The 72,089-nt window shown below is 40.7% G+C and overlaps 1 protein-coding gene and 3 pseudogenes across 1 annotated transcript; 3 read left to right on the forward strand and 1 right to left on the reverse strand.

Annotated features, from left to right (window-relative positions):
* Window positions 1-3,491: 3,491 nt before the first annotated feature.
* Window positions 3,492-4,364, reverse strand: LOC147898025 (uncharacterized; annotated as a pseudogene).
* Window positions 4,365-6,606: 2,242 nt separating this feature from the next.
* On the forward strand, window positions 6,607-8,221 carry LOC147898026 (uncharacterized; annotated as a pseudogene).
* Window positions 8,222-8,285: 64 nt separating this feature from the next.
* LOC147898027 (uncharacterized) lies at window positions 8,286-47,847 on the forward strand (annotated as a pseudogene).
* LOC147898028 (uncharacterized) lies at window positions 8,887-10,545 on the forward strand. Its single transcript, XM_087379674.1, has 3 exons — window positions 8,887-9,584; window positions 9,680-10,015; window positions 10,123-10,545. Exons 2-3 carry the CDS (start codon window positions 9,887-9,889, stop codon window positions 10,543-10,545), a joined length of 552 nt encoding a protein of 183 aa, XP_087235800.1. The 5' UTR covers window positions 8,887-9,584; window positions 9,680-9,886.
* Window positions 47,848-72,089: the final 24,242 nt, after the last annotated feature.

Raw genomic sequence — 72,089 nt, forward strand, 5'->3', positions numbered from 1 at the left:
AGTTCATGAGACTATCACATGGGGGGGTAGCTTTCTTGAAATTATCGGTGCACAAGATAGTATCATTCAATGCAATGCACAACACAAAATTATATTACATGAGAAATAAATAGAGAAGAAATGATATTACCACAAATGGAACGACACAAAAAGCTTCTGAATCCATGCATGTTCTTACTAGAGTTGAAGATATCTTCAATGTGGGGACTAATGCAATAATACAAAAAGTGTATGATGCCCTTCATGTTCTTACTGGAGTGGAAGATATATCCACTATGGTGTATGGGTTAAGTGATTCCATCATGGAAGATACAATAAACCATATTGGGAAAAGAAACACATTATCAAAAAGCATTTGTGACCAAATTCATGATCTTATTGGAGTGGATGATATATCTGATGTCCCAAAATGTAGTGAAAGTCATGTGGACTATTTCTTTGACAACATCCATGAAACCCTTACTAGCATTGACTGATCATAGTCAAAGAGTTATTACATGAGTAGGGGATGGTATAAGTGAAATGATAGGAGGATTGTGAGGCCATACATACAAGAATTTGGAGCAAGGTGAGTCTAGATAGACATAACTATCTTCTTCAACAATTTTCTTGCTTTCTTCGGCAAGAAAATTCCAAGACAAGGAAACACAAAAACAAATTGGATCCAAAGGTCAATGGGATTTACATTTACAATTGTGGATATCAATTGTTAATTGGTTTAGCTCATGGAACATATTATCGCATTTGGGCCAAGGTGCTCATTTTGTACAAAGTTCATGGAAATGTCAATAAGCTTAAGGGGCAAAGAAATAGTATCAATGCAAGTGCAACTTTGGCGCAAATCCTCGAAGATAATGCGCTCCCTCAACCTCATCTCCAGACAACAATGCCAAATGGAACTGTAGTGTGCCAATAGCATCTTCCTATTGGTATGTTAAAAAAGATTGTGCTAGAGACTATGAACAAAACATTACAAGATAGAGAAGAAAGATTAATTTCAAGTTGCACTTTTTATAAAATTTGGCGGTCACAACTTTGCAATGTGAAAAAACCAACAAAGCAACGGATGTCAAAATGTAAAACTTGTGATGAAATGAAAAATGAAATTGAGCATAGCAAATGCTTCGAGGAAGGTACATAAAATGGCGAGCAATCCATTTACACCATGTACAAGATGCTAGAGTACTATATGCTTATTGGAGGCATGAAGCAATATCAAATATGCATAAGTCCATGTGCATCACCATTGATGGAATGGACAAAAACACCACAACTTTGCCAAGGTTCAAGCGCACTCCACCTTCACTAGAGGGTAAACGTGGACCAAAGACACACTTGTGTGAAGTATTGGTACATGGACACCGATTGTTTTGTGATTTGTGGTTTGATGCTTTGCATGAACATGACACTAATCAAGTGGAAACTTCCAACGTGAAGGCAATTTGAAAAGTGAGAGATGCTTGTGGATATTTACCTCCCATATTAAGAATACATGCTAACAATTTTGTTGCAGAGAGAATAAGAATAGATACATACTTGCTTTGTGTTCCATGTTGGTTGATTTGAAATTTTTCGACGAAGTGGAAATGGGTTTTCTTCTTGTAGGCCACACACATGAGGATATAGATAAAAAATTCAGTGTTATTTCTAGAGAGTTGAAGTCCCGGAATGTGTTAACTATGGGGGACATGAAAGATCAAATTGGGAAGAAAATTGATGGGGGTAGACAAGAAGGGCCTGAAGTAGCTCTCTTGGATAGGATGGTAGATTGGAGGAGCTTCATAGAGCCACATTTGAAGAAAGGAGATGATTCTCTAGTGGGCCACATGAATCCACATTATTTTAGATTCAAATTACATGAAAATACTCCAATGATGCAACGGAGAGACTACTCAATGGATGGAGATGACCTATGGAGTAATCCATATGCTTGTTGCAAAAAATACCAACATTAGAGGAAAGCAAATTTGTTCTTGCAAAAAACAAATCACTCGATATTGATGAAATGAAAGGCCTTGAAGCATTCATCAATCACGTTAAAAGTATCACACAAAAATATCTGGAGTAGTCCAAAAAGAATGATAAGATAATCAAGTCAAGTGAGTCGCTTGTTAATTATTTGAAAGAACAAGAGCACTTGCCGAGCATTGAGTTTTGTGATTTGTTTTGGCCACAACTATGTGGCATTGTAGGGTCTTTAATTGCTAGATGCACGACAACCATAGTCAGGGAAGAAGCTCAACATCTACTTATGCCTCACAGATTTTGTGGACGAAAGGGCGATAAGCCTTTGCCAGAGTTTATACCATCTCATGAAATCCAAGAAGGTATTTTCATTACGGTTTTGGCAACAAATCATGAATAAGAGACAAATGACCAAGGTGGACCAATTGGGTAGCAAAGGTTGTTTAGATATCCAAGGATGAAGAGGGAACGACCACTAGATTCATAGCTTTGTGTTATGAACCAAAACCCTCTAAAGGTCTACCAAAAATGTTTACACTGAAAGAGCCTTACAATGGTTGTTTGCTAAAGAAATGAGAATGGGTTCCCAACAACGACATCTTAGCTAAAGTAGAAGTGAGTAGCATTATTCATTGCTAGAGGTCGTGGATGCGAAGTCAAAAAAAGAAGCATGGATACAATGTGGAAAAATGTATCACAATTCCTGACATCAGTCGCAAACATATCAAGCACCATTTACATAGGCTTGATGCGCATCAAGAAGATTTAGAGAATCCACTACAAGGGATCAGGCTCATACCTACACTGCTAGCCGTGTAAAATGACTTGTGGAAAAAAAGTAGTGGGCTCGTGTATCAGCACGTGTATGATCGTGGCCACAGACATGCGTGTAAAAGCGTGTGTATGAGCCACCACAAACGTTCTTATACATGGGTCTATACACACATTTTACCAGTGTTGCTATGCCAATACACATGTTCTTAATAGAGCTCTTGCACGTACACACATTTTTGACAAACTTTACGCGCATATACACGTGAAGTTTGAACAGAGAGCAAAAATAAAAAATCCACAGAGTGATATTTGGTGCCTGAATGCTATTCCAGCATTCCAACACCAAATAGCACTCTCTGAAATTTTTTTAAGGTGCATGGCACCATCCATAGAGAACATTTTGTGCATTGTCAAGACACGAATCAAGAACGTCACGAATGCAAACATTATCAATACACGATTCAAGACAAACATGAATGCAATACTATCAAAATTTGAGGTGTGCTGAAATAAATCGATGGCTTTCATTATGCAAAAACATATATACAAGGGAGTCCATATGTCGAAATAGCCCATGGTTTCAATTATAAACAAATATATACAAAATCAAATTGGTTTGTTTAAAAAAGCCCATGGCTTTAGTTTCAAAAATATATATACAATCACATCCACAATACAGATGTGATACTATGAGTTTAAGTACTACTCAGACTCAAATGATGACGAGCCACTCCCTCCAGTATGAGATGTGTTCACATTGGTATACATGTCCGATGTGTAGTGTGGAGCAGGAGAAGCGGCGGCGGAGGCAGTGGATCTTCAATGGCAGGAGCATCAGCAGGTGCAGCAGCTTGTGCCTGTTCAAGTAAAATATCATATATAAGTATATCTATATGTAATTCAAAATTTAATAAACCTAAATCATTCATTTATATTTTTCAAGTACCTGTCGACCGTAGGGTCTCATGGCCATCTCAAACTACGCGTTCGTAATACGTCCCTAGCTTCTGAAGAGGGCCCACGTGTCACATCTACTATGCCGACGAGCATATGCAGTCTCATGGGCTGTGGGCTTCCTCCCCATAACCCATCGCTGTAACATAATCAACACAATTTGTAAGATTAAAACAATCATACAATCAATGAATTAAGTAAAAAATCAAATAAGGTGACAAGATACTTACGAACTCTGCCTCCCACGACTTGATACCTCTAGATCCGAAATGCAAAGATCCAATGGTCTCCATCTGGATGCATCGTGCCTCCACATGTTGCCTTCTCTTCATGCCACCCTCTCCTCGTTTCTTTGCCTCCTTCCACTCGCATTTGTGGGTAGTGGCAGGTTTCTCCATGGGATAGCCACTCGCCTCCTGATTTGCTCGATCATCATACGCGAGTTTCTTAAGGTGAGATCTTTTATTACTTAAGATCTCCCTTATTCGCATCCTTCCCCATACATCCGAGAATGTCGCATGTGGGGGATTGGGGTACCGACTATGTACAGCCTCTATCACCTCTCCAACTAATCAACTATTTTGATCTTTAAATTTAATAAAACAATTTTTGTATAAATTTGACACTACCCCATGCATGTACTCCATTACCTCTTTCCCCCTTGCATCCATCACTATCCCACCCCTATCCATCACATCATAGTATATTTCTGCCTCCACCTCTCTCACCTCCTCCTCATCCTCACTGTCTCCTCTAACTCCTCTCCCACCGCGTGCCCTACCACTTCCCCCACCAAAGCACCCGACGCATCCTCCACTCCCACTCTCCCTAGTGCGGTGTCTACTCTACTCTGTACTGCGGGTGGAGCCACGACTGGGGGATTGTGCACGTGACACAATTCGTGATGGTGGCTGTGAGGGAGTACATGATGGTGGTTGTGATCCATGACGTGACGGTGCTTGGGAGGGGGTGCGTGTGTCTAGGAAGGGGTATGTCTCCTCAATGGGTGTGGGAGAGGAGAAGCATACCGTCTCGCTGGACTCACAGGCACAGACGACAGTGGAGTGAGATTGGCACTCGGGAAGGGGGGTGACCATACCAAGGAATCTAGGAGGGGGATGGGCATACATATACTCTGTCAGCTCTACTCTACTCTGTACTACGGGTGGAGTCAGGACTGGGGGATTGTGCACGTGAACACAGTTCGTGACGGTGGTTGTGAGGGAGTATGTGATGGTGGCTGTGAGCCCTGACGTGATGGTGCCTAGGAGGGGTGCGTGAGTGTGTCTAGGAAGGGGTATGTCTCCTCGATGGGCATGGGAGAGGAGAAGCATGCCATCTCGCTAGACTCGCAGGCATAGACGACAGTGGAGTGACATTGGAACTCAGGAAGTGGGGTGACCATACTAGGGAATCTAGGATGGGGATGGGCATACATATACTCTGTCAACTCTACTGGGCCAGGTTGGTTCCCAAAATGAGCTAGCATCTCCGCAAACCAAATGCCGTATGCAAATGGATCGGATGAAGAACTTGGATCCATGAAGAATCTGCACACAAAAAAAACATAGCATCTAATCTCATTGATTCATTTACTTTTACTTACTTCCTTACCTTCTCCCCTTACCTTCTATTTCCCTCTTCCTTACCTCCTTCTCTTACTTCTTACCTTCTCTTCCCCTTACTCCCTTACCTTCTCCCCTTACCTTCTCTTCCCCTCTTACTTCTTTCCTTCTCTTCCTTACCTCCTCCTCTTACTTCTTACCTTCTCTTCCCCTCTTACTTCCTACCTTCTCTTCCTTACCTTCTCTTCCCCTCTTGCTTCTTACCTTCTCTTTTCCTTACTCCCTTACCTTCTCTTCCCCTCTTCTTCCTACCTTCTCTTCCCCTCTTACTTCCTATCTTCTCTTCTCTTTCTTTCTCCCCTTAGCTTCCCCTTAGCTTCTCTTCTTTATCTTCCCTTACCTTCCCCTTTCTTTCCTTACCTCCTCTACCTTTCTCCTTTTATAACGAATCTACTCTGCGACTAACAAAGAACAAAAACGAAATCAAAATCAAAACATGTGCAGGTGAGAAGCAAAAAACGAAGACAGAAACTAATGCATAGTCGCATGTATGCACCTGTCAAGGAACACGTGTATGCATCTATCAAAAAATGCATGTATATCCACGTGAACAGACTGTGTAGACAGACTACACGCACAAATACACGCACTGCTACACGTGACCTGCCGAAAACGTTTCGAGAAAAATCGTCGACCACCGACAAACGTCCTTAAAACATCACCCCAGACTAACATTCTCGTATGCAAAAGTACACAAATGATTACTCAAAGTGCAGAGAAAGAAAGAGGACAAAGGAGAGAGACAATTTCATGAGAAAAAGAGACATTTGCATAAAGAAAAGGAAGGAAAGAGACAGGACAAAGGACAAACTGACTCACCTCTGGAAAAGTGAGTCTTCTTTTTGGCCTTTGTGCTGAGGTTTCCTTCACCCATGTGTGCTCCTTCCACCCGTGTGATCTTCCTTGCACTTGCCTTTCGTTGTCTATTGGATGATAGAAGATTTGGCGGTGACGAAGAAGAGGAAAGAAGTGAAAATGAAAGGTATTTGGGGTAGGCAGCGGGTTTTGTTTTACATTTGACACAGATCGTCGCGGGTAAAAGCGCGTGTATCTTTGCGTGTATAGAAGGATAGCCACGTGTATACATGCATTTTTACACAGCATAGTCACGTGCGTACACGCATTTTCACACAACATAGCCACACTGTACCTTTTCACACAGCATAGCCACGCTGGTACACGCAATTTTCACACAGTCTTAACTGCGCCCATACATGTGATATAGAGTCTTTTTAAACTTCAATTAAAAAATTGATTATGATTTTGTGTTTATTGTTTTGTATACAAGATGTCATCAAACTCCTCAAGCAGTTCTGGTGAGGATGAGACAATGCGTCACCATAATCGCGATATGTGGTTGGCACAAAGAATCAAGTGTGTGTAATCGATGTCAAGGATGCATTGTACGAGCGTGTCGAATTATCTTGAATCACATCTCCATGTATGGAGAATGGAGTCAAACATGTTTAGAGGTGAGTAGATGTAAATTGATAGTATCCAAATGACTCATGGTGTCCAAATTAATGGAATTGTAATATATATACTCTAATTGGAGCAAGATGCAGTACCACACCCTAACATGGTGCCTTACGCTCGGCGTGAGCATGCGAAGCGTCGATGAGATGATGCTGGAGCTTCGGGATCTATTGTCAGAGATGAGTGGGGAAGGGAAGACAATAGCCCTGCACCCCACAAAGTCATGGAAGAGGAAGTGTTCGATGAGATATGGTGCGGCATCTTTTTAGGGATGATCCCAAAGGTATGGATGACAATGATATAGAACAATAGCATCTTTACAAGGCTTCGTCGATGCCGGTATTTGAAGGGTGCACATTCTCTATTTTACGTGCTTCACTTGAACTAGTAAATTTATAGACAGTTTATGGATGGAGGAATGCAAGTCTTGAAGTAAGCATTCTAATTTGAATAACTGGTTAAGGGTTTCGCAATGAATAAAACTCAATATGTTTTAATCGTTAATTGACGATATGGAATGCAGGCTATTATCAAATATGCTTCCAAAGGGGAATAGACTACCCACCTCAAGAGACATAGCGAGGCGCTATGTGACATCTCTTGGAGGATTGGATTATGATCGCATACATGCATGCGTTAATGATTGCGTTCTCTTTCGTGGGACGCATAAGGAGGCTCGACATTGTCCCACTTGTGGTGAAGCAAGGTATAGAATAGATGTGAAGAGTTTTGATGTACCTCATAAAGTCTTGCAACACTTTCCTATAATTCCTTGCATCAAACACATGTTCAAGTGCAAATCCATAGCTGAGCTCATGTCATGGCATTCGTCACATCGATCGGATGATGGCATGTGGAGAATTCCCACAGACACTCAAGCTTGGAAGCATATTAAAGATGAGTGGCCCAGCTTTAAAACAGAGCCCAGAAACTTGAGACTTGGCCTAGGTATGGATGGAGTGAATCCATTTGGTTTCAAAAGTACCGCATACAGCGTGTGGCCAGTTGTATTGGTGAATTACAACCTTCCACCATCAATGGCGATCAAGAAGGGACATCTTATGTTATCCCTTCTAATTTCAGAGAAACATAAAGTAAAGCACATGGATGTTTACCTCGAACCATTGATTGATGAGTTGGAGGGACTATGGAGAGGTGTTGCAGTGGTGGATGTTAGTAGGCCTCCCTCCTCTTGACACTTCGACTTGAAAGCAGTGTTGATATGGGCAATGCATGACTTTCCAGGATACAGCGATTGTTCTGGTAAGAATTCAAATCACCTCTCTACTCTAATACTATTGGTTGTATTTATTATAATTATTGACTTTATTATTCTAACTTTTATTTATATTTTAACAGGTTTGAAAACATCAGGTAAACATGGATGTCCTTTTTGTGAGCAATCTTGTTCGGCATCTCTTGTGTAGGTACTCCATTTTTTTCAGGCTACCATATTGGACCCATCTTAAGATCAACCATCTTCTTGATCCCATGCACATCTTCAAGAATGTGGCATTTGGTATTTGGGAACATGTTACTGGTAAACGAGACAATGTCAGTGTACGGGAGGACTTGCGCATCGCAGGACGGATGCGTCAAGCTTGGCCATGAAAGGAGGATGGGCACGTTCATCTTCCATGTGCACCATGGATTATATCAAAGCAGGAGGAGAAGCAGGTAAAGCAGGCCATCACTACTTTGCGTACTCCCACTGGATGCATGAGATCATTGAAGGGAGCCTTCACAACCACTAAGAAAAGAGGTGTTGAGCAACTATACGGGTTGAAGTCCCACGATTGGCACAAGATGCTCCAAGTAAGTGTTTTCCAAGTCTTGTACGTTGAAATTAAATTTTGTAATGCCATCAACCATATATACATGTGCTCTTATGTGTGCAGTTCATACTATCTACTAGCATCGACCATGGTGCAAACAAGAGTTTGAAAAAATGTATTTATAAGATGGGTGAGCTTGTGAGGTATGTAAAACCCATGTTGAATCACCCTTCATTATACCTTGCACTTTGATTTGATAGTTTTTCAAAATGAACGTGCATGAGGTATAACATACTATTCATTTGTTTTTCAGATATGTTAACTCCAAAGCAATTGATCTAGCGACATTGGATAATGCACGTGTTATGGCAGTGGGGGTGGTTTGTTTGATAGAGGAAACTTTTCCGCGAACCATTCTCACAAGCCAACTACATCTCATTGTGCATTTGGTGGATGAAATTGCTTTATGCAGCACTGTGCATGCACATTGGATGTTCTTTCTAGAGCGCTTCATGAAGACCTTAAAAGACTTTGTGAGACAAAGTGCAAGGCCTGAAGGAAGCATGGCTAAGGGTTGGTTGATACAAGAATCTCTTGTATATATTTTAGAATTTCTTGGTCAAGTGGACAACTCTTTGCCGCGACTATGGAGCAATGAAGAGGACTTGAGGATGACCTCTATTGCTCCTCTATTGTGCCCCAAGGAAAAGGACATAGTAAAGTAATTGACAAAGCATTGATTGATGATATTAATTTCACTTGCATCCTTAATAGTGATGTGATGAGTAGATGGGTTACAAGATATTATGAGGATGCAAAGACAAGAAGGCAAGCAGAAAGAGCTCTCTTTTGGAGGCAACATGGCTCTCGTAAGGCGTACCCTAAGCATCGAGCAACACTTCTGAATGATATCCATGTTGATTGGTTGCATGAAGAAATGGAGAGAGCAGAGAGAGACGAGGGGCTGCATATCACGGCGGAAGAATGGGAGTATGTGCAAGGATGCATGTTAAAGGTACATGGAACTAACATTTTATATTAGTTGTAAGTGATTTGCTTTTAATATTTATTCACATTGCTTACACAAATATTGCTTCTATTTTGGTCCAGTGCACTATGTTCAATGCTATATGGTGTGAAGGAAAGCATTTTCAAACACAAAGAATTGATGATAAGAGGAATACACAAGATTGCGGTGTCATTAGTAGCTTTGAGGGAGCCAATGGAAAAGTGGATGATTATTGTGGCACAATCTAAGACATATTTAGGCTTGACTTTCGTCGCTTCTTTGTGTATGTTTTGGATGTAAAATGGCAAATGAACGTGGTGGAAAAAGGACCTAATGCAACGATAAAACGCCATGAAAGTGGCTATGTAACTATTGACTCTACAAAGTTTTGGCAAACAAAGAAAGATAAGCTCGTATTGCCACAACAATGTGAGCAGGTATGCAATATTTTTTTATCAATGTGTTTTATATACATATATATCTAAGCTCACGTACCCCTTGACTTTTGATATGCTAACTAACTGCAATATGTATAATTGAGTAGGTTATCTATCAGCCAATGGTGCATGACACTAAATGGTGGTACGTCATTCCTGTTGCACCACGTTCCAAAGTGATGTACAATACATTCACTGATATGGAGCATATGGAGGATGTAGCAGGCCGCAATGAAGATGATGTCGAACATGCCAATGAAGATGTTGTGATCGATGATCAAGAAATAAGAGATCCTCATGATAATGAGGATGAGCGTGCCATTTCTCATGATCATGAGGATGACCCTACCATTGATGATGATGGTGATGTTGATGTTGATGAGGATGATCGGGGCATCGGTACCATTATCAATGGACAGAATATCGATAGTGGAATAAATTTAATCATAGCCTTACAAATTGATCAAATGGATATTGATGTTGACCATTTGGCAAGGATGGATCTCATTGAAGATGAGATCGAATCCTAACCAATCCATCATTGTATCATTCTAAATTGATGACAATTCTCTTGTATATGTTGTCTTTTAATTATCATCTCATGATTTGTTTTTGAATATAAATTGTTGTAAATGCATTTAGTGGGATCGTGTAATGATATATACTGTAATGCACTATGAGATGGTTTAAAGAAGATGGTTTTTTAAAAATAAAGGTATGGGATTTTTCTTAAAGAAATGATTTTCTCTGCTATTGCGTGTAATATCGCATGTATATTTGCGTCTATAACACAAGTTTTACGCATATATACACGCTTTGATATACGCATTTTTAAAAGCAGATATACATGCAAAATTAGATGCACATATACACGCACCCGATACTATCATATACATGCGCGACCATACACACGCCCGTAACTTATCGTGTGTATGCAACGCGTGTATGGTAGCATTGTCTTGTAGTGATTTTAGAATTAGATGACTTCGAAAGAGATTCAGAGGCATAGAAGAAAGTTATTTGTTTCAACAAGGGTGTATCTCTATGCCACCATTGTGTGTTGATATCAACAACTCTTGCATCGTGCCAACTATGTCGTACTCTCTTAATAATGAATCAAATAATGAATCAAATATTTTAAATTCATGTTATGTTTTGGTAATAATAGGAGTTTTTTAAACCTTACCAAGAAACTAATCATTTTCTCACCAAACTATCAGTTGGAAAAAGAAGAAATAAACATAGCATGTCCAAGTTTCCTTTTTAAACACATCTTTCACTACAAATACGTCAAGTAGTCATGTTTTCAATCAAAGAAGATAAAAATTAAAAGTAACTTAATTTTAATGCCAATTTTTTATTTTTTGTGTGTTTTTTACTTGGATATACACTTACACTTATTTGAACAAGTTTGGAAAAAAGTCGAAAACAATATATAAAGTCTCAAATTTCTCAATAGTGTGTTTGAAGCTTCTCTGTACCCAAGGCCTTTGCAAAAATATTAGCCACATGCTCCTCGGTGCTGACATATACAAGATCAACCTCTCTAGCTAGAACCTTCTCTCTCACAAAGTGATAATGCACCTCAATGTGCTTCATTCTAGCATGATAGACTGGGTTATTAGCAATCATAATGCTGCTAATGTTGTCACAATAAATGACATCTCCACCATAAACTGATTGGTCTAAATCAACATGTAGCTTTTGTAACCAAGCTACCTCACATGCAGCCATAGCTGCACCCTTGTACTGGGCCTCTGTGCTTGACAAGGCAATTATCGGCTGCTTCTTGCTGATCCAACTAATGGTAGCACTCCCAAGGAAAAACATAAATTCGCTAGTATATCTCCTATTGGAGATACTACTAGCCCAGTCAGCATCTGTGTACCCATGTACCTGTATGGGGTACTCAACGTCATAAAAAAGTCCATACTACAAAGTGGACTTCACATATCTCAACATGCGCCTAGCCGCATCTAAATGTGGCTTCCTCAACACCTGCATAAACTGACTCACCAACCCCACATCATAGCTCGAATCCGGTTTGGTGATAGTCATGTATATCAAATTGCCAACTATGCATTTGTACACAGTGACACCTTTAAGAAGCTCCCCTCTTTTTGGACTGAGCTTCACATTCCGCTCCAATGGAATAGAGATGCGCTTACAACCTATCATCCCATACTTGGACAAGATATCCAAGTCATACTGCCTATACAACAGTTATATCCCACTAGGGTATCTAATAACTTCAATGCCCAAGAAGTAGCGCAACCCTCCCAAATCCTTCATTTCATATTTTTGCTTCAAAAGTAGCTTCACTTCATCAATTTCTACGTCACTGTCACCTATAAAAATTAATTCATCCACATAGATGACTATGAGCGCAATCCCTCTATCTATTATTTTCACATAAAGTGAAAGTTTACATTGGAAATATGAAATCCAAACATAACAAGATACTGGCCTATTCTATTTGACCACCATGCCTTGGGCACTTGTTTTAAGCCATACATGGCTTTGTGCAACCTGCAAACAAAACGGGATGTGCATCATCTTGGTAACCTTATGGTTGCATCATATAAGCCTCTTCTTTCAAATCACCATCATGCAAGAATGCATTCTTTACATCCATTTGATGCAAAGACCAGCCTTTTGCAGCAGCCATAGCAATTATTGCTCTCAACCCTTGCAACTGGACTAAACGTTTCCTGATAGTCAATGCCATATGTCTATGCATATCCTTTGGCAACTAACCTTGCTCCCAGACCCATCAGCATTGTGCTTCACCTTATACACCCACATGCAGCCAATCGCCTTCTTATCATGAGGCAATGGTATCAATTCCCAAGTGTGGTTTGCATCCAAGGCAGCCATCTCCTCATCCATGGCTGCCTCTCAATTTTTCTTTCCCACTGCATCCTTAAAGGAAGCTAGCTCTCTTTCTTCTAGAATTTTGATCATATATGCATAATGATGGTTTGAAAAACCATCATATCTCAACCTATCAATAGGATACTTCACACGTGTGGACGTGCATGTACCTACATCACCTCTAGGAGTCTTAACCACATTCCTACTTTTTCTTACACCTGGTGTAACAATTGAAGGAATCCCAAGTTCCTCATCAAGGCTCATTTTTGAGCCACTAGACTTGTGGGGGGAAGGGGTCAACTGACCCTACCAAACCACAAGGACTCGGGGTCTTTCGATGGGAAAAATATATCCCACAGGTGAAGTCACATATGCCAAGTCGTCATTGTCATCATAGTACCATCACTATTCTAATCGTATTCTCTGCCTAGCTATCACCTAAGCACGGTCAACATACAAAGAAGGGAAAAGGTTAAATGAGAAGTCTCAGTCCTAAATGATGTCAAAGTTGCAGTCACTTGGGTTCAGTTAAAAAGGAAGCGCTAACTGATGATATCCAAATGGATATTTGATTCCATAGGCCTCTAGAGGACAAAATTCATGGACACATTTGTGTTCAAACTTTCTGCACTTGACTGCCGGTGGGTAAGTTATCAGCGGTCAAACACTTGTGCACACATGTCAATTTACAAAGCAAGTACTAACAGAATGCTACTGAGGAAGAATTTGACATTAGAGGCTGAAAGTATACAAAAAATAAATGTGAGTTTTAGTTTTGAGTTTCTTAGTTTTAGTAAGCTAAGAACTTGGTCAAAGCAATCAAAGTTCTAGTTAACTAGTCCAATTTACAAAGGAAGTGCCCTCAAATTTGGGTTGACCAAAAATCAAAGTCCACATCCTTCAAGAGCAAAGAAAATTAATGGGAATTTTAGTTGGAAATTTCCCTATTCGACCTAACCAGCTCAAGATATTTACATTCAAAGGCATCGAAGCCCTGGTTCCATTTCTGAAGCAACCTTATAGAGTATCAGACAAATTTCAGTTTTGTCCACATCATCATGCAGAACGCAGAAGAATATTAGGACTTTGAGTTTGAAATATTTTAAATTGATTCCAGCATCAAGCATTATTCACGGTCAACTGTATGGTCAAATAGGTCAGTTTACAAAGCAAGTACAATCAAGTGGGTCCAAACTACAAATCAAACATTACGAGTGCAATCATGCCCAAAAAATAACATAAGTATATTTTTTGACCACCGCAATTTGACATAACAACCATGAGATCTTTAATTATTACAAAATCTGCAAAAACCGCAACCCAGGACCTAGGCCCGACCCAATGCACGAAAAGGGGATGAGCATTTTCTGAGCGAAATCTTCCGAGCGTCCGAGCGAAGGAAGAAAAAAGCTTCCAACTATGCATAAATATGGCAAAAATCGATAAGAAGAAAACATAGTTTCACTTAGAAATATGCAAAGTATTATAGCAATGTCTATTTTATACAAAAATCTTTAGGTGAATCTGTAAGAATGGTGAGAGCATAATGGGATGGCTTTTGAAGAAACCCACATGTAGAGTAGACTTCTCTATGAAAATTCCCTTATGATCCTTCTTACAACTTTTACTTAATAGGGGGTGACATTGAAAACCCTCTCTCAACCTATCTTCATGAAAGAGTTTCTTCAAAGAAAACTCATTGAAGCAAGCAATCCAGGTAGTTTCGCCAGCGAAACCCCTTTGAAGCAAGTCTCCCAAGGTAGTTTCGCTGTGGCGAAACTACCTTGGACAGCACTTTTAAAAGTGACATAACTTTCATATCCAATGTCCAAATATAGTCATTCAACCACTCAAATTGATCGGAACACCCCATTTGAGCACATCTATGGAGTTATATTTTGGAAAATCTTTCATATATAGTATTAAATATTACATGTATTTTATGAGAGTGATATATAAGCCCAAGTTAATACTTATTTATAGTAATTTAAACTTCTTTAGAAACATGTCCATAAATATGCTATAAAAACACTAAAAAGATATTGCCATATGATATAAATGTGTTAATAAGTAATTATATATGCATAGTATTATTACATTGAGAGTGATTATGAGGAATGTTTCTTAAAGGAATCAACACTTTTTTAAGGTAATAACAGGGGTACAAAGGGATGTCTCTAAATAAGAAAATTATGTTGTGTAAAAATGAATGAGTGACTAGTTTGTATATTTTTATGATAAAGGGATCTAGTTCTAGTGAAAATAAAAGTGTAAAAACCATGTTTCCTAAAGAAAAACATTTTTAAAAATCTCTTGAAAAACACGCTCGGATAAACCTGCTCATAGGTTTTTGCTCGTAAAATTGACGCATCCTGCACGAAAACAGGACCTAGGTAGCTCCAAATAGGTCATGCAACCACTCATTATGAATGCAATAAGATCAATGAACAACATTCTAGAAGCAACCGTGATCAAAAAGGATCATCCATGCGAGATATAGTTAAAAAATCAAAATTCTTTACAAATATTTTCTTGAGTAGTGTAACCAGAACTGAAGATCAATCTGAGAACCAAAGAAATAGCAACCAGTTTGCTAGAATATGCTCAGAATAAGCCAAAAGAATATGCCAAAGAAAACCGGATGCCAACCTGGCTACCCCGTGAGCTAAACTGAGTGCCCAACAAGCTGCCACTTGTCAAGCTTCTATGTAGCCACTTGTCGCAAGCACAAGCTACCACTTGTCAAAAGGAGAAGCTGCCACTTGTCACAAGGGGATTGAAGGAGACTTAACAAGGGTATGCCAAAGGTTTGTTTGACGTATGCTTTTTCGGAACCCAAACAGACGGAATCGGAGTGGCGACGAAATGGCGTGTAGGAGACGGAATGGCGTAACACGAACTGTGAGGAAAGAGGAAGGGAGTGGAAGGAAGAAGGAATGATGGAGAAGCTTAGTAGGAAAGGTGGAGAAAGGAAATTGAGAGCAGGGAAGCAAAAGATGGCTGAGTAGGAAAGATGGAGGAGGAGGAGAAGTCGGCGCATAACAAGTAGTAGCAAACCAGAAAGGTAGAGGTCAAAGGATCCAAGGAAGAACGAGGGGAGGAGATGGCTAAGGCAGCCTTACAAGGCAGCTGGAGAGGGAAAGGATGAAGGAGGAGGGGAGCAAACCAGCAGGCAGCCAGCACTAAAAGCATAAGTTTTTTCCTCCTTACTTTCTTTCTCCTTTTGCCCAAACGTGAGTTATAGGGAAGAAGAAGGAGAAGATGAGATGCTAATGTTAGCATGTAATTCGGAGGTCTAATCAGAAGAAGATTAGGTGCCATGGGTTCCCTCCCCAAATCGTCCAAGAAGGGGAGTTTTCTGCATCCAGAGAGAACCTCTGGTCTAATCAATCGACTCATGAAAGAATCAATAAGAATTCCAAAGCTGAATTCCGAAGCTGAATTCTGAAACTACATTCCGAAGCTACATTTCGAAGCTACGGAAACATCTGCAAGACCCTGTAGACGAAGTGTCAAGACCCGAATGCCATAAAAACTACTAGCGGAACCACAAAATCCATGACGAGAAGCCGCAAACATGCCTCGTAGAACCAATCACGTGGGCAATGCTGACATCGAAAACCACCGCTAGTCCTTGTAGCACTGCATGTCAAACCGCATCTGTTCCGTAGGGGCTCGGAGCGAGATCTCGTAAAAATGAAAGTGTAGCCCGGATCACTCCTGACAATAGTGTGCCAAAGCTGATCGTGTGCCCGTAAATACGGAATTTGCTAAAAATAGACGCATCGGATGCTCACATAAATAGGTAAAAATTTTGGCACCATCAACTCAGATAGGAACATAATAAAAAGGAAAAGTGGACTCTTCGGCAAGGCCCAAAAGGCTGAAATGGAAGCCCAGGATCCATCTACCATACCAGATGAAATAAAATGTGTAAAAATGACACTAGAACAAATGTAATCATGCCCGATCTGATCCACTGATATAAAAAAAACATGCACATATGGAATCTGATGCAAGAGCCATCCCAGATACCATCAAGTAGCATACAAAAACACCAGTATCACCATAAAACTAGCTATAAGCTGCTGCCACAAGAACAGGTGTCACTGCCAAATCTAATGGCATCTAGCTGAATACATCCTGCATAAAAACCAATAATGGCCTACTGGCAACAATACAACCACAGCTATAATAACCTCATGGCATAAGCCATAAACACATCTGCTACCAACATAAGCAATGATCTGCTAACATAGGCATCATAAAAAAGAATCATAATACATCAATGAAACCACTACATCCATGGCATAACTGATCCAAGGCATACATATGAGAAGCACCATCAAGATAGACATACTATCCATGAACAAACCACTAGCAACATGGCAAAAATATCAGACATCAAGTCATAATCACATAGCATCTGCAACTCCATGGTATCATCCGTAAAGCACATCCATCATATCCATGAAGCAACTGTCTGCTATGCAGCTGCTGCAACATCCCTAGCAGAATGCTAAGGTTTGGAACCACCTGTAAAAGAGGGATGCAGACCTAACCCCTACAATGCAACCTAACACACAATATGTAGATATCCCACTGAACAAAATTATGATGTAATGCCCAGCAAAATGATGGAAAAAACCCAAGGATCATGCTATGCAAGATGCAAGAGGAAATGCAAGCACATAGGTAAATGAGATGCAGTCACACGCAAGTGTGCCTAAATGCAAGAGGTATAGTGAGTGAAAATGTAAATATAAAGATGACAACTAATATTGGAGTCCAAGGAGATCACTCTACTCATCTTACCACACTCAATTGTGATTGTTCAAGGATGTCTCAAGGACTCACCCCACCCCTACCATCACTTAGCTAGTAGGATGAGGCAATTCCCAACTCACACCCGAGCTCACTATCTCATTCAGGTGAGATGAGACCTAAACAGCAATTGTCTCCAAATTGGAATGTTAGATCAAAAAATAGGCCCTAAGCCCACCATGTCTCTCCCATCCAGAGATGGCCCAGCAACTTCCATGCAAGTGCAGTGCACAAAAAAATGTAGAAAAACCCAACCCAAAAACAATATATGTCGGAATGATGTCGGAGTAACCAGTGGTCCATCCACTCAGCCTCACAATGTCCACATAGATACTACTAGGGTAAATTGACTCACCGATTGCTCAGGGCACCATCCCCACTCAACTCAGTGGAGGTTTGGAAGATAAAACATTGTACCTCCAGCCTCATGAAATATCCATTGATAGGTAGCCATACCACATCCACTGGCAAAGCCCCAAAATAAGAACAAATCACGGCAAACATCACAAAATCAAACAAAAACCACACAAAAAAACATCAAGCAAAACAAAAAATAGGATAATGATCCCTGCTAGGCTAGCCCTATCTATCACATGACTCTCCATCGACATGAGAGTGACCACATGAGACATCAAAAATAGGTGCAGGGTCCGCCTTCTCCTTCCCTTTACATGATACCTCAGTACCATTATGTGGACTGCCATGAGAAGATCCACTAGATCACAATCTCCTTATCCATGCATTGGATCCATTGTTTGAGAACTCACCCATGTCCACTCAGACTTTGTGACATTTGATCTACATTTATAGTAGCATCACCATTTCCTGCATGTGCATCTTCTATCACTTTTGCTGGTCCATACCAGTAACTCATTTCATCAAAAACTACATTTCTGCTCACTTGCATCCTACAAGTGGAAGGTTATAGCAACGGTACCCTTTTTGCTACAAACAATACCCAATGAGGATGCATTTTTCTCCCTTTGGATCCGGCTTAGTTCTCCTCTCATCACGAACATGAACATAAGCTATACAACCAAATACTTTCAAGTGTGAAATATCTAGTTTTCTACCTGTATACTTTTCCTTAGGTGTCATTCCATGGACACTTGTAGTGAGGGTTCTATTTATAATATACACAATAGTTGCTATTGATTCAGCCCAAAAATAATCAGGCATCTTCTTTTCATTCAACATAGCCCTTGCAACTTCTGCAATGTGCCTATTCTTTCTTTCTACAACCCCATTTTGTTGAGGGGTAGATCTACATGAGTACTTTCTCTGAATTCCCTGTTCTTTTAAATAATCACTGAATTCATATGAGAAATACTCTCCCCCTCCATCACATCTCATCACTTTTATATGTGTGCCCTTTTCCTTCTTTAACCATAGCCTTCTTAAAGGCTTTAAAGTGGCTGAACACTTTACTTTTGTTGAAATGAGCACAATGGAAGCAATGGATAGGCAAAATAGTGTGTTCTTTATTCATGAGAGAGCCCGGTATAAATAGGCATAAGAGTATACACCATTGACATCATCAATGACTCTTGTAGTGGAATCCTAGATCCTAAAATCACTCCTTAATTCTCTCAATCACACACATGGCACACTCCTATATTCTAGCAACACACATATGGCAATACTGCCTAGATCATAACTTAGCTCATAGGCTAGCACACACTCACAAGCACACTCCTAGTCCTATGCAGTCCCATATGATCAACCTTGATGCTACCCATTACATTTTACCACTCTTGAGTTTGCTTTCTCAACACCCCCTCTCAAACTCATAATGTACAAAAGTGTAGGCATGACGTAGCTTGGTCACCCATGATCAACTCAAGGACGTGTCTACCCCTAGTAGCTCAGAGATGTAGAAGATTTAGGATACTTGTGCCAGAGGTGTAGCCATGACTTGATACATAGAGTTTACTTGGGTTTGATCTACATCATCATGAAGCAACAAATGTTAAGGGATTACATCATTTCAAAACAATCTATCATCATAATGGGATGTAGAAGGAGCTTTGGAAGCTCCCTTGTTCTTTACTATCATACTGAGGTTCTGATGTTGTCCTTCATCTCGCTCTAGGTCTTCATCTTCATCCAATTCCTCGTTGTTGGTGATGCTCATCAAATATGCTTTCAGTGCTCTCTTCCTTTGAAAACAATCCTTCTCTTTGTGGCCTTGTTTGCGACAAAAATCACATATAATAATGTCATGGAACTTATGCTTTCCTTTGCCATTGTAACTTTTGTGGAAAAACACTTCATCTATTGTAGGTATCGGTGTCTCTTGCTTGGGTTTCAATTTCTTCTCCTCTTCAAGAAGAGAAGATTCAACCTCTACCAACCTAGGATCTGGCATGTTTGTCGAAGTAGTAACCACATTATCATATTCTTTTGGAAGATATTTTAACAATACACCAATAGCAACATCATCATCCACTCTAAGGTCAATGCCGGAAATCTGGATCATTAAGCCTTTCATATAAGTTAAATGTGATGCAAGGGATGCATGAGACTTCATTTCTAATCTAAAAATTTCAATTAGCAATCCAAACTTGGAGCTCTTTGAATTAGTACCAAAGAGGGTATTCAATTGATCCCATGCCTCCTTTGTAGTGTCACAACCATCTACATGATGGATGTAGGTGTCATCCAGCTCTAGCTCGATGATGGCTTGAGCCTTGTCGTCTGTCACCTCCCAAGCCAAAGCAAGTGTAGCATCACATGGTTTTCGATCTTTGCCATTTGCAATATTCCATAGGCCCTTCTTCATCAAGATGAGCTTTATCCTTGTTTGCCAAGTATGGAATGAAGTACCTTTGAATTTGAAGCTTGAGTACTCATTGTTGGAAGGCGTTGTCACCAAAAGATAAGAAACAAACTGAATTCTGAAATGACTTGATGGATTTGCAATCCTTGGTCACTCTTCTTTGACTAATGCAAGTCAAATATCAAACTATCATCACCTCCAAAGTCAAAGTATGCATAAGAATACAATGAAGCACTAAATTGAGGTTCCAACCAACCCAAATCAACCAAATGAAGATGCAAGGAATTGAACCTGATAACAAAGAGTAAACCGAGCAATTGACCAAGTCAAATGATTGAACTTGACCAGAATTTTGACTAATAATCCCAAATTGATAGACCAACAATTGAAGGGCTGAATTGAGCACTTTCAAGCCAACAATGAGAGGGCTTTTGTAGGAAAATGAAGTCCCTTGAGGTCTCCAAAAGCAACAGAGAGGAGAGAGTAAAATGTGCTTCACATTGCCATAGCCAACAGCTTGAAGCTAACTAGTATTTCGATGATTTCTCCTCAACCCTTCGGCCAAGTGAGCTCAAATTTGAATAGCAAGTAGCTCATACATCGCCAAACTATACCTCAAAGGGTTTGGTGAAATTTGATCTCTGCAAGTCGCATTGTGAAGAAGTTTGGCGAGCAAAGAATAGGATGTCACGGCAACTCAGAGTAAAATTTTGTCAATCCCAACGGTGGAAAGGGTGTGCCTTAGTGAGGAAAAGCTGTGGCTAAAAGGATTTTGAAAGTTAACGGTCGGATCTAGAGAAATCAAAGTTGCAAGGTCTGAGCAGAATTGGGGAGAAATGAGATGAGCTTGGAGAGGAAGATGACACACGTGGCAAGCATGGAGGAGAGTCAAGGAGGGTGATATGGCTTTGATACCATGTTGAAATGAGCACAGTGGAAGCAATGGATATGCAAAATAGTGTGTTCTTTATTCATGAGAGAGCCCAATATAAATGGGCATGAGAGTATACACCATTGGCATCATTGATGACTCCTGTACCGGAATCCTAGATCCTAAAATCACTCCCTGATTCTCTCAATCACACACATGGCACACTCCTATATTCTAGCAACACACACATGGCAATACTGCCTACATCATAGCTTAGCTCATAGGCTAGCACACACAAGCACAATCCTAGTCCTATGCACTCCCATATGATCAAACTTGATGCTACCCATTACATTTTACCACTCTTGAGTTTGCTTTCTCAACAACTTTTATGCAACTAAGCGGCACTAATTTTTCAATCCTCAACAAAGCATTCATCTGGGTTCAATTTGACTTGCAAACCTTGCTCAACCATTTGGCCAACTCAGACCAAGTGGATGAGCAATATCATCACATGTTCCAACATAACCTAGCTTTTCTAAGCTTTTGACATCACTAAACCACTTCACCATGATTGGTCATGTGGTTAGAATCACTTGGGTCAACAAACCATACATTTTTTCAATCCGCAACATTTTCTATCATAGAGTTAACCATGTGCTACATCTCAAAAAGGTGCTCATCTCTGTCATCACCATGCCCACTAGATGGTGCATAGTTGCTTTGCTGCAACTTCCCATTCTTGATGTTTTGCTTTTATAGCAGGTCTTCTCTTTATGTCCAGGCTTCCCACAATAATAGCACTCTGTGTTCCTGTTTACCTGCTGGTTCCTTTGTCATGAGCCATGTTCCTTTGGCTCCCCTTGCCTCTAGAGTTACCACGTCCTCCTCCACTGGTTTTCTTGTTGTTGTTGTTAGTTCTGATTTCCTGAACAACCACCAAAACGGCCTCTTCCTCTACCTCTACCTCTACCTCTATGTTGATTTGAGTAGAATGTAGATTCTTGAGAACTTCCTTTGTCTAAACCACCATTACTTTGCTCTTCACTCAACAAGAGAGCAACAAATTCTTGAAAATCAGGAAAGGTCTCACAAACTCCAATGGATGTCTGAAATTGTGCATAGTCTTTTCCAAGACCATTCGACGTCATGGACACCAAGTCCTCATCATTAACAGGTGCTCCAATTGAGCCAAGAGAATCAACAAGGCCTTTAACCTTCATGGAATACTCATTTATATTTATCTTATTCCTCTACACATTATGGAGCTCCTACTTGAGCTACATCTTTCACGCAGTGGTATTAGTGTTATACAACTTCATCAATGTATCCCATGCCTCCTTCGGTGTCTTTGCATCCTATATATACACAATCATGGAGTCTGAAACACTAACCAACAACCAATACATGACCTTTTTTGTCTTTTCATGCTACTCTTTAAATGTCTTCATCTCTGCAGCAGTAGGAGAAGCACTCAAAATTGGTTCTTGCTCATCACCATTGATGAATGGCCATACTCCCTTTCCCATAAGGAAGTTTGTCATTTTGAACTTCCATGCTTGGAAGTTATCTTTCTAAGATTCTCACTAACAATAGTAGAAATATTCTCAAACATCTAACAAGTCCAAATCTGTAACTGCAACCTAAAAAAACAAAGTTTTATCTCACAAAGATGAGAACAACAACAATTCTCTAACACCAAAAATTTTGCCTCACAAGGGCAGTGGCAAGGAACCACGAGTCACACCAAGTGACAAAAATTCATAAACATAACAATCCAAAACTGGCCTGCACTTCTCAAAATCTCTGCAATATGGCACAAAGCAACCTTTCTATTGCAACTTTACACAACAATAAAAATACATACACAGTTCTCCTAAGTGCCTGCTCTAACTTCGTGATGCAAAAAAGGAGCTTTAAACGGTCGTGGAATGGAAATTTTCTAGGTAATACTCTCATGCTTTACAGTGAGGGGTGCCTCAATCTGAGGTTGTGAACTTTGCACTCATGACTGTGTACCTGCACCAATATGCTCCCAAAAGCTCGAAAGAAAGGAGACGATGATTCTCTTACCAGGGTATCGTGATCTTCGCTTGCCTCTGCTTGCTACCTGAGCTTCTCACCACGAACCAATCTCTAATACCATGTAAATAAGTAGGGAAATAGGGAGGAGACTCGACTACAGCTTTCTTCACAACTCACAAAAGAGAGAGGACACAAGGTTGGAGGCGGAAGCCTATCTTCACTTTAGCACACAACAACAATACAATGAGAGATAGGTATACACTATATGTGTAACCCTAGAATGAAAAGAAAGCGGGAGAGAGGGAGGAGTGTCACTTGCAGCTATCTTAACAACAACATAAGGAGAAGACACACGAGATAAAGGCTGAAGCTTTCTTCTTCTTATTTGCAAATGCCACACAACTACTATACATAAAAGAGAGGTATACCCAATATCTCTAACCTTAGAGTACGTGGTCCATAGTGTGGACCCAAACCATACATACATGGCAATCTAACTATGCCACAACGATCACACACAAGAGTAGATGTAATATAGCTGTTATTTGATGGCAATGTAATAGTCACAACCAACCATGCCCATGACATGAATGACAATCACCCAAGCACGTGCGGTTGAGCTTGATATCTCAACACCCCCCCTTAAGCTCAAATCCAATTCCAGCACACCAAGTAAGCGTCTAAACCTGCAAAGCTTCTCTGTGCCTAATGCCTTCACAAAGATATCAGCCACCTGCTCTTCGGTGGTGACATACACAAGATCAATATATACCACTAGAACCTTCTCTCTCACAAAATGATAGTGCATCTCAATGTGCTTGGTTCTAGCATGGTATACTGGGTTATTAGCAAGCATGATGTTGCTAATGTTGTCCCAATATATGACAACAGATTGTTGCACTAACTGGCACATATCATCAAGTAGCTTCCTTAGCTAAGCTACCTCACATGCAACCATTGTTGCACCCCTATACTCAGCTTCTGTGCTTGACAAAGCAACAGTGGGTTGCTTCTTATTGCTCCAGCTAACAGCGCCACTCCCAAGTGAGAACATGAATCCACTAGTAGATCTCCTATCCGAGATACTACTAGCCCAGTCAACATCTGTATATCCATAGACCTCAATTAGTCTTCCAGCCTCATAGAAAAGTCTGTAATGTAACATGGACTTCACATACTGCAAGATACGTCTAGCTGCATCTAGATGTGGCTTCCTTGGAGCTTGCATGAATTGACTAACCAGCCCCATAGCATAGCCTGGCCTGGTGATAGTCATATAAATAAGACTCCGTACCAAGCATCTATACATAGTAACATCCTTCAACAGCTCACCTATATCTGCACTGAGCTTAGTATTCTGCTCCAAGGGAACTGAAATGGGCTTACATCCTATCGTCCCATACTTAGATAGCATATCCAATCCATATTGCCTCTGCATCAACTGTATTCCACTTGGTGATCTAATCACCTCAATCCCTAAGAAATATTGCAGCTCTCCCAAGTCCTCCATTTCAAATTTTTGCTTCAAGAATAGCTTTGCATTACATACATCTGCATCATTATCTCCTGTGATAATCAAATCATCAACGTAGATGACTATAAGCACAATCCCCCTCTTTGTCTTTTTCACAGAGTGAAAAATCAGCATTGGAAATATGAAATCCAATGGTGACAAGATACTAACCAATCTTGTCAAACCATGCCCCGGGTGCCTGTTTTAAGCCATATAAGGCTTTGTGCAACCTAGATATAAAATCAGGGTGTGCATCATCCTCATATCCTTGCGGTTGTATCATAAACTTCTTCTTGCAAATCACTATGCAAGAAAGCATTCTTGACATCCATTTGGTGCAATGTCCACCCTTTTGCATTAGCCACTATCATTGCTCTCACAGTTTCCATCCTTACAACTGGGCTAAAAGTCTCTTCATAGTCAATGCTATAAGTCTGTGCATATCCCTTGGCATTTAACCTTGCCTTATACCTGCTTAGAGACCCATCAGCATTGTGCTTTGTCTTGTAAACCCACTTGCATCCAATAGCCTTCTTAGCATGAGGTAATGCTACCAACTCCCAAGTGTAGTTTGCATCCAAAGCTACCATTTCCTCATCGATGGATGCATCCCAATTTGTCTTTCTTATTGCTTCTTCAAAGCATGTAGGCTCAAATTCCTCTATCACCTTTGTCATATATGCATAATGGTGGGCTATATATCTATCATATTTTAGCCTATCAATGGGGTATTTTGGCTCATGTGGATCTTCGTAACACTGGATCACTACCAGGTATCTTTGAAGCATCCTGCTTCTCCTTGATCCAGGGGTAACTACCCTTGGTATCCCCAATTCCTCACCAAGGCTCTGTTCTGCTGAGTCACTTGATTCACCATCAACTTGTGAGTGTCCTGTAGACACATCAAAAAATATGGGTTGATCCACCTTTTCTTTCCCTTTTTGTGATACGTGTACCACTTTTTGCACTTTCATGAGCAGGTGCTCCTAATCCTCCCTATCCATGGGAGAATGTTAGACCCATTGTTAGAGGACTCTCCCAGTCCACTCAAGACTTCTGACTGCTGATCTACATCTTGTATAATATTGTCACTTCTTACATCTGCATCTTCTGTCATTTTCACTGGTGCATACCAACCACTCATCTCATCAAACACATCTCTACTCACCCTCATCTATTGAGTTGTAGGGTTATAGCACCTGTACCCTTTCTACTGCAGAGAGTAACCAATGAAGATGCCTTTTTCTACTTTAGGATCTAAGTTAGTCCTATTCTTATCTAGAATGTGCACATATGTTATGCATCCAGAAACCTTTAGATGTGTAAGATCTGGCTTCCTTCCTATGAACTTTTCTTCAGGTGTGACTCCATGCACTACTATAGTGGGAGTTCTGTCCATGATATATACTACAGTTGCTACCGCTTCAGCCCAATAGTACACGGAGAGCAGCATATTCTTGTGTACCAAATAGTACCAGTAAACCCAAAGGCACGGGACATGAATGCCACAAGCACAAGTCCGCCGATACAATGTTACAAATGTAGCGGTCCACACAAGGCTAATGAATGTCCTTACTGAAGCCAACTAGGACAGCTAATACTGTGCTATGGATGCCAAGGAAATCACTTCTACAAGGATTGCCCTTACACGGTCAATGCTACACCATCAGCAATCGCAGCACAACCACAAGCTATTCTAGCACAGAACGTACCTCTATGTACAAAGATTGTTCCATGAGAAGACCGGCTACACCGGCAGTAGGTCCAAAGACAACCAGTCTCAAACTCTTAGGGGTAGAAAGAGGAAGAATAGCTCATATTCCTTTAAATGCAATAACACGGCTACAAGCCAAAGCTATGAGACAGGAGTTGAGAAAACATGAGAAGGAGAAGCTAAAATAAGCTAGCATAGCCAATGAACAGCCACCCAAGACAGAGACGTCACAAAAACACGCAGTTAAGATTGGCAAGGGACGAGACCAAGTAATTGAGCAAAGCAGTTTGAAGAAGAAACTGCCACCTGGGTAGAAACAGAGACAACCCATAGCACGGTGAGCAAGGAATCTAGTTCCAAACAAGGAAAGGGATCAAGAGACCAGACAATTAGAAACCCACGACCGAGCACGCCCAAGGGGTTGGATGGATATCCAAACCCGACAGTGGAAATAGAAAGGCTAAATTAGGCCAAGGCACTGATCGCCGAATACAAGAAACGCGAGGAGACGCCGACCCAACCCCAATTCATCAGGGAAACCACGTTCCCACCACACATGGCATATCCTCCACCAAAAACTCCACTGAAGATACCTTCAATTATACGAGAGGAGGAGGGAATGTCCAGCAAGAGCTCATTCCTGATGAACAGAATGTTCGCGGAAGACCCAGGAATGCAAAAAGTTGGAAGAAGAAGGTCCATGGGGAATATTCAACCTCCCGGACAGGTATTCGAACGTAGTCACAAGACCAGATGGGCCAAGGGACATTAGTGGATTAGCTGCATTCCTATCCATGAAGGTAGAGATACCAATCGCCACACTTCTACGAAGCAACCCAACCGTGTGGTATGACCTATGTGACTAGATGAATGGTCATCTTGATTCAATGGCCAGAGTACCTAACAAACCAACGGAACCTAGGGAACCATCTATGCAAGGATCACAAGAGGCACCAGCAGTTCCAATTAACAAATTGGGACAATACTTTGAGAGCGATGATACCAATGCAGTAATTCCCGTCTCCTACCAAGGGCAAGCAGTAACCACCATCTTAGATGGAGGAGTAGGAGTTAGTATTATGATGCGGCAATGCTGGGAAAAGTGGGGTAAGCCACAAATGGAAGAAACCTCATTGATCGTCAAATTAGCAAATGGTGCGACCACAAGACCAGTAGGGTTAGTCAAGAACTTAAAGGTAAAGACCTTTGGGCTAACCTACAAGGTATGGTTTGTGGTCATGGACTTTGGTAACCAGTCGGACTCATACGACATAATTCTAGGTAGACCATGCATGCGTACGGCCGGCCTGATACATGATTGGTTAACAAACATCATCTACCTACGGAAGAATGATCAAATCATCAAGGTAGATCTTGAGACCTGGAAACATAGGCCGCTTAGTGGTCATTTGTTTGTAGCAGAGTCAGACACAACCGATCGTACGAACAACAATTGGTTCTACTCCTCAAGGAATACCAAGATTGTTTCGCATGGTCCTATGAAGACATGAAGGGCATACCACCTGAAGTGGTACAACATACGATTCCCATCCGCCGCGACGATGCGAAACCGGTCCAACAAAAACCATATGATATGAATCCTAAATATGAGATGATTGTCAAGGAAGAAATTAACAAGTTGCTAGACGCAGGATTCATATACGAGATAGAGCACACGGAATGGGTATCACCCATAGTAATTGTAACTAAAAAGAATGGGAAGATACAAGTATGTGTCGACCTCAAAAAGGTCAATGTAGCCACTGTGAGGGACCACTATCCCCTACCATTCATAGAACATGTGCTCGAAAGAGTGGCAGGTCACGAAGCGTATAGTTTCCTAGACGGATTCTTTGGGTACAACCAAGTATCCATTGATCCTAAGGATCAACACAAGATTGCTTTTGCCACAACATGGGGTGTCTTTGCATACCGAAAAATGCCATTTGGATTAACCAACGCCCCAGCAATATTTCAAAGACTAATGAGCACAGCCTTCAAAGAACACCTGCGTATATGGCTAGAGATATTTCTAGACAATTTATGCGTGTACTCACGATGGCTTTAACATCTTAAGTACCTGTGAATGGTCTTTGACCATGTCGATTATATAGGATTTCACTGAACCCGCTCAATTGCCAGTTCTAGGTTAGACATGGTGTAATCCTAGGACATGTGGTGTCAAGGAATGGAATCTCCACGGACTATGGCAAAATTAAACTCATTTTGGAGTTGCCACCACCCACAAATTTCAAAGGAGTGTAAAGGTTCACATGACATACCGGTTATTATCGTAGACTCATCTATCTCTATGCAAAGATAGCAAGACCTTTGTACAAACTTCTCATAAACTTCGAATGGACAGAAGAATGCCAAAAGGCATACGAGGCCTTAAAGCATGCTCTTGCAACAGCACCTATCCTAAAAACGCCAAAGTGAGAGTTAGTGTTCCATGTACATATCGATGCTTCCAATTTTGCTATAGGTTGCGTCCTCACACAACCTGGCGAACACAAGCTTGACCATCCCATCTATTTCACAAGCAGATAGTTAAACGATGCAGAACGGAATTACACCACAACAGAACGAGAGGGTCTAGCAATGGTCTATGCCGTTAAGAAATTTAGGCATTACCTGCTGGCCAATAAATTCGTGTTTTTCGTAGACCATCAAGCTCTGTTGTACTTGGTTAACAAACCATGCTTAACTGGTCTCATCACCAAATGGATGCTTGTCTTATTGGAATTTGACTTCATAGTTGCAGTAAGAAAAGGCACAACTGATATGTTGGCTGACCATATGTCACAAATACCATTTGGGGAAGCCGCTATAGGAGTAGATGACGATCTTTCGACGCCTCACTGTTCCTAATAGATATTGTTCCAAGGTGGGCGGACGAGATATGTCATTATCTTGCTAATGGACTAGCAATAGGGATATCCTTGGACAAAGCAAGAGCGCGAAGATTAATTCTAAGCACAGTGCCTTATCAACTGATCGCGGGTCAGTTGTACAAAACCGGAAAGGATGGTATTGTTAGGAGGGGTGTACGAGAGGATGAGTTCTTAACCATTCTCAAAGAAGCACACTTTGGAATAGTAGGAGGTCATTTCTCCGCTGAGACAACAACAAGGAAAGCGTTACAATCTGGGTTATGGTGGCCAACGCTCTTTGGAGATGCTGCGGAATTCACAAAAAGATGTGATCCATGCCAAAGAACTGCCAAACCACAGAAATGGGACAGGATGCCTTTGACAGGAAACCTAGCTTCTCAACCGTTTGAGAAATGGGGTATTGACTTCGTAGGTCCCATAAGCCCTGCCGCCAAAATGACACAAGCCCAATACATCATCGTGGCGACAGACTATTTCACGAAATGGGTGGAGGCAAGAGCGACACGGAAGGCTGATGCCAGATCAACGGCGAAGTTCTTGTATGAGCAAGTCTTCTCGAGGTTTGGATGTCCCTTAGAACTTGTGAGTGACAGAGGTTCACATTTTCTAAATGAAGTGATCTTGCAACTCACAACTGAGTTCCTCATATTTCACAAAAAATCAACCCCTTACTATCCCCAAGCCAACAGGCAAGCTGAAAGCACAAACAAGACATTGTGCAGCATATTAACGAAAACAGTGGAAGCCAGTCGTAATGATTGGGAGCACAAACTTTCAGCCGCACTCTGGGCTTATCGAACAGCCTACAAAGCAGCCACAAACCACACACCCTTTAGCTTAGCCTTTGGAATGGAGGCAATAATGCCCATGGAATACTTAGTGCCAAGCTTGAGATTGGCAGTAAGGGAAAGACTTACCGAAGAAGCTTTATCAGAACGGTTAGTCGAAGTAGAGAGATTGGAAGAGACATGACTAAGGGCAGCCTATGGGATGAAGGTCGAGAAACTAAGACGAAAAACATGGTTCGACCAAAATCTCAAGGACAAGGATCTCTCGGAAGGAGATTTAGCTCTTATGTTTAGTGTGTGCAACACCAAGCGAAAGTTGAAATATCAAGCGATGGGCCCTTATCGTGTGGTTGAAATTACACCACAAGGAGCCGTATGGATTACCACACTAGATGGAGTCGTCATGGATGGATACATCAATTAGAATAAGTTGAAAAGGTTCTATGGACCTCTCACACTTACTACAAGCCATCCACTGAGACCAAGAGCAAAAGAAGGAATAACTCCTTGGTTGATAGGTCTAACATGGACCAGGCCCACCATGTCTCTCCCATCCAGTGATGTCCAAGCAGCCGCCATGCAAGTGCAGCCATGCAAGTGCAGTGCACAAATAAAATGTAGAAAAACCCATCCAGAAACAACCATCTAATCGTAGATGTTGGCATGGTCGGAATGACGTCGAAGTAACCAGCACTCCATCCACTCAGCCTCACAAATACTGATAGAATGACTAGCTCACCGATCCATCAGGCACCATCCCCACTCATCTCACTGAAGGGTCGAAAGATACGGCACTGAACCCTAATCCAAGTGACAACAATCAGAAGTAACCATACCACAGTTGACACTAGTCGAAAACAAAAATAAATTCGGACACACAGCATATAATCAATCAAAAATCACACCAATCACTGGCAAACAAAACAAAAAATTGAAGAATACACCCAGCTAGATTGACCTCAGCCACCACAGTAGCCTCATCATCGAGACCCACCCAAAATAGATCCATATCGAAAACCTTCGCACCAAAAGCCTACTCTGAGTATAACATCACCATTTTCCATCACTCACCATTGGGAATGGAATGGATTAAGAAACTCAATAGCATTGTGATCCACTCCAATTATCTGATTGAGGGGACAGAACATTTCAAAATCACTTATCACAGCTCAGAATGCTACAAGTTTTTGGAAGACCCTGAATTTGTGAAGAATTATGATACGAACACGCGAGAGAGCTTCATCCTCTTTGCAGATGGGCAGTAGAAAAGGTTTTCAATTGATGTTGATGCAGTAAGAAATGCATATGGTTTTCCAATTGTATTGGCACCATACATGGACCTAAGGAACCTGTCACAAAAGCTACAGGGAGCAACAAACTATGATCAGCACAAACATAAGGGTGGCATTCCTTTCACACATGTCACGCCTCTGCTTCAGAAGGTAGCAAGAGTCTTGAGTTTCTTGACCAGGATCATGCCTGCCGACCATCATAATATAATTCCAGCCAATTTGCTCCTGTGCCTACACAAGCCACAAATCTATGAGATAAATTGGGAGGATTACTTTTATCATCAGATCAAGAAGGCTTGTGAGAAACATAATCATCACATTCTTCACCGGATGTTCCTGGTCCCATTGATCTACCATGCTACAGCAATGAAGCTGGATAGGAGGACATACAGTTTGGCTTCTAGGTGCAGAATCGAATTGGCCAAGCTTGAGACAGATGAACCGGATTCAAAGAAAATCAAGCTCGATTTGCCAGCTGGTCACATGAAGACTTGTAGTAAGGGGAAAGAAGCACCAGAAAAGAGTCAAGAAGAAATCCACAAAGAGGCATCAGAACAATGGGAAAAGATCAAAGAAGAGCACCTACTACACAAAAAGGAAACTGACATGGGAATATCGCAGGGGACGAGCACATCTTATCATCAAGGACCACAACAAGAAGAGGAATTCCAAAATGAACCCATTGAAGTACCTGAACCAACCCCAGTGCCAGAAAAGGTGACGCAAATAGCTCTGACTGTGGCACTTATCCATGCAAATAAGGGTAAGTACTCGGCAGAAGGCTACAATCCATTTTCTTTAATGTAGTCTATGGCAGCAATATTTCTTGAAGCTTACTCCAGCAAGGAAAAATATGAAGAACATAAAGGGAAGCCAGAGGACAAGGACACACAGGAGCTAGACTACATCCGAGTCCTAGTCTCAATGCAGAATATGGCCTACACTATGTTTGAGTGCAACAAAGAAGAAGTTAAGGAGCTAAGGCAACAAGTAGCTGAACAAGACAACATTCAAAGAGAATTGGAGAAAGAGACAAAGAGAACAACAAATTAGAGAATTGGAGGAAATTCCTAGAATTCTAGTCTCACCTGATGAGCAGCTCGAGAACGAGCATCGAATGATCATGACGGCCTCATCAAATAGAGTAACCTTAGCTCTGGAACACCGAATGGTGGACCAGACGCTAACCTACTTCTTCAACGCCATCGCCACCTCGTCTGTACGGCATGCAGTTGATCTCATCGAGCCTCCCCCTCCCTCACAATTCACCACCCTCCTAGAAAAACATTCCTACTTCACACATCCCATTTTTGCTATGTCTTTTTTCCGAGGTGATCTATGCCTCAAGGATCAAACAGAAATCTATCAACTCCCCATACATCCGATAGTACTCAATTTCCGTTCATGGTGCTGATGCATTCAAGAATCAAATGACTTTTCACCCTCTGAACCGGTAATGGAGCTATCGAAGCCCACTAACTTATCGGATTACCCATATCCGCAAGATCAGATTTTTGAAAGTCAATTTTGGATGTAGTCGCAAGGCTGGATGGAGGCACGCCGATGTCACCAATTTTTGTTAGACCAAGGGGTGACTCAATATAACCCTCTTGGCATCATCATTTTGTACAACTGAGTATATGAATGCCTTAGCACTATGTATACCACCTACACCAATAACTATGATACCTCGCTCGTAGCTCATCCTGAAGGCCAAACCCTAGAAGAACAGCAGGCTGAATGGGCCATTTTTGCTACATTAAAGCCCCCTCCCGAAGACCTCACCACCCCTATCAGCCACCGCATCCAAAGAGCCCTTGATGCCCTACATACATATAATGCCAAACCCATACAATCCTCCTCACTCCTCAGCACTCCTATAGCTGCAGAAACCACCCTACTCAACAGGACAAGGGAAAGGCAGAGGCAGAGCCAGAGCCAGCAATGAGCAAAGAAGCATGTGATGGAGGGGACATTCATTCATATGTTTAACAGATGCTTAAACCCCTCGTCACCAACACAGAAGCTACTCTAGCCCCAGCACAGTTCTTCCCTCAATTCCCCGAAGATTTTCCAGCAGAGGCAGATGAAGACAACACGTCCACACCGCAACCAGCACCACCACCACCAAAAGAGTGGACAAAAGCACTGTACACCTTCCAGGACTTGCAAACGCAAGCTGATCTATGCACTTGGACAAGAGAGATGAAAAAACAAGGCTTAAGGATGATAGACATAATGGACATCCAAACCCTGACCAGGTTTATAAGCAATACAATGTGGTGTTGGGCAGACGATCATCCAAGAGGAAAGCGAGGCAGATTCAAATAGCCTTAGACAAGCCACTTCCCACCAACGGAAGAATAGATGGGAGTACAGCCAAAATGGCATGTACGATTCTTACAGGAAAACCTTCTTGCATGGAGCATGTATTGTAACGCGCACAGGTTCAGATGCATCGATCCTACATTTATGCCCATGACAAGAAGGTGGAGCTGGACAACATTTAAGGACTTGTGCAAGCAATATCCAAATATTGTGTATAACTTTCCAAAGTTCATTCTCACACCAACAGCAACATCCACAAGACTTGCCCAACAATTGAGGGACTGGAATCAACGGTATCAACGTGTACCTGATCCAACATTTGTTGCAGCATGTCACTTTAATAGACTCATAATTTTGCTGCTGGACACCATTCCTCGACAATCACCAATCCTCAAACGATATCGGCCCAGATCTCAAACAGATTGGCCAATTGTACATAAGAGTACGTAATCTCCATGCTTGCCATATCCACACATTCGAGGATATGGTAGACATGCATTTTTAGCCACCACACCCCTATTTCATAAGGCTATCCAAGAAATTATTTGCCAGACATGCTCTTATTAAAGCATGCCTGACAACTAATATTCTTAAACCATCCCAATTTTGAGCCATTCCAAGGATGAATTTTTGAACAGGAATGGGGACATGTTACACGCTGTAACATAGCTCTACCTTATCTATCTATTTGGTGTAATTCATTGTAATAGGCCGTGGGCCAATTGAGTGAAAAAGGAGTAAGGAAATTAGGGTTGAACCTCCCTTCAAACGGTCCTCGTATAAAAGCCAAGTCTGTTGACTTTGGTCTTCATTCTTCATTTTGTGGAATAGAGTGAGATCCAGCTTCCTTCAACTTGTTGTTATTGTTCATTGTCTCCCTCTCCCTACACTCTTGTTGCTACCTTACGAATCGATTCCCCTTTCACCACGCTCACACTTCCTTCTCATCTCCTTCTCATTCCCTTCTCCCCCTTGATTTGATAGCAACATGGAACGAATCCAGGGACGGCGATGTTTGTGATGCCACTGCACGATTGCACACGATACAACTCTCACAAGGACAAGCTCTCCATAGCAGCTTGGTTGGAAGATCCCCACGACACGTGAGTCTCCGCTTGGAGCTTAACACTAAGTTTTCCAGGAAGAGGGAGGAAGATCTGGATGCCCACATTTGCCAATTTGGTAAAGTGTATGAACTCAACAAGGTGGCTATTAATCCCGTTCGACAAGCGGTGGTGTTTGAAGCCACTCGGAAGGAAAAGTTACACGGTGGCTATCAAAATATGCAACAGACCACTTTGAAAACTTTGATGCAATCAAGACGGCCTTCTTGCAGAGGTTCCATAGAGTAGTAGTGAGAAGATCACACTACAAATCCTGTGTAATTCATGTTCGTATGGACTTGTATATTGTATTCAAGTTTCTATGAAATGCTGCTTGTGTTGGTATTTTTAATTTTGAGAATCCATTTGCATTTGTAGTTCAAAATGTAATTGGTATAAAAAAGTTCTCCTTCTTGTTTGCATGTTAAATTTACTCTATCCATATGGTGCCCACAGTTTTGAATTAAATTGTTGTTCATTGATTTAAACTTAATTATTAGTTAATTGTTACATTTGATAGTTGAGTGTTTTTTTAAATTTTAACTTTTACTCGTGCTTTCAAAACCTTAATAAAGTTTCAATTAGTTAAAGCTCGTGTTTGCAATTGAAAAATTTTATGTCTGCCTATGCATTGAACACCATGTGCTTTTGTTCCGTAGATGACTATCTTTGTAATTCTAACAAGTTGAACGTGTATTTCCATGGCTAAACAAAAGGATGAGAAACGTAATAAAGATAGGTGAAACAGTCGATGACAAACGAGGACTTGGACGAGGAGGCTGTTGCAAAGAAAAGACCTCAAAAAGCTTTCAAGCGGATGCGCTCTTTGGCTCTAAGAATGGATACTATTGGGGCGGCTTGTGTTGCTACAAGAACTAGCAAGTGGGCCAAACCTATGTTCCTTAATGGAAGGACATAAACAAACAGATTACCGTAGATGATGTGCATGGAGTATGGCTAGTGGCAATAAACGAATCTAGAAAGGGATGATGGAAGGGGAATAAGTGCATCAAAGATAATATGAAGGCAAACACTGAGACGATTCCCTTACAGTGTTTGTCCATCCCCTTCATCATTCTAACTGGCCATTAAGATGTTGTACATGAAATGTCCCAGGTGAGAATGTGGACTTCAACTCCAAAGATGTAGTTACAAATGCCCATGATATAAGAAGAGAAATCATTACATTCATGTGCAAGGAGTTGAATCTAGTGGTTAAAGGAGTAGACTTGGAGTTAAGAGTACATGTAGATTCTCTCTTGGAAAGATTAAGCCAACAAGAGACAAAGGAAAAGAGGTGGCACAACTTTGCATAGAGTCAAATAGTTGAATTAACATACAAATATCACCAACTAACGTGTGTAAAGACAACGTTTCACTAGTCCCACTAGTGTGGATTTCATTTTTTCAATCCATTTTGGTTTTAATAAGCCCAAAAAAGGTATCGAGCATGCCCTCAAATGCGTATGCAAACTTTTATACCATACCAAATACATTTCTCAATTGGATGTATCCTTTAGTTGAGAAGAAGCTCACATAATGAACTTTAGTTTGATTATTGGGTTGCATGTATATGTAGAAAATTTTTTAAATGTTTTTGCATAAATTGTTATAACAATATATGTTTTTTAGAACACATGCCTCACATGCCACATAGAACATGTAACCATTTCATGATCAAATTATAAAGTTTACTTTTATGTTTTCTTCATCTCATCTTAAATATTGGAATGTGTATTACTGATTGGATGTCAAGTTTGTCAAAATCCATTACGCAATGTGTAATATATGGGCCGATCAAGTTAACTATGTACAAAAAATGCCATGAACTTGACCAAAAATGTCTAGACTCAAGGTTGCATCAACCCATGAGGAAAACACAATTTAATCCAATACAACTAGCTTTTGCAATGGTTGTAAATAAAGTGCAAGTCCAATCTTTAGGCATCTTAGGCTTTTTCTTGATGTCATCAATCTATACCCATGGACAATTGTACATCAATATCACAAACTTGTGTACTTGATACAACAAAGGTGTTATTAGAGAAAACGTAATAAATTCGCACAAAAAAAAAGTGTAACTCATGAAGATGATGTGATTACAACTAGCAATATTGTGTAAAAAGAAACTCTAAAAGGGTAAAGGTAAATCAATACTACTTTTAAAAAGAAATAATCTTAAAATTTTTCATAAATCTCATTTCTATGTGCATTCCATATATGCCTTTCTAGTTGGCTCATGCAAGGACATCGTTTTGGATGCATGTAGCTAAGTGCTCTCATTGATTAAATATTCAACTATGCTTTTGAGTCTCAAAAAAAAATCTGGATATGCTTTTTATATGTTATGAGTTCTGCCTCAACTTGCTCTCGAAAGTACATTAACACGAAACAGTTTGAACATGAAAGCAATGGTACATGATAATCACCTATTGGGCAGAAACACGTATGTTTACACAAGCATGCACTCACATATAGTTATTATCGATAGAGAATTTATTTTAAGCAATGTTTTTCACAATTGCTACAAGATGGGTGATGTTCCAGCACCTAGATGACTCTATCAATAGAAAAAGATCAATTGTTAGATGCAAAGTAAATCATGGCTGGAGAAAAACTTGGCTATTATGTGCACCATCTAGATTTGCCCATGAAGTTCATGATGAACAAAATTTTTAATAATATCATTTCATCTAAAAGTTCATAGTGAGAACCAATTGCACATGTTACTTTGGCAATAAAATGGATGACTACAATCACAAGAATCAACAAGAGGAAGGGAAGCACATGAAAGAAGAAAGTTTTGCTTTCAAGTGAGTTTGCATAGGAAACTGCAAGAGTGATGAAGGCTCATCCATGTCTCAATGAATTCCAATTATGAATCAAGACCACAACTCTGTCAAATCATCTCACATTTTGGAATTTTGTTACCACAAGAAGTGATCGTGAGGAGATAGAAAGGCAACTAGGCTACATTTCCACATTGTATTGCAAAGAAAGGTGTCCTTAAGAGGGTGCCTAGGGGGAAAAGTTCATAGGTAGCTTCCTGCTCATACATTCATTTGCAAGAAAGAAAAGATAGATAAACTCACAAGAATAATAGTCCATGGCATGCCATGGGTTCCACACTAGTATTTTATATGCAATATGATATAAAAGTAACAAGTTAAAACTTCTTATATTGAAATAATTCTTAATTTGTTAGTGTTACAAAATATTATGTATTTTTATGTCAAATTATATTTAAGATTAGTTGTATTATTTTTATTCTTTTGAATTTTACATTGAATTAATGGTAATTGTGTGAATATATAATTCTTTCACAAATGCATGCCTTAAGCATTAGGATAAGGTTTTAGAAGCTATGCTATAAGCATTGACATTTATTCATTTTTACGCATTACAAAAAATAAAATGCTATATAGCCAATTTCTAAAATGCAAGAGCATTGTGTGGGTCCTCGACTTGTCCATATTATGGAAGAGCATGAGAAGTGCATGTGATGCTCACACGATTATCCATCCTCAAGAATCAAAGGAGGCATCACATTAGTACTATCCAACGGCCAATAATATGCATAATCATCTATTGCTTTATTTTTCTTAACTTTGATAATGTACATACAAGCTATTTTTATTGCATTTGTTGTTTCATCAATGTTTAATTTGGTGTTTTAATTTATGTTGATGGAGTGTGTTTAAGGGACATAAAGTGGATGGGAGTGTAGCATAATGCACAATTTAATAAAAACATGTTAGCATAGACTGACTTTAACTTTGTGTTACTTAACTATACTTGAAGCTTTAAATCTAGAGGTGTCAAGATTTCCAATGTGTGATTATTTGTAACAATTATAGTATATTATCTACATATATATGTGCTAGTGAGCATTGGTTGTGTTACACTTCAAGCATCTCTTGTGTTCATCTCTCTATTTTTAAGTATTAATGTATGTTATCTACATGTGTGTATCAAGTCTCCTCTATTGATCTCTCTATTCTTATATTGATCAAAAGTTATAGCTTTTTTAATTTCAAATGATCTAACTTTGTTGAGATTAAAATTGTGAACTACTCATGTTTGAAAATGCGAGGTTGGGGCACTTCTAGTTCATCTTCCAAGTGGCACTTCTAGTTCATCTCTCCTATTCCATTCATTTGTTTTTGTCCATGGAGAGGTGATTAACATATGCTCAAGAGATTAATTAACTTTTTCTTTCTCACACCATATTTAATTAAGCTTTAACTCTAATTAAGAGGGCCCTATTTCCTCAAAAGCGCATTGAAAAGGTTTGAATCCACGACCTCTTCTCCTCCATGTACTATGAGTAGAGCATGATGTGATAAATGTGCCTACTTTTCTTTTTCAATCATGTCTCTCTCCTCAACGTCAGGTCTGTTTAATGATTTAACCCTCCACTCCTTACTTTAAGCGTGCCCCTCTCCCATCATTTTTGCATTAATGACATTTTACACCAGTCGGGGTTATGTATTTTGAAACACTTTATGTTTTTCCTTTGATTAATCATGTTTTCTTTGGTTGGGGGTCTTAGGGTGTTGTGATGAGGCAAAGAAGTTTCATGCATAGTTTGAATTCAAGAGAGAGAACATTTATCACTTCTCAATTGAGTAAAGGACCTTCGTGTAAACTTGTGATAAAGCTGGGTTTTCAAGCCTGTGTGATTGGTAAGATAAAGAGTAGACATTAAACGTGAAATATTGTGGCCTCTAACCAACAGCAACTTCATGGCGACCTCCTTACAACAACAATGAGGTACTACATGAATAAAGATGGAAGAAATTTCGTGCACGCTTTGTATTCGAGAGGAGTAGGTGAAGCATTTGTCATGGCCTATTTGACTAACGTCGAGCTAACGTCCGATATCTTGATGGCATATGCATATTTTCAACACTATAAGAGGGAGCTGTTGTCGGAGATAATCTACAACCGCAATTTTCTTTCTTTCACGATGGCTAGAGATCGTCCTCTCCGCTTCTTGATGCTACTCTTGCTTTTCTCAGGTATTCTGTTTTTATTATTCTCTAGGCAGCTAGCTGCATGCCATTAGTCCTCCATGCACAGTCTTTGACATTTGATCTGCTTTGTAGTTCAGCTGCTTTTCAAGAAAAGACATGCAGCGAGAGCTCCAGCCTCAGAGGTAATCGTTTTGATAAGATTGCTGCTCTGAATCGTCGTTTATGGCCTTGGTTACCTCATTTAGGAACTAAGTTTAATTATCATGGAAAAATCAAGACTCGTGCGGTTGGCGAAAGAGAATCCTAATTCCTAACTATGTTTTGTGAATGCGCAGGTCTGACGTGCAGAGAGTTGTGCCCCACTATTGTATGTCGTCCAGACGTGAACGTGACATGCACAACATTTCGTAGAGGAACAAACCTTCCATGTACATGCTGCGCCGCGGAAAAATGTATAAGCGGTGCATCAGGATGTGTTTACAATACTCCCCATGGCACCACCAGTTGTGGTTTTTAGATCATATGCTTGTAAGATCCAACCTTTCCACAGAAATAACTAACGTTCACCTCTCCCACAATTATCCCCAAGGGGAAGGCCTTAGAGAAGGTTGGAGTATTTTAAAATTATTGTTAAAAAAACCAATCTTATTGGTTCTTGTGTCTGCATGTGCCTTGCTTGCTATGTGATTACTTTTTAATTTGATTTCATTTCTTGACAAGCTTCTTATTTATTGATATATTTTCATTTTTGTTATCTAGCACATAATTGTTAGTTTAGAATATAATCTTAATTTTAGTATCTTAGCATCTTTATAAAAGAGGTAAAAAACAACCATAAAACATTTTGACATTAGGCATGACACAAAGTCCGCTGGACATGATCCTCCTTGTAAATACTTAGAGGGATATAGCAAAATTTATTACTTGTGATATGCAAGGATTAGTGCTTCTTGGGAATTGGATCTTCAAAAGTGATTCTTCGATCTCCCATTCTTGCCTTGCATGACTTTTATTGGCAGCATGAGCCAGTCAATCAGGCTAAGAAGTCTTCTAATGGACTTGATCTTGTTTGATAAACTTCACAAGAATGGTTGGATCAACTACCAACTCACAAAAGAGAAAATAGTCAACTTTTGAAATTTCGTTGTCTTAGAAGGATGTGCTTGGCTTCATGAATCCCTATACCTGTTTAAAATATTCAAACTCCCAACATCAACTCAAATTGAATAGAGCACATGCACAATACATATTGAATAGAGCACTATACATTCATTTTAAATTGATTTTGAAAGCCATTTCTAGACATTGATAATGTTGGGTGTAAGCACTTGAAGCAAAAATTGGTGACTTGTATATTTAAGGGTAGATCTAACTTCTAAGTCTCGAACTTGTGCATTCTCTGGCAACAGAAGCTTTTGATAGATGGTTTAATATTCTACCTAACGTCATTCAATCCATTGGGTCCCTAACAAATGTGCTTCATGCTTCAAAACTTAGCAAGGGAATGTTCTGGCGGAGGGTATAAGTACGTTAGTTATGAGATCATTCATCGAATAAGCCATTTCAAGTCACGAAATGTCTATGATTTCATTGATTTTCTAGAAGTCCTTCAGACTAGCTGCATCCATTTCATTACTTGAAACAGTACCATTATAGTATAAACAAAAATCAAAACCCTCAATGCATTTTTGTCCAAAACATGCGATCTTGTAGGAACATGTTGAATTGTTCATTTCTTGTCTATATTGTTGAAGAATGCGCTGCTTGCTTAATATTTCTGACTAATGGACCGGGTCTTTTCTTTGAACTCTTTTTGTTTTTTGACATCGATGCTATGTTTGGGCCTACAATGTAGACCCGGTTGATGAAAAGTGAGGATGGTTTTCTTTCCTCTCATACTATCCTTGGAAGAAGATTAGTGAAACAATCAATCCTCATTAGTGCTTTGTGTTCTTTTGTATTACATTTTGTAGCCAAAGAGCTTGAAGTCGGACATGATTCTTACACCACCCTACATTTTGTAGCCAAAGAGCTTGAAGTCGGACATGATTCTTACACCACCCATCAAGGTGACTAAAGCATCTGCTTGACCAATCACTAATTTTATTTGTGGAGTTAAATGACGCCTACAATTTTCTTTGTCACTTAGCTACATCTACTACACCTTCTTTGGAGTGCCATGATTTGCAGTCGTTTGTTCTTGACTTGCCGAGCTCAAACCTTTGAACTATTGTCCAATTCATCTTGCAAACATCACATTTTACATCATCAAACTTTTCCACCTTTCGTTACAGAATCCCAAATATTTGCAAGCTTTGTGGAAGATTTCGAATGCCTCTTAACTATGGACAACATGAAGAGTACTAGTGAGACATATTGGCCACACAACAAGTGATCACTCTGTCGATCTATGCATGTGTGTAAGGCTAAAGAATGTCATTTTCATAGTAAACAAGGAGTTGGTGCATGAATTGTGCACTTGCACCCTTTAGGAGGAGGCTAATGATGAATTTTGCCAACCAATTTTCCAATTGTTTCCATAAACTAATATGAGTCTTTCTCTTGCATCAAACTAGATCAAAGGTCCACAAATTACAGGCTTTCAACAATGTGGCAACAAAACAAGCCATTGTTCCATGGAGCCATTGGCGGGACCTCCCTTTTGTTGACTCAGGTACAAATATATGGTACACATGTTTCCAAAGGAGAATGCAAAGGAGAGTGATGGTTTGGGTTTTTTTTTCATAGAGATCTTTTTCAAAGCATAAAGGATAGTTGTTGAGAGATGGGTTTAAGGGTGGTGCAACATTCATTCTTTTGAGCATAGCCTAGCTGACCTCATATGCTCCTTTTGGAAAATCCAAATTGATGTAGGTTTGTGGACCGATGAATCAATGTTGGCCTCTCTACATGGCCACCATCAATGGTAATGTCATCGATGCCCTTCATTAGAATATATACAAACCTCTATAATATATTACATTGAGCCGGCAGGGCAAGACTAGCACCATGAATTATAGTATTTTAAGCTACGAGGATCTATAATTTCTTTTGATTTGATGCTTAAGCCTGAGGACCGCTACTGATTCAAAGACTAACATAAGAATTATATGACATGTCCCAAATTTGGAGTTTCAAAGTTGTTCATCATATTTCTTTGATGTTATTGATGATGATCTTGATCGTTTGTGGACTAGCTCTACTAGTCACTATGTTTAAAACTATGGATGCACAATCTAAGCTAGCTTTAAATTTTTTGCTTCTCCTTAATGCTTTTCCCATTGTCTTGCAATTACCTATTTGATTACTCTTTCATTACTAGAATTATCTAGCATATGAGCCAATTGCATCAAAGATAACCTTTCTACATCTAAAATAAGTAAATATGGCAAAAAGCTAGTGTAGAAGAGCTAAGAATAGAGCTAAAAGTAAAGCACAAAATAAATAGAAAACATAAAAATTGAAGAGAGAGGGGGACGCTCTCTCATATTATATAGAACCGGAGAGGAAGTGTGCCACCTCTCCCCACACATCTTAATTTCAACATTTCTTAAATTTATACAATTTTTTATTTTGGGTTTCTATGAAAGATAAATGGCTTTTTATTTGTCAATTATTTATAAGTCAATTTTTAAGTAATTACTTTTAAGCAATTTGTTTTACTTAAATAAAATAATGAGAACCTAACTCCCAATCTCTTTTTTACTACATGTGTTTGACGATGGGCGACCACTAGAGAATCAAAAGTAATAGATGATGGTGGATGCAAAATCAAATGATGACAATACATTCATATGATTGTAATCTAGCTCATAACATCTTACATACCACAATGATATTACTTCTTTGTTATCAAAGACAACTCATGAGTTCATGGATTAGGTCATTAATCATGTATTTGTTGAATATCATTTTTCTAAAAGCTATCATCTTTGTCCATTACAAATAATAAAGCTAGCACCCCTGATATTTGCAGGGAGGACTAGGTTTAATGGACCTTGTGTCATCAAATCTCATGTGTAGAATGCTCCTAATTCTTTTTCTACATCTTTTTAAAAATATTAAGAATTAATAAATGAAAGCATTATATTCCAAATTGATAATTATATGTAAAACGATAGATTAGAACCAATACACAGAATTTTACAATGATGATGTGTATCCAATATTGTTTCTTTGAACTCTTGGATTTCTTGACACCTTTTGGAAAACTCCCAAAGCCTCGATGGCTATCAAGGTATAAAGAAATGGAAGACAAAAAGCATGTTTATGCTTGTATGCCAACAAGTCTTATGGTCACATCCAACACCACATCCGTGCAAGTATGTTATCTTCATTTTTTATTGCATATTGAATGATGATGACAATTTCTCCATTATACATGTATAACTTGTATGCATAGAGTTATCCATATCTATAGATTAGGAGCTATATTCATTGCCATCATCCACTCTCTATCATTAGGATTTATGGGTGTCAAACTTTAGGTTTTTCTTGAACATTTGGACAATGAAAGAAGTTCAAAGTATACAATTTACACTATGAAAATGTAGAAATTGCATTCGAATGAAACAATCTAGGAGTCTTAGTCTTACTAACTGATTCAAGGTATATAAACATGTTATGGTTGGATTTGGTCATGCACTACTAGTATCTCTTTAATAACATGGCAATAAGAAATAACGAGATGGACTACAAGGACATGCAGGTGGCTATTATTGCCCATTGATTTTGTATCTACCAAGGTCATTCTGAATGATTTTCTCACAATCGATCACCATTGGGAACATGCATAAAAGAAGAGACGCTTGGTTAGCTTCTCATATAGCATTATTCTACTTTGGTAAAATAAATTACTTGCACATATTTCATTAGAAAATAGGAACTTTATTCCCCCTTTCAAAGAAAATCAAATAAAGGAATTTTAAAAATGAGAAAGTGTCAAAAAAATAATTTAATAAAATAATGAATGAAAACCCATGCGTGATGTATGGAAAGAGGTGTGTGGCACACTTCCTCTCAAACTATGTATAATATGATATAGCATGTGAGCACCTCTTACTTTTTGGTCTTTGCTTTTTACTTTTGAATGTGTTAATAGATCTTTTCCTTGAACAAGCACTGCACTTAAAGGCCCTCCCACTAGACATTCCACTAGATGACACACTTCCGCCACACCACCTCATCACACTCATCCACAAATTCCCATTTCATGTCCATCTGGTGTTGGCAATGCTCTTTCTTCAAGGGGAACTCACCCTAGAAAACCCCTATGATATCTATCAATTGAGCCTTCACCCCATTTTGCTTAATCTCAAGTCATGGTGCATCATGCTACTTGAAAGCCATGACTTGGAGAAAGATAATATTATAGAGCTTAGCATACCCGTCGACCTAACCACGTATCCCATAAATCACGATGAAATCATCGCTGGGATATGTTGGTTAGAAGATACGGCTCGGCCTCTAGTCCGACAAACTTATAAATTTCTTACAAACCAAGGAGTCCTTCTATATCCCCCAAAGGGCATCCTTATTCTTTTATATAGAATAATCAATATTTTCCAAAGGCATCTCGATGCCACTGATAACATCATGCTTTTTTATGACAATTTGAGCTCATTTTCGACCTCAATAAAGGACCAAATCTCAAGCAATTAATATGGCTATATTATAGGGTCAGGAATCCGCATGCGTACCACATCGCAATTTTTGAAGACATGCACGATACCAATTTTGGGAAGCCCTATTATGCCTTTTGCAACAAAGAGCATCAGCTTTTGTCTCGCTTCAACCTAGTTAGTTGGGTGCGGCGAGAACATCTTTTGCAAGGAAGCTAAGGGATTCCGAGGACTGGAATCTACCTCAGGAAGGGGGGTATGTTAACAAATGTTAACATTACTCTTTGTTTGTTAACAAAGGTTAACATTACTCTGACATATGTTGTATATTAGAAGAGCCAATAAGTTGTTCCCAACACTAGGAATAAAATAGGGAGCAACCATAAAGGCAATTGCCTCGGAACTATGTAATGAAAAGGACTTTGGTCTCTAAAAAGAGGGCTAAATGTAATTAGGGTTAGGGCTGAACCCTAAAAAGCCTATGTATAAAGGCCAACTTTTGGCCATTTTGAGGGGATTCACTTGTGGAATGAAAAGAGCAACAAGCTTCCCTTACATTGCCTCCCACTCTTGTTTGTGTTGTCAGCTTGTGAGGTATTTTCCACAACATTACATGTGAAGTGTATCCATGGTTTACAAGCTTTCCAGATATGCTAAGATGGTGCTTTTTTCCTTTTCAGGTATGTGAGATCGAAAGAAATCGATCCAACTATGCTTGAGGATGCTTGTGTTATGTCCGTGGAAGTGGTTTGTTTGGTGAAGGAGACATTTCCACGCTCTATCCTCACAACACAGCTACATCTCATAGGGCATTTGGTGGATGAGATAGCATTATGTGGCATTGTACATGCATGGTGGATGTTCTTTCTTGAGCACTTCATGAAGACCTTAAAGGGCTTCGTGAGGCAAAATGTGAGACCCGAAGGTAGCATGGCTGAGGGTTGGTTGATACAAGAGTCACTTGTACATATTTCTGAGTTTCTTGTCCAGGTGGATAGATCTCTCCCACGAATGTGAAGAGATGAAGAAGATACTAGGATGACCTCTATTGTGCCTTAGGGGAAACGACAGAGCAAAGTGATGGATAGTGAAATGATTAACAACTTTAATCACTTTTGTTGGCTCAATAGTGATGTGATGAAGAAATGGGTGGAAAGATATGAGCATGCAAAGGCAAGCAAACAAAGAGAAAGGGAAAGCTTTCGTACACAATGTGGACCTCGTGTGCCATACCCCCATCATATAAGAACACTCCCAAAGGATATGGTTGTCAATTGGCTACATGAGAAAATGGAGAGAGTAGAGAGAGACGAGAACATGCGTATCACAAATCAGGAATGAGAGTATGGTTTAGGATGTCTATCGAAGGTATCTTATCTTGATTATTATTTTGCATAAGATAAAATCGTTCAACAAATTCAATTTCTCATCCAATTGCCTTTGTCTTGATGTAGTGTATTGTATTCAATGCTATATGGTGTGAGGGGAAGCATTTTCAGAGCCAACGGATTGATGATAAGAGAAACACACAGGATTGTGGCATCATTGCTAGCTTTGAGGGATGCAACAGAGAAATGGATGATTATTGTGACATAATCCAAGATATTATTAAGCTTGACTTTTGAAGCTTCTTTCTGTATGTTTTGGATGTGAAGTGGTTCAAGGACGTGGTAGAAAGAGGCTCTAATGCAACTATAAGATGCCATGCAAGTGGATTTGTAATTATTGACTCCACAAAGTTTTGGCAAAGCACGAAGGAAACTTTAGTTTTACCGTAACAAGGTGATCAGGTACTCAACACATATTTTAAAGCATTACTTATCTTTGACAATGTCAAATTATGGAAATATAAATCATTGATCATGTTTTTTTTAATTTTATAGGTTATCTTCAAATCGCAGTGGACAATTATAATATATGGTGGTTTGTCATCCCCATTATGCCATGTTCCAAAGCAATGTATAGAACATTTACTAATTTGGAGCGAGTGGAGGATGATCACGGCAATGGAGATGAGGATGATAATAATATGGGTGAAGAGGTGGATCTTGAGACAGGAGATACTAATGAGCATGAGGATGAGCCCGCTAATGATTATGTTGATTTTCATGAGCACAATGACGCTTCAAGTGGGATGGATGTATTTGTCAATCGTGACATTCAAGATGTAGATATTGAAGTGGATAGTTTGGCAAGGGTGGATCTCATTGAGGATGAGATTGAAACATAGGCTTCAATGTATCACTTATATTTAGATGGCACTAACCAAATATATTGTACATTGTCTCATTCTATTCAAAAGCAAATCATTGTTCCATTGTATGTTGTTAATTGTTGTGCATCCATGTCAGTTTCAATGTCTTTCTCTTATATGTGTGCAATATAAACTCGGGGGGGTCACTATGTACAAACCCTCTATATCACGTGCGTTTAAGGCCTATATTTAAAATCCCTTATCTGTAAAATTTTTCATTACTAAAATGTACCCCTTTTCTATACAAATCTGTAATTTTTTTCCAAAACTATTTAAAATAGTCCCTTATGTATATTTATTTATGTAAATTTCAGAAATAAAAAATATCCTTTCGTTGAACTCACGTGATAGAGTTACATATGATGAGTGACCCCCCCGAGAATATAAAGAATGTTGAGATATCAAGCTCTACCCCCGATACATCTCCTGGATGACTATCATTTATGTCACCGCCTATGTTAGTTGTACTCGTGGTGTAGTTAGACTACCACGTATGTTTTTGGTTTGGGTTCACATATGAACCACGTATTCTAGGTTTGACATATAGGGTATTTCCCCCTTCTATTGTATTGTTGTTGTGTGCAAAAGTGAAGAAAGGCTTCACCCTCCAACCTTGTGTCCTCTCTCTTTTGTGTGTTGTGAAGAAAGCTGAACTTGAGTCTCCTATCTCTCTCCCTCATTCTTTACATGGTATCAGAGCCTTGTTCGAGGTAAGGAGCTCAAGAAAGCAAGCCAAGTTTGTGGTGTCCTGGTAAGAGGACCAGTGTTGCTTTCCTATTTCGAGTTTGGGAGCAAATCTTTGCAGGTAGCACAGCCAGAAGTGCAGGAGTGCACTGTTTCAGATTGAGAGGCCTTTCGCGGTGTGGCGAGAGCGCAGTATATGCTGCGGGCGAGGGCGAAGCCCTCGGTGACTTTATTTTTTTGATTTGAGGCCGTTTCGGGGCCCGTTTTGAAGGCGCAAGTTCTTCGCAGGCACTCAGAAAAAGGCCCTGTTTTTGCTGTGCGACCACCGCGCGGCTAGTCGGTGGAAAGGTGCCACAGAAATTGCATCGTATGCCTGTGTGCAGAGATATTGGGAGTTGCAGATTCATGCCTGTTGCCTGTTGATGCAAAATCGTCACTAGGAAGTGACTGTGTGGTGAAATACCACTTTCGTCAGTGTTGCAGATCTGCCCCTGTGAGGCTTTTCGCAGAAGTTTTGCTATTTGCCCTTGTGAGGCATTTGCTGTGTTTACAGGTTGCTGTTGCAATTCGTGATTTGTAAAATGTCTGAGAATCTGTCTACCATTGTCAGTGAGAAGCTTGACAAGAACAACTTCCAAGCATGGAAGTTCAGGATGACAAACTTCCTTATGGGAAAGGGAGTTTGGGATTACATCAGTGGTGAAACTATAGAACCAGTTTTGGGTGCTGCTCCTACTCCTGCTGAATTGAAGGCCTTTAAAGAATGGCATGAAAAAGCCAGAAAATGCCTGTATTGGCTGTCTGTTAGCATTTCAGATTCTATGATTGTGCATATACAGGATGTAGAGACGCCTAAGGAGGCATGGGACACATTGGTGAAGCTGTATAGCACAAATACCAAAGCACGAAAGATGCAGCTAAAGCAGGAGTTGCACAATGTGCAAAGGAAAAATCTGAATATAAATGAGTATTCCTTGAAGGTGAAAGGCCTTGCAGATTCTCTTGCCTCCATTGGAGCACCTGTTGATGATGAGGACTTAGTGTCCGTGACCTTGAATGGTCTTGGGAAAGATTATGCACAGTTTCGGACATCCATTGGAGTCCGTGAAACATTTCCTGATTTTCAGGAACTTATTGCTCTCTTGCTAAGTGAAGAGCAAAGGAATGGTGGTTCAGCCACCTCAACTTCTCAAGAGACTGCCTTCTACTCGAATACAGGTAGAGGCAGGGGTAGAGGAAGAGGCCGTTTTGGTGGCCGTGCAGGAAATCAGAACCAGCAGCAACAACAGGAAAACCAGTCCTATGGAGGGGGACGTGGTAGTTCCAGAGGCAGGGGGAGCCAAAGAGGCCGTGGTTCATGGCAAAGGAACCAGCAAGTAAATAGCAACACAGAATGCTATTATTGTGGAAAGCCTGGACACAAGGAGAATACATGCTATAAAAAGCAGAATGACATCAAAAGTGGGAAGTTGCAGCAAAGCAACTATGCATCATCAAGTGGGCATGGTGACGACAGAAATGAGCACCTTTTTGTGATGCAGTAGCATATGGTTAACTCCATGTCAGGAGATGCTGCAGCTTGCAATGATGTTTGGTATGTTGATTCGGGTGCCTCTAACCACATGACCAGTCATGGTGAGTGGTTTCATGATGTTAGAAATTTGGATAAGCCAGGTTATGTTGAAACAGGTGATGATACTGCGCACCCAATTACGCAGGTTGGTAAAGTGCCATTGGCTATGCAGGTTGGCAAAACGAAGTACTTGGCAGATGTACTTCATGTTCCAAAAATCACTAAGAACCTGGTTTCAGTAGGCCAGATGGTTGAGCAAGTCTGCAGGTTAGATTTAATCCTAAAGGATGCTTTGTTGAGGACTTGAAAAATAAGTGCCGCTTGGTTGCAAAAGGCAACAAAAATGGCAGAATGTTCACCTTGGATGTTGATATGCCTGAGGTGAAAGCAGCTATGTTTGCGCATGGGAGAGGTGTCATTGCAGATATTGAGATATGGCACAAGCACATTGGGCACGTGAATATACAAAGGTTGAAATCTATGCAAACAAAAAACATTGTTGCAGGTTTGCCTAAATTCAGAGTTGAGGGAATGCAAAAGGTATGTGAAGCATGCCAAATGGGTAAGCAGGCCAGACATGCATTTCCCAAAAATGCTAAGGTGAGCAGAAGACCTTTGGAAGTGATCCATTCAGATGTTTGGACAACCAAAGCTGCTTCTATTGGTGGATGCCATTATTATGTGACATTTATTGATGACTACACTAGGAAGGTGTGGATTTATTTTATGAAGCACAAAAGTGAAGTGTTCAGCCATTTCAAGGCTTTTAAGGCCATGGTTGAAAAAGAGAAAGGTGTGCATATTAAAGTGCTAAGATCTGATGGAGGGGGAGAGTACTTTTCAGAAGAATTTTGTGAATATCTGAAAGAACAGGGAATTCAAAGGAAGTACTCATGCAGGTCTACCCCTCAGCAGAATGGGGTTGCAGAAAGGAAGAACAGGCATATTGCAGAAGTAGGACGGGCGATCCTAAATGAGAAAAACATGCCTGATTATTTTTGGGCTGAAGCAGTAGCAACTGCTGTTTATATTATGAACAGAACCCCCACTGCAGCTGTCCATGGCATGACGCCTGAAGAAATGTATACAGGCCAAAAACCAGATATTTCTCACTTGAAGGTATTTGGTTGAATAGCTTATGTTCATGTTCCTGATGAGAAGAGAACAAAGCTGGATCCAAAGGCAGAAAAATGCATCTTTATTGGATATGCTCAGCACCAGAAAGGGTATCGCTGTTATAACCCTTCCACCCGCAAAATGCAAGTGAGCAGAGATGTTGTTTTTGATGAAATGAGCAGTTGGTATGCACCAACTGTTATGGTAGGAGATGCAGATGCAGGAAATGGGAATGCTGCAATAAATGCAGAGCAGCAATCTTAAGCCTTGAGTGGACCCAGAGAGTCCTCTACTAGTGGATCTAATGCATGGACAGGGAGATTGAGATCTAGTGAATCATCACATGGCAGTCCTGATAGTGTTGTGCAGGTATCACATAAGGGAAAAGAAAAAGTGGACCATGCTCCAGTGTTTGATGTGTCTGCTGGTAGCTCTCATGTTGATGGAGAGTCAAGTGGCTCTGAAATGAGCCTTGATGAGGAACTTGGGATTCCTTCTGTTGTTACACCTGGTGCAAGGAAAAGCAGGCATGATTTAAAGACTCCTACAACTGATCCAGTTGTACGGAGGTCCACTCGTATTAAGTATCCAGTTGACAGGCTGAGATATGATGGGTATACAGCACATCACTATGCTTATATGGTCAAGGTTCTAGAGGAGCCAGAGCCCACATGTTTTGAGGATGCAGCAGGGCATAAAAATTGGGAAGCAGCTATGGATGAAGAGATGGCTGCCTTGGATGCAAACCACACTTGGGATTTGATGCCTTTGCCTCATGATAAGAAGGCTATTGGCTGCAAGTGGGTTTACAAAGTAAAGCACAATGCTGATGGGTCTGTTAGCAGGTACAAGGAAAGATTGGTTGCCAAAGGTTTTGCGCAGACATATGGAATTGACTATGAGGAAACTTTCAGCCCAGTTGCAAGGATGGCAACCGTGAGAGCAGTAATTGCTATGGCTGCTGCAAAGGGATGGTCTTTGCATCAGATGGATGTGAAAAATGCCTTCTTGCATGGTGATTTGCAGGAAGAGGTTTATATGATGCAGCCGGAAGGTTATGAGGATAATTCACATCCCGATTTTGTATGCAGGTTGCGCAAAGCCTTGTATGGCTTAAAACAGGCGCCGCGGGCATGGTCAAACAAGATAGGGCAATATCTTGTCACTATTGGATTTCAGATTTCCAATTCAGATTTTTCACTTTATGTGAAAAGGACAAACAGAGGGATTGTGCTTATAGTCATCTATGTTGATGAATTGATTATTACAGGTGATAGTGATGCAGACATTAATGAAGTGAAGCTGCTGTTGAAGCAGAAATTTGAGATGAAGGATTTGGGAGAGCTGCGTTACTTCTTGGGCATTGAGGTTATTAGATCCCCGAGTGGGATATGGCTGTTGCAAAGGCAATACGGTTTGGACATGCTGTCCAAATATGGGATGACAGGCTGTAAGCCTATCTCTGTTCCATTGGAGCAGAATGTGAAGCTCAATGTAGAGACAGGTGAGCTTCTTGAAGATATTACTATGTACAGGCGCATAGTAGGTAGCTTGATTTACATGACTATAACCAGACCAGATTTGAGCTATGCTGTGGGGCTGGTGAGTCAGTTTATGCAGGCACCGAGGAAGCCACATTTGGATGCGGCTAGGCGCATACTGCGGTATGTGAAGTCCACATTGCATTATGGACTGTTTTATGAAGCTGGGTGTGCATTATAGGTACATGGATACACAGATGCTGACTGGGCTGGTAGTGTCTCAGACAGGAGATCTACTAGTGGCTTTATGTTTTCCCTTGGGAGTGGTGCCATCAGTTGGAGCAGCAAGAAGCAGCCAACAGTTGCCTTGTCGAGCACAGAGGCTGAGTACAGGGGTGCAGCAATGGCTGCATGTGAGGTAGCTTGGTTACGGAAGCTACTTGCAGATATGGGACAGTCAATTCATGCAGCAGTTGTTATTCATTGTGACAACATTAGCAGCATCATGCTTGCTAATAACCCAGTTTATCATGCTAGAACGAAGCACATTGAGGTGCATTATCACTTTGTGAGAGAGAAGGTTATAGCTGGTGAGATTGATCTTGTCTATGTCAGCACTGAGGAGCAGGTGGCTGATATTTTTACGAAGGCATTGGGTACCGAGAAGCTTCGCAGATTTAGGAGCTTGCTTGGTGTACGTGAGATGGATTTGAGCTTGAGGGGGAGTGTTGAGATATCAAGCTCTACCCCCGATACATCTCCTGGATGACTATCATTTATGTCACCGCCTATGTTAGTTGTACTCGTGGTGTAGTTAGACTACCACGTATGTTTTTGGTTTGGGTTCACATATGAACCACGTATTCTAGGTTTGACATATAGGGTATTTCCCCCTTCTATTGTATTGTTGTTGTGTGCAAAAGTGAAGAAAGGCTTCACCCTCCAACCTTGTGTCCTCTCTCTTTTGTGTGTTGTGAAGAAAGCTGAGGAACTTGAGTCTCCTATCTCTCTCCCTCATTCTTTACAAAGAATTTATTATAGAATTTGCCATGTTTAAAAGACAATGACTGTAGTATCATTAAAAAAATGCTCTCTGTATCGTGTCTTAAAATGCGTCTATCAACACATCTAAACTGCAAAATTTAGATGGGCATATAGACGCGTAATTAAGATGGGCAAATAGATGCGTAAAATAGATGCATTAATAGACGCACCCATAATTTAGCCAACATAGCCACGATTATAGACGGGCCCGCCATTTTGTGCGTCAAAATACCGTGGCTACCAACCCTTTGTGTTGTTGTGTAGAGCTACCACTTCCAACTCCATAATTTTGCTTATCTTGCTGGTTCTGATTTCCAAACTGCACCTTTTTCTCTTCCTTTGGCCTATATCTAAATAGAAAGCAGACTCGTTTGAGTTGCATCTTTCGTGCATGCATATTTGTGCTATACAGTTTGGAAAATGTGTCCCATGCATTTTTTGGCATTTGTGCATCTTGAATGTGCACAATCATAGCATCAGAGATGCTCATAGAAAGCCAATATATAACCTTTCTGGCTGTCTCATGCCAAGTATTAAGAGCCTACACTTGTGCTACAGTTGGAATATCAAGAAGAAAAGGTTGTTCATCTCCTGTGAAGAAATCCCAATAGCCTTTACACATCAAGAAATTGGAAATTTTTAACTTCCATGCCTGGTAATTGTTTTTGTCTAGCTTCTCACTCACAATCTAGATGAGACTATCAAAGGCCATCTCAATCAACTACAACCAACAAGCTATAATTTCAAAAACAGAGATTCTACCTCACAAGGGCAAATAACACAATTTCTACAAACTCAACCTTCCATCACACAAACAGTCAAAAACACAAGTCTGCACCCAATGCTTGAAACCAGTAACCACACAGTCACACCAAGTGATGTTTACACATAGACATGCATTCACCATTGCTTTGTGCTTCTCAATATATCTCCCTCAAAAGGCATAGACCTAAAACTATGGGTCGGTTTCTCACAACACAGCGATTTCTTACACAAACAAGAAAAAATGGCCACTCCTTTCGAGTGCCTCTTGCAAACTTGCGATGCAAAAACGGGGTCCAAAATGGCTCCAACACCCTAATTTTTGCAGTGAGTTTCGACCAAGTAATGCTCCCCAAGCTTTATGTCAAAGTCCGCCCTAATCAAATGTAGCGCACCTTGCACTCACAGCAATGTACCTATAGAGAATGCTCCCAAAAGTCCAAATGGAAAAGAAGCAAAGCTCCTCTTACTAGGATGTTGTGGACTCTACCTTACTGCTTGCACTCCTCGAACCAGGATCTGATACCATGAAAAGAGAGTGGGAAAAAGGGAGGAGTCTTTCTTGTAGCTATCTTCACAACAACACACTATATTAGTGGATGGATGGACCACCAGTTACTTTGACGTCATTCTGATCATGCCGACATCTAGGATTACATGGGTGTTTCTAGATGCGTTTTTCTGCATTTTCTTTGAGCACTATACTGACATGGTAGTTGCTTGGACATCTCTGGATTGGAGAGACATGGTGGGCCTAGGCCTGGTCCTTGTTAGACCTATCACTTGGCAGTCACATTTTCCTATGCACTCACTTTATTTTCACATGCACTTTTCTTTATTTTTGATATGTCATTCCAGTTTAGAGATGATGTTGTTAGGTCCCATCTCACTTGAATGAGACACTGAGCCATGGGATTGTAAAGTTTTGGGTGTTGTAGTCTGCTAGCTTGAGTGATGGTAAATGGGTGGGCTGAGACCTCGAGTATCCTAGATCATATGTAACTGAGAGTGGTAAGTTGAGTGGAGTGATTTTCTATCGGCATCGGCTACCCTCTGTGTGTTTGCATATGCACTTACCTTTTCCATTGCATTAGACACTACTAACTGTGACTGCATTGCATGTTCCTACGTGCTAGCATTCTCTCTACATCTTGCACAGCATCATTGGGTTTTTTAAATCATTTGGCTGGGCATTATATGATCATTTTATTTAGGGGAATTTGCATATGGTGTATTAGGATGCATTGTGGTTTTTTGGGTTTTTATACCTTGCAACAGGTGATGGTATTCGGACACATGACTAGTTCTTCTGCAGCACATGGCGGTGCTATGTGGTTACTAGATCTACCTCGATCGATATGCAGTTCTACATGTAGTGATGCTGTGGTGATAGTTGATGACATGGACTTGCAGTTGTTCTATGGTTTATGCCTGGATTGATACATTGTGTTAGTGATGGGACATTGTGATCAGTTGCATGGCTATGTTGATATAGTTGATTATGACTGATGTTTTGGGATCAATTAGGCCATGGGTATTATGCACTATTTTACACTTCTGATGTTATGCTAGGGTTGTTATGGTGATGGATGCTTATACTAGTGGTTGGACTGATGCTTGTGTTTGGTGACTATTGCTGTGGTATATGCCAGTAGGGCATAGATGTTATGCATGCCATATTGTTTCTTTGCAAGATGGGTTTACTTGGATACTGTGCTATGGCATTTACTTTTTGTGAGATTGGATGTGTATTGGATTCTATCTTTTATGCAGTGGCCATGGGTATTATGCACCATTTTTCACTTATGATGTTATGCTAGGGTTGTTATGGTGATGGGTGCTTATACCAGTGGCTAGACTGATGCTTGTGTTTGGTGACTATCATTGTGGTATATGCCAGCATGGCATAGATGTTATGCATGCCATATTGTTTCTTTGCAGGATGGGTTTACTTGGATACTGTGCGATGCCATTTACTTTCTATGAGATTGGATGTGTATTGGATTCTATCTTTTATGCAATGGCCAAGAGGTTGTTTTATGATGATATTTATAATGCTTCTAGATGGTTTCTGTGGTGATTACATGTATGTTGTTCATGCATGACTTGTGGCAAGTTGAAGTAGACTAGTCATGCCATATATAAGTGGGCATATTATGGATGTTGCCGAGGCTATGATTGGGTATGATGCATTATTTGTCAAGGTTACATGATGATGAATGGTCACTTTTTCATGGTTGGATTCCAAGAGGATAATAGTTCTATGTCACATATGGACTGATGACTAGTACTTTATGGTATGTCAGATGGTCTTTTTCAGTGGTGTTCATGATGTTATTGCATTGTGCCAGTATAGCATGGTACTTTGTGGGCCTTCTTCATGGTTGTTTTGCAGGATCACATGGGTTCTGATGATGACAATGAGGATGGATCAATGGATTCCAGCATGGTAGTATGTTGTGTATGATCAGGATTGATATGGTCATGATGCATTTCTTTGATACTTCATGGTTTCGGTACTATTAGTCTTGGTTTGTATCTGGGGTTGTGTAGGATGTAGCTATGGCATCAGGTCTCATGCATGTGATGTGCTATCTAATGGAACTATGGTTTAGATCCTGGTGTTCATTCTTCTATGCTAGTGGTGGTCATCATTGGTATGCTATGGTTTATATGGCATATGTGGGTATGGATGGTTTACAGATGCTGATTCCTCTGGGTGACATGTACTTTTATTTCCTTAAGTGATTTGTGATGACAAGGTTGCTTATGGTATTTCTTGTTGATACCATGAGGATTCATGTACTCTGGATTAGGCTCGGATATGCAGATGGTGTTGCTAGGATGGATTGATGACCGGTTGAGGATATGTATTAGCTTGGCATGATGGTTGGTTTTTCGTAGGTCTTATGGTTTTGTGAATAGATTCATGTAAGATGCTAGATTATACCTTGACGGTTGTGGGATTTGGACCTCCAGGCCGAGTTGCTTTATGATTGATGCCTTGGCCCAATAAGGCCCCAAATACTTGGGTATTGTTTGTTGATTATGCTGATGCTTTAAGCCAGGATGTTGTCGTTGGCACCTTGGTGTACCGATTTGATGGATGCAATGGTCTCATGGATGTCGTAGCATCTTTTTTTTATGGAGACTGTGGTCTTATGCCGTGGATGCAGTATTCTTGATGAGTGTGTGATATTGATGCCGGTGGTTCTGTGTTGACACCGTATTGCCATGTCATGATGATTATGCTTGGCTATTATTATTTTTATTCGCATTGGTTCATGTATTTTTATGGCAGTGACGGTGCATTTTTATTGTTGACGATGATAGTTGATGCCCTATCACGGATTGGTGTCCATATTATGGTGGTTTTTATGGTGATTATTGGGTATCACAGGTATCGGCAGAGTATCACCTCCTGTCAATGTGCCAAGTGGAATTTTTATGGCTATTTTTTGGATATTTTTTTAGTTTTGCGGCTGGACATTTGAGGCTACGGTTGCAAATTTATAGTGGTTGCGGAAATGGATAATTGGTGCTGAATTCGAGTGGTGTTGGGGTGAGACTATGGGTGGATAAGAGAATCTGCATGCCAGCTTCTTAGTGGACCAAATGGGTAGTGAATAGGTACCATATGTTCGCTAGTGATTGGACCCCTTTGGACTGGGGTGGTTTTGGAAAGTAGTTTAGAGCATTCTTGGGTGGTTTTTACATGGATTTGGGTGGTTTTTGGATGCTTCATGAAGAAAAAAACGTATTCTCCTTCTCAACCATGATGGGGAGCTTGTAGATTGTTAACCCTCATATCACCAAGAGTATCAAGAGGTCAAGTTTCCAGCTCCATCAACATGTACAATAATATATCATACTTATTCTTTGTAACATAATTACGAAGCAATGTAAATATTAGAAAATGGGAGACTCCACTTGGTATACTATTCCTAGGCCAAGAGGAAGAGGTAGAAACTTTTAGAACTCAATTTGGACCTATTTTGGGCCATTTGAGTAGGATTAGGTCTAGTGAGAAGATTAGGGTTAGCAAAAACCCTAAAATTGATGTATAAAAGGCTGGTCAGTTGACCAAGCCTTCATTTTGTCATTTGCAAGCAAGAAATACACAAGTGAGTTCTCCCTCCATTTGATGTTGTTGTGCTTTCTCTCTTGTACCACCTTGTATGCCTCTTGCTTTGGTGTTGTTGCATTCTCTTTTCCTTTGCATCCCCCTTTCCCCCACCATGTGCATGAGTGACAGACTGGAGGCTTGAATGCGTGACACATTCGAGTTGGAGTGAAGTAGAATCAAGACCAGAAGCTAAAAGAATAGCTTTGGGAAAGTGAGTGCGCTCCTTCGGTTTACATCCACCCCACGACATCGTTGAGGATCATGGAGACCTTAACATCTTTTGGTGCCATTGCCGAGGATGGATGAAGAGCCTTCTTGATTCTTCTCTCTCTTTCCTTTGTTATTACCCACATCATAGCTTGCAAAGGCTTGTGTGGAGCGGTTGAGTTGGTAGGAGGTTAGATTTGTTGTTTTTCTTAGTTCCATCCACATAGAGCTTGATCTCTTGAGGTTGAGGTAGGAGGAGAAGGTGTGAAAGAAAGGGTAGTAGCTTGTTTTTGCATTTTGTCAGGTTCTGTTTTTTCTGCTGAAAAGATGAAAAAGTCTCAAAACCCAAAAAATGTTGTTTTTTCTATTTTTTCTTTGATAGTTAGTTAGAGTAGCTTCCCCCCTTGCTTGTGAGCACATCATAGTCAAAATTAGAGTAGAGAGACTCACCCATAGGCCCAAAACATAGTCCCATGGCTCGTAAACAAACACAATCACTTTTGGGAAGACAACTTTACGCGTAAAGTTGTCAGGATTACGCGTAAAATTGTCAAGTTTACACAGAGTTGTTAAATTTATGCATAAAATTGATAAAATTATGCGTAAACTTGTTGTCAGGCACAATTGTCAAGGTCATAATTCCCATTGAAAGCGCATAACCGCCCCAGCCGCCCCTATAAAAAAAAAAAACTAACAAGGGGCTGCCACCTCTTGACCTCATGTTGAACGGGACTATCCTCAAGTCCGAGGCCTCAAATGCACTGATCAACACATGCACCTAAGGTCAGGATGAACACTAGGCACAACCAAACCGCCCATTGAAAGTGCATCCAACACAGCTACGACTGGTCAAGCACCAAGCCACTTATCCCCAGAGGCTAGAAGCCATCATACCAGTGCCCATACATGCTTCAGTTCTCTCCCGTGGAATTGGCCACAATCTAGCGATAGCTCACAAATAGACGAAACTATGACCACAATCAACTTGGACATAGAGACCCAAGAGGTTGAAGGAGCACCCAGAGTACCCCTTTCACACATAGCTTCCTCAATGGGAATACTCAATCGAATGACCAATCTTTTTCAATCAAATCCCAGGAGAACTAGAGTTCCAACTACCTGGTCGAGAATGACCTCCTCTGAAATCAGATCGGAACTTAGCGATCAAGCTGCTCCACCCAAACATCTAGCCTATCAAGAGGCTTTGAGACGTCACCACGAGGATATGGAGCAAAGATGGATCGATGATCGCCTCCAAGAGGCCCAAGTCAGGGTTGAAAGCCAACTCCCTCATGCAGATAACCCTAGACTCGCATCCTCACAACCCATAGGGGTAATGGCCGATCCACTGTCACAGCCACCCCCTGTGGAGTTGACTGAACCGCCACCATTAGAGTCGTACGTCGTGGACTATCCCGCGGAGTATATCCCAGTATACCCAAGCTCAGTCAACCCATTAGCACCCCCAGCCAATCCATGGTTGCCATATCAAGAAGCGGTTCGCCCGCTCACTGAGATAGCACCTGACATCCGGTGAAGAATGCAATCTGGTAACCTTAGTCACGAAGGGCCCCCATTGCCCAGGTTCCCCCCTAGGCCACCCTTCACTGCACTTTGGGAATCCCAACCACTACCCCAAGGGCGCATGGATTACAATGAGAGTCCAAAATTAATGGATGCCTGATAATTGTTGGAGCCATCCTCCCATATATCGCAGTCATCTGCAATCCCTCAGGGCCCACCAGCATCTCATGGCATGGCCCAAAGAGCAGTATACCCCCCGATGCTGCGTGCGGCACCTGTTCTTTCTCCCATGCCAAGCTTCATTCCAGACTCAGTGACCTCGTCTAGACCACCCATGAGGCCCACCTCCGTTCCATAGCAATATGCGCCATCGAGCAGTGTCACCCCCGTGGCAACACTAGATCCCTCAATTGCACAAGGACCACTTAGTGGACCGAGAGCCCCTATGAGTCAAACCTCATTGGGTATGTGGATCCAAGGAGTTACCCTGCCATTGCTGCAAGCCCGTGCTGATGCACCATAGTGTTAGACCACTGATTCGGCCCCCTTACCATGCAGCAACAGGACTTTATTCCCTGCTAGCTAGACCAAGCACCCCACATGCTTATCACGAAGGCTTAGCCCCAAATGCTTGGACTGCCATACCTGGAAGACAACCAATCCCACCTATGAACCCACCCTTCCCACCAGTAGGGACAGGACCTTCGGTTGCACCCACCTATTATGATGATTATGGTCCTCCCTTTGGCTATGAATTCGTTGGGAATATTGGAGGGCCACCAGCCTACCCTACTCATGTGACCTTTGACCCAACACACAGTGACCATCATGTGGCTTACCCTCCAGAGCCCCCACCAATTCCACCTATTGAAGATCCAGGGAATGCTCTTGCTCGAGCACTAGAAACCTTAGGAAGAGGTGCAAAAGCTCTAGGAGGGGGAGCCCGCCGTGACCTAGTCCCCAAGGTCCCCCGACCACACAACATCTCAAAGCTAGTGCCAAAGTTCGCAGGTGAATCTGACCCCATCCAGCATGTAGAACAATTTGAGCAAGTCTGTAGCACCTTTGGTGAGGTTGATGACCTCTCCAAGGGTGGTGCATTCGGACTCACATTGGAAGGAAAGGCCAGGTGGTGGTAACGAGCCTTAATTCCAACTGAGACGGTCACCTTCACCAACCTACAAAAGGCGTTCATTATAGGGTTCGCCCCTAGTGGTCACAAGTGGAGCCCCATAATCCAACTATAGTCTGTATCCCAGGGAAGTGGCGAAAGCATGCGAGATTACATAGCCAAGATCCGACATCTTAATTCTCGATGCGAAGAGCATGAGAGGTTGAATGATACACAACTGTTGCCAGGGTTTATCCTAGGTATCAAGCGTGTGAAGATCCATGACACCCTCATTACCAATAATCCAACATCCTTTGAGTTGTGTTGCAAGCTTGCCATACACCTTAGCGATAACATGAAGGATGAAGGAGGGTCAAACTCCTCAGCGTCCGTAGCTTCCTCAGTGGTCTCAATACCTCTCAGTACATCCTTGAAGGATTCTAAAGAGGATAAGCTTCGAGTTGCTGACATGACCACGGATGAGCTTGGTAGCTTGATCCAAAAATAGATTGCAGCACCCACAGCTGGCCCTAGTACCCCTCCCAATGCGCATCTGTATCCAAGAAGAGACCTCGTTTGGTGTGGAGTGTGTCGACAGAATCATACCACATCCAAATGCCCCCACCTTCGAGCTTGTCAATCTCTTTATTGCGAGCATTGTAGGAGGTATGGAAGCCACGATACTTCCCAATGCCGGTACCCTCGCGGTCCCAACCCTCCACAGTACCCACCACAACAGCATCTGGCATTACTAGCCCCCTCTATCCACAACACAGCCTAGCAAGTAGGGTCACCCATCAATGTCCCTAAAGGAGGATTTAGGTCCAATGACCTACCTCTTCACCCACCGATCCTATCGCCATAGCTACCAGCCCCAAGCACAGCCCCTATAAACCAGGTGATAATTGAGGAAATGTATGATGAGGAAGGGTACATTGATCCTTTGCATGATGATTATTCACAACTGGAAGATGACCTTACCGAGCCATGCTATAACATTCAACAAGGAAAAGGCTCTGTGCCCGTCTTTCAGAGCACAGCCTTTCAGTCCAAAATTAGGGACATAAATAGCCTAACGAAGCGTCCACCCTAACAATGCTTTAAATGTGGAGCCCCTCATAGGTAGTTAGAATGTCCCCTCAGAACTCAAATAGGACCCATGCGATGCTACCACTATCAAGAGAACCATAGAATCGCAGAGTGTCCTAATAAGCATCTGTCTGCCATTCCACCCCTAACTCCAACACTTGCGCCCCATTGCAACAAGTGTGGTGTGGAACACCTTTATCAAAACTGCCCTAATAGACCCCAACTGCCCCCGTCGGTAATCATCAGCCTGAATCTGCTAGGCATCCAAGGGGGCAGAGTCTCAACAATTCCTTTGAATGTGTTAACCCGCTTGCAAGCCAAGGTCCTGTAGAAAAAGAAGAAAACATCCCCTCAGGCCGGACCTTCGCAACCTCAGACTAAGGCAAAAGCACCCAAAAAGTCCAAGGATAAGAAAGCCCTAGCTATAGGGAAGGGAAAGGAGAAAGTCATGATCCAGGATGGATTCAATGAGGACATTGTTATAGTATTCTCCCAGTCAGTTAGTGAGAAATCCCCTCAGGATAGTCTCCAGACCATGCTAGATAACCCACCAATGCCGGTCCTTGTCGGTCCAACTACCAAACCATCCATGCCTAAAGGCTTAGGTGAGTATCCCAACCCTCTTGTTGAGAAACAATGTTTACTTGAAGCCCAAAAGATAGTTCGAGAGTGCCAAGCCAATATTCCTTTCCCTTCCCATACCCATATGCCTTTCCCTCCTCCTATCCATATGCCTTTCCCCTCCCCTACCCTCTTCCCCTATCCTCTTTCCCCTTCTTTATGCCTATCCCCTCCCCTATCCTCTTCCCCTATCCTTTTCCCCTTCTATATGCCTATCCCCTCCCCTATATATGCATATATGCATATGCATATGTATACACATATTTATGCACCTGCATATGGATAGGGGAGGGGATATATGTATATGCCTATATATGCATATGCATGCATATTTATATCCCCTATCCTTTTCCCCTATCCTCTTTTCCCTTCTATATGCCTATCCCCTCCCCTATATATGCATATATGCATATGCATATACATGCATATTTATATCCCCTATCCTCTTTCCCCTTCTATATGCCTACCCCCTCCCCTATCCTCTTCTCCTATCCTCTTCCCCTTCTATATGCTTATCCTCTATATTTATATACATCCCGTATCCTCTTTCCCCTTCTATATGCCTATCCCCTCCCCTATATATGCATGTATGCATACATGCATGTATGCATACATGCATATATATGCATATGCATCCCCTCCCCTATATATGCATATGCATATGCATATACATATTTATGCTCCTGCATATGGACAGGGGAGGGGATATATGCATATGCATATGCATATACGTGCATATTTATATCCTCTTCCCCTTGCATATCCCCTCCCCTATCCATATGCATATGCCTTTCCCCTCCCCTATATATGCATATGCACATATGCATATGCATATGGATAGGGGAGGGGATATATGCATATGCATGCATATATGCATATACATGCATATTTATATCCTCTTCCACTTGCATATCCCTCCCCTATCCATATGCATATGCCTATTCCCATATGCCTTTCCCCTCCCCTATATATGCATATTTATATCCTCTTCCCCTAGCATATCCCCTATATATGCATAGGGATAGGGGAGGGTATATATGCATATGCATATATATATATATATAACCCTATATATGCCTATATGTCTATATGCATATATATGCCTATATATATATATATAGTTGCCTATCACCTCCCCTATATATGCTCCTATTTTGTGTTTTTAAAGTGTTGTTCTTTTTAAACTGGAGTTGGGTAGTGGTAGTTTCCCTCCCCTATATATGCATATATGCATATGCACATGCCCTCTCCTTGCCTACCCTCCCGTATCCCCTATCCCCTATCCTATATATATGCATATCCCCTCCCCTATATATGTGTATGCATATATATTCCTATGCATATCCCCTTCTATATGCATATGCCTATCCCCAACCCTATCCCCTATCCTATGCATAAGCATATATATGTCGATGCCTTTCCCCTCCCCTATATATGCAAATTCCCCTCCATTTTCCATCCCCTATCCCCTTACCCATATGCATATGCGTATCCTCTTGCCCATATGCATATGCCTTACCCCTACCCTTATGGAGCCCTTATGCCTATCCTATCCCCTATCCTATGCATATGCATATGCCTATGCCCCTCCCCATATGCATTATATGCCTATATATACATATGCATATGCCTATTCCCTTGCCTACCTTCCCTATATGCATATGCATATGCTATCCCCTATCCTATGCATATGCCTATCCCCTTGCCTACCTTCCCTATATGCCTATTTATATCCAACATTTTGCATCTCCTATCCCCTTCCCCATACGCACATACCTATCCTCTTCCCCATATGCTTATGCCTACCCCCTACCCTTATGCCTTTCCTATGCATATATATGCATGCCTATCCTCTTCCCCTATCCTCTTTCCTCTTTTCTATGCATAATCCTGTCATCTAACCATCATCTTGTTGTGCAGGCGAGATGGAGGCCCACTTCTTCTTGTATTTGGTAGTTGGGGTCCTACTGCTTGTAGTGGCACTTTTGTGTGCCGTAGGCAAGCTTGTGCAGTGTCTTTGTCAGCACATGCATACCCCCTAGGACCCAGAGCAAGATGGTGGTCGCCTAACACCCCGCACCACTCGTACCTCGTCGCACGGAGATCCCTCTATCGTCTTGCTAGGAGAGTGTGCCCCATGTGCTACTCGAAGAGAGTGTTGTTGAGGAGAGACCTCTTTCTCTCTTCTCCTCCTTTTTGGCATTGTATCCCTATCCTCTTTCCCTTTTTTGGCATTGTATCTCTATCCTCTTTCCCTTTTTTGGCATTGTATCTCCCTTGCCACTCTATCATGTCCCACCCCCATTTTTTTGCAAGTGTATTAAACCCTGCCACTCTTTTCAAGCAATGTATCTAAACCCTGCCACCCCTATCATGTAACTTGATAAACTCGGATAACAAACATGAAATTGTGTATATGATAAACACGGAAGTAATCGCCATTTTATGTATTTGACATGCGTCTCATTTTTCAATCATCATTTTCAGCTTATTGCTAGCGTCTTGTTAATGTGTATATGCACGTGTATATGTCTTTTACTTGCAGGTATCATGTCTCATAGGAGGTCGGATTCCTCTGACTCCCACTGGAGTCAAAGGTCTCGCGTTTCTTGCATGAGTGATGAGGAGTTAGTGAGTTGGATAGGGAGGATGACATCAGAGGACAAAGAGCGCTTGCACCATGCTAGTCAAATTGGTCTCGCTAGTAGACAGGCATCACCATCACCTAGACGCCCTCCTGCCATATAGGCGAGATCATCATCATCATCAACAATGCAGTCCTGAGCAAGACACTTGCTTTGTGGAGGTCATGGTGGCAATGTGGATGAGACTACACAGAGCATTTTACCAGTCCCTCCATCCGCCCCTATCACACGCTCAACATCCGCCTCGCCTGTCACTCCTAGGGCCCCTAGTGCAAGTTGTTGCGAGGTTGGAGGATCCTCTTCATAGAGGAGACACAGATTACGTAGGCCCCCCCTTTGCCTACGACACGTGTACAATCCACACCTCCCATTTCACCCTTGCCTACTCCCTCGGTTGATGCCAGTCCACCCCCATCCACCCCCACAATGGGTACCGGTGACAGGGGAGTCGCTGGATTACTATGTGGATGAGTCTAGATAGATCATTGAGGATATGAGGGGTGTTGTAGTCATAGCACGAATGAGGCAGCTGATGTCCATTCACTTTCCAGATGGTATTATGGACACTTGGCCTCATCAGCCTCAACACAAGAAGGATGCAGTGATTGAGGCCCTCCGCTATGAGTTCAGACATGTTACGACTGTTTGACACAAAGTACATGCTGAAACGCATGTGCGATGTGTTGAAACATCGCTGCTCTGAGATTAGAGATGCAGTGCGGGCTCGAAAAGCAAAGCCCGGCTAGGTTGATAAGAGCGATTGGGACCACACCAAGAGGGAGCTTTGCGACAACCCAACAAGGTGGGAGCAATAAAAGAAGGCAAAGCAAGTGGCCATGGACTCGCATGGCTCTTCCCACCTTGGAAGTGGCGGCAAGGCTACCATATGAGCTTGGTTTGTAAGTATTTTTTTCATCTTTTGCACTACCTAGTTTGTATTCTTTTGTTCATCATTTAGATTTGTATGTATGTGATAAATTTGATTCTAATTCTTGCAGCACGAAGCGGTGGGTCATCCTATGACCGAGGAAGAGTATTGGCACGGCTTTGAGAATGGCACGGATGCCATGTTTCTACAAGTGGAGGATCGAGGAGGAGTAGTCGATTGGACAGTTGTGAGTCGGTATCGTGTAAGTAACCCTTTCTTGGTACTCATCACATTGCTCTCGCTCTCTAATTTGGAAGCAACTAATATATTAAATGATTCCATTGATGATGCAAGGGCTAACAAATCTCTTTGAAGAGGGCAAAAACGAGCACATGGCTGGTGACAATCCGGATGATGATGCAAGCGATGAGGACGAGGAGTAGCATAGGTTTAGGAATGTATCATACACTTAGCTAGTGTACGGCCTATTTCAGAGAGGCCATTTTGTATATTCAGCGACCAAGTTTTGTAGCTTGCTTTCCATGGTTGCACCCACATTTATTTGTACATACAAAATTTTGAAGCACCTGTATAATATGATTTATTTTTTGACTTCTATGTATCAATTGTCATGTATTGCTCAGTCTTGAAATTGCAACTACATGCTATGTCCATTTGAAACATTTAATACACCTGTTGCATTTGGTGTAGAATTGGGCAAAATGTGGCTGATGAGGCTATAGTCTGCCCAAAAAAAAAAATATTTTTAACAGCGTCGGTATGGGTGTCGGCACATACCGATGATAATGTACTGTTGACATACCAATGTATCAATTCCGACAGAAATACCATCGAAAGTTATTAAAAAATAATTTCAATTTCTTTGTTGTTGATGTCGGTATAAACGTCAAAAAGCGACTGATCCCTTGTATTGCAGACGTGACACATGGTCCCTCTTCAGAACCAAGGGATCATGTATTACGAATGCGTAGTTTGAGATGGCCATGAGACCGTACAGTCGACAGGTACTTAAAACCTCTAAACGAATGATTTTGGTTTATTAAATTTTGAATTACATATATATATATACTTATATATGATATATTACTTGAACAAGCAGAAGATGCTGTTGCACCTGCTGATGCTCCTACTATTGAAGATCCACTTACAGCCACCGCCGCTGCTCCTGCTCCTGTTGGACGTGAATGACAGGGTGAGTACTACTCATTAGACATGTATACCAATGTGAGCTCATTTGATCATGGAGGGAGCAGCTCGTCATCATCTGAGTCTGAGTAGTACTCAGACTTATAGTATCACATCCGTATTGGGGATGTGGTTGTATATATATTTTTGTAACTGAAGCCATGGGCTTTTTTTTACAAACCAATTTGATTTTGTATATAGTTGTTTATAAATGAAGCCATGGGCTACTTCGACATATGGACTCCCTTGTATATATGTTTTTGCAATGCACCCAAAAAAAAATCCAAAGAGTGCTATTAGTTGTTGGAATGCTGGAATAGCATTTAGGCACCAAATAGCACTCTCTGGATTTTTTATTTTTGCTCTCTGTTTGTGTGTATCTGTGCATAAAATCTGTAAAACTCACGTGTATATGCATGGAAAATTTGTTAAACACGCATGTATCGGTGCAGCAAAACTGGTAAAATGCATGTATAAGCCCGTGTATCAGCGCATTTGATGGGCATCATACATGCGCTTTTACACGCATGTCTGTGGCCGCGATGATACATGGGCCCACTACTTTTTTTTGACAAGTCATTTTCCACGGCTAGCGGCATGGGTATGAATCCAATCCCTTGTAGTGGTACTGAAATTAGTAATGATGGTTATCCAATTTACATGCATCGTGATGATGGTAGGAAGGTTCAAGTGGAAGGGAGTATGGTAGATAATCGTTGGATCATGCCATTTAACCCTTTTCTCTCAATGAAGTACAAGGCACACATCAACGTTGAGGTTTGCTCCACGATCACTACAGTGAAGTATTTATATAAATATGTATATAAGGGACATGATAGGGCAATAATAAAAATGCAGCTAATAAACCATACGGAAGGACAGAGAGCTTTTCACAACCGAGTTGATGGTGTCGTCGATGAGATAAACATGTTCTTAGATGGATGCTATTTGTCGGCCTCGAAAGCATGTTGGAGGATCTTTGAGTATGAAATGCATGATGAAAAGCCCAACGTCCAGAGGCTACATGTTCATCTTCCTATGCAAAACAATGTCATATTTGGAGATAATGACATCTGATTTGCAAAGTGTAGTAGACATAGCAATGGTTTTGCTTGTGCCCTACTTTGTTACAGTAGAAGCACTTGATCTTCTTCTTCCTCTTTTTATCTTAGGAAGAAGATGGGTTACCTCAGTCCTTACCCTTTCCTTTCTTCACTCTAGCTAAGAATGTTGAATTTTCTCAATCCTCCATTTCTCATCTTCTAATGCATCTTCTCCTCTAGAAGCATAGCACTAAAATCTTCAAAGATGACAGGCGGATTTTTGTCCTATGTATAACTAGGCCATCATACTTGGGTGGAAGAATCCATATGCACCTTTGTGGTAGATCCTCGGTCATGATGGTGATGCCAATTGTAATCATATAATCTTGCAGATTTTTCACCCTAGTGCTTTCAAGACACATTTTGCACATTCTTGGACTAATTTTCTTGGTATATGGTTTCATGTTGTTGACATATATTTTGACTATCTTGGAGAGATTCTTACATATACATTCTAACTTGCTTGGAGAAAACAAACTTTCTCACATGGTTGTGGGCATATGTTAGCATTCTCTTCTAGATTACATTTTTCTTAATCTAATAGTCAAGACTTAATGTTGTGAAATAAGTTATTACCCACATATGTGTTTTGAGAGATTAACTTGTCCCTTTGGGGGGGGGGGGGGTGCAATTTGTATAAACAATGGATGAGTTTGAGAGATTGTGATTGACATGGTAGGGTCTAATATACTCTTTTAAAAATGATGTTTTCAAGAAAATGAGATGGAATGGAACTAGAATGCATTGGATAAATATAATATGTGCATTATTGGTTTGATCACCCAATGTATAACCAACTATAGGGAGAGATACAAGCTGAGCATAGCTCCACATATGCAAGTCCTATGATTTTCAATTTTGAAGTCATGGTTTTGAAGTTCCATATTGTATTCCTTCACATGTAGTCTCAGGGGGTTCTCCTTAAAAACATTTAGTGTACCATGTGTGTTAGGTTAGAAATCAAATTCTTGGACTTAAGGTGCATTAAAAATTGTAAGATACTACAAAGTCTTTAAAAACAACTTTTACAAATGGAACATTATAAGATACTTAAAATGTGTGCATTACTACTCAAAATAGCATATGTCCAGGAGATGCTATTTGTAGCCACCTTACACCCAAAGGATGAGTATTACTCAACTAATGGAGCAGGACTCTTTGTAACGTTTAGGAGATAAAGGGTAGATATTGCTCCATATATGCAACTTGCTTGACACATGCAAGTCTTATATTGCTCGATATGTGTTTCTTTTCTCCACATCTAGACAAGTCTTGTGTTTTGATTATTGCTCCACATAGCAAGGATAAATTCTTGCAATTCTAGTTTCATAGTAGTCAAGAGTCTTATAACACATATCATGAGCAACATATGTCAATCTTAGATTCAGTTCTTAGTTTTTACTTTGAAAAAAAAAACCTCAAAATCAAGGCCCCAAACTTGACCTAACAAAGCTCGCAAAAAGATGAAAAGGTTTGCAATCAAAGCTCACAAAAAACAAATACCCTTTGTCAATAATGATTCTACTTGAACAAATACCCTAGCTTTCTCAACACTCAAAGGCTACGAGAGAGGTTGTGTTTTTCCTTTTTTCAAAATAGAGATCTTGCTTCTATTTGCGAGAAAGCATTAAACACTACTAGTTGTTTTCAAACAAATATGTACATTTTCTTCATATGATATTCATTAATATGTTGGTTGATATTGGTCGTATGCATTCATGTTTTAAGACATTTACATACCTTAATAGCCAATACAATCAAACATTTTTATTTTGAACAATAGCAATGTAATTCCTTGAAAAGAGTAAATATAGTGTAATACGTTTTTACAAGGATCAAACTCTAACTAATGGCATAAGGCTTAGATTAAGCATGAGTGAGTACTTTGGCTAGGGGAAGGCATCTTCTTACTCTATCCCTAGCCCAAAAGTTTGAATTTGATCCTCATCAAAAGTTTTTTCTCTACTCATATTTTAAGAATTGTGACGTTGCTATTCAAAAGAAGAATATCTAATTCTAGTGATTATTTTTTCTTTGTTTTCTTCATGCTAAATACAATTGGGCTTCAATCGTCATTACCACCACTAGAATGTTGGTTCTGGTTTTTAGCTAGGGACTCCACTCAAGAGTCAATTTGTAGCTCGAACCTAATGATATAATATTTAGTGTTCAAAAGGACAAAAGCAAAGTGGCATACTAGATATATTATTAAGTACTCCATAGCCGAAAAGACAACTCTACCACCAACCCCAATGTTTTCTTCCATATGTTCCTTGCATTATTATTATAACAATATAACAAAAAAGCATTAAATGGTTTCTATCGGACGACAATGTTGAGGATTGATGATCAATTATCAAGGAAGTAACTACTCATGAACATAAATTACATAGTCATGTCCCCTTGTATGTCCTAAGGGCATTGATGACCTAGGGCTACCATGTGCGCCTTTTTTTCCTCACATTAACATTCAAAAAATACCTCCTTTATACATGGAATTTAAAACCAATCCATGGAAAAGGTGGAATTGATTGAATGTTAAAGTGAGGACAAGATCATTTGGTATTCTTGGGTCAATAGTACTTTTAGCACACATACAGGTAGGCACAATCATGATCACCCACCATGGCTAATTCCTACGTGAAGGAAAAATTAAGATGAAGAATGTAAGAACATCCTTTAGAAAGAAATTCATGAGGATAACTGAAAAGAATGAGAGATTAATATGTTTGATTATTGAACACTATTTGAGGAAAATTACATTAGCTAGTGTGGAAATCAATGCTAACTTTAGACTTATTGTACATATTGTGAAGTTCAAGCAGTTGCAAGTCTATTGGCTACGTGGTAGGTACAATAGGATTAGGTGGACCTTGCGACCTCGTGTGCATGCGTATCATCAAGGGTGCACCAAGTCTCGCTATGTACAGCTTGCTGAGTTAGATTGGCCCCACAGTTTGGATTAATACATACAAGGTGTCCAGGCGAGGCTTCACATTTGCATGAGACTTGGGATCCTCCGCCTTGGTGGACTTGATGTCCAATTGGACCTTGTTCA

The sequence above is a fragment of the Dipteris shenzhenensis genome, chromosome 9 (assembly GCF_047967505.1).
Source record: "Dipteris shenzhenensis isolate YYH24624 ecotype China chromosome 9, Dip_SZ_1.0, whole genome shotgun sequence".
Taxonomy (NCBI): Eukaryota; Viridiplantae; Streptophyta; class Polypodiopsida; order Gleicheniales; family Dipteridaceae; genus Dipteris; species Dipteris shenzhenensis.

Bases quoted from the DNA above. Each gene is read 5' to 3' on its own strand.
- LOC147898028 (XM_087379674.1), top strand. From the start codon at position 9,887: ATGAACGTGGTGGAAAAAGGACCTAATGCAACGATAAAACGCCATGAA. The intron at 10,016-10,122 runs GTATGCAATATT...ATAATTGAGTAG, and splicing joins TGCCACAACAATGTGAGCAG to GTTATCTATCAGCCAATGGT.